Raw genomic sequence first — 72,089 nt, forward strand, 5'->3', positions numbered from 1 at the left:
TTAACCCATATTAACAAAAATAACTGAGCAAAAGAAAGCAGGTGAAAAACACACCGTGTGTGATAATGAAAGGATGGTCGCGTTAACATTAGGCCTGTTAATAATCTGTTCAAAGAATGGTGAAGGTGAAAGCAGTAAAAAAAATACATATTTTTAAAATCTGGAGCTTATGAAAGAAGGAGGACTGTGGGTGCATGAGCATCACCTTTAGTCAAGTCTATTTCAAAGATAATCAATCGCACCAGTTGTGTTTCAAGGCACGGTTGCTTCACGAAAGGAAACGGGAGCGTGCACGATTTTTAAACAGTCGCGCGCATCACCTGTGTACACGCAAGTTCCTTTCATTCAGTACAAACACAGTTATTTTTTATCAGTAATTATTTCCAACCTGCATCTACCCCCTGATGTCATTTAAAATGAAACTAATCAGATGGCGCTCTGTGGGGTGGCAGAAATATGAACCTATATGAGTCCTGAGTCGTAGCTGGGCACCGTGGACAGCCGCTGACTTGTGACGCCGGTGTGCGTAGCCTGATAGAAATGTTAAGAAATCTAAAATGCATGGTGTGGCAGTGTGTGACCCCCTGTTCATATCACTACTGCTGAATGATTTCAGACATTTCACAGCTACAAAAAACAAAAATCACATCAAAACACAACACAGTCTTTGGATAAGATGTTTAAGAGACTAGTCCTACACACAGGAGCAGTTTGAGGACCTGACAAATGTCTGAAACACAACATCTGAACGGCTGTGGAAACCAGAGTCTAATAACATCTAAACAAAGACATCTCTGCTAAACTTGGACTGTCAGTGAAAATCTAGTAGACGTCTAAGATTAGCCCTAATCTAGACTAGTCATCAAATACACATGAATGAACACATATGTCAAAAGTTTTGCTAATTTAGTGTCTTTGTTGCTATATTTAGCGGCTTTGCAAACTTTCCCAGTAACAAGATGTCAAAAAAGTGAAAAATCTTTTCTTTTCTGGAGTCACTGGAGATTTTGGAGACTCTGACGTGTCTGTACTGTACCGTTTCTGCTCTTCTCAATGAGCAGGGATTTCAGCCATTTCAAAGCACCAACTGCAAATTATTTAGCAACTTTATTTCCAAACAACTTCTGGACCTCGAGTGTGAGGTGTTTCCCTGGTACAGTCAGATCTCTGCTTCTGTTTCAAATTTGATCAGTTTAATGTTTGGCAGCAGTTATTGAACTTGTATGTTTATCATGACAGAGAGATTACTGTACACAACATAGGTTCGGGAGGAGTCAGATTTCTCATGGCTAATCAATCCTCGTCACATGGCTTTATAAGCCAGTGGTGGAAAGAGTACTGAAAAATCATACTTAAGTAAAGGTTCCATTACTTGCTTAAAAATGTAATATCAAATGACGATGATATTTGGTTGATTTTAGGTTGTGTTGAAAAGGGACCAAAATCCAACGTCGATCCAACATCTTAACCCAACGTGAATCCAATAAAGTACTAATATTATTAAAGAAAAACCTCTCCTTTTTTATTTGAACACACATGGAATTTATTAGATATTCCAACAGTAAGCAACTCAGAAGTGCATCATAAAACAGAACATTTATAATGCCTCTTAGCCGCTGACATTATCTTTGACTGGTATAGTACAGATACTCAAATAGCAGATGGCTGCTTCTCACTTAGGGCTGTCTGTGGTTGTTGCCACAAAATAGGCCCCCTTTAATAATGATTGTTGGCTTAATTGTTATACGATTAGACGGCGACAAGAGATTCTTTTGGAAGGACTTGTATTGAATAGAATGAAATAAGATTGTAAACAAAAACATTTTTTGTTCAAGATGCACTGAAAAAAATAAAACATCAGGTGATGTCAGGTGACCAAAATTCAATGTCTAGCCAGTGTCTAAGGACAACGTTATTTTGATCATCTATAACAACATTAAATGATGTTGATTTTAGGTTGTGTTGGATAGTGACCAAAATTCAACGTTGAGCCAACATCTAGAACCAGCATCATATTGACGTCAAATACTGACATTCATTCATCAGGCATCGCAACCAAAATCCAACGTCTGATAGACGTCATAGTGGTAACATCCACACATCGTCAAGCCGTTACATCATTAAACATTGATATTTGGTTGATTTTAGGTTGGATGTTGGACAATGACGTCGGCCTGATGTAGAGTTTTGACGTCAAACCGATTTTCATTTCCAAACAAAACACAACACCTCTACCATGCTGAGGTACAACGTCAATTTAACGTCATGTTGACGTCTTGTGCCTGCTGGGTTTTAAGGCCATTTCGGTCATCAGACAGTAAACATCTGTGGTGTTCTCATCAGTGACGTGCATCTAAACAGTGTCTGGTCAATGTGTGTAAAGATTTTGGACATGTAGAACACTTTTAATGCTTCCAAACAGTTTGCTGCAGTTATAAATCGCCCATGTCTTGAGGAAGTCCATTATGATGTGATGTATCTTCTATGTGTGATTTGATTGGCTTCACAGGACTGATTATTCTAATCCCCATAGACAAGAAATAATTAAGTAGTGACTGCAGGCTGAAGGAAAGTAGTGGAGTAAAAGTACCAATACTGCATTAAAAATGTACTCAAGGGAAAGTAAAAATAAACATTTATAAAACTATTGAGTATATTTCAATTCCTGAGAAAAACTACTCAATTACAGTAGCTTGAGTATTTGTAATTAGTTACTTTACACCACTGGGGTCAGCTGACAATTTTAACAGATGCAGATATGCAAATTTATGCATACGTCACCTAGTGACACCTAGTACATTTATAATTACAACAAAACTAGAAGTTCTTCAAAAATTTGTAAAACTGACAGGGAGTCGTTCCTCTTTCTGTGTTTTCTGTCAACATGACTGGCAAACATGTCAGAGAAAACAGCTGAATCTTCAGGAGCTAACTCATTGATGAAACAAATGCTTGTTATTTTAGTAATCCGTATGAAAAGAATACAAAGCAGAACTCTTCATCTGAGCTCATCAGTCTGCTAATCACATGAGGAGAATTTTAAGAGTGTTTTTAAAATATTCAATAAGCGTGATATTTAAAGATTTTACATCATCGTCAAAATTCTTCTGATATTATCGCTAATATTCGATGTCTCACCCAGCCCTACTCATGACTAATGTACATTCAGGATTTTACTTTTTTTAATACTTTTTAGCTTAGTCCCTTTGTTATTCTGGGGTCGCCACAGCAGAATGAACCACCAACTTATCCAGCATATGTTTTACGCAGCGGATGCCCTTCCAGCTGCAACCAATGTCTGGGAAACATCCATTCACACTCATACACTACGGACAATTTTAGCCTACCCAATTCACCTGTACCACATGTCCTTGGACTGTGGGGGAAACCGGAGCACCCGGAGGACCCCCCACATGAACGCAGGAAGGACATGCAAACTTCACACAGAAACACCAACTGACCCAGCTGAGGCTCGAACCAGCGACCTTCTTGCTGTGAGATGATAGCACTACCTACTGCGCCACTGCGTAGTTCTGTATGGCTCAAAATAAGCTGTTGCATGAATGAATTAGATTATGAAGAATTATAAAGATCCTGCTTATGCTTTAATGGGTCCTTTCTGCAAGTGATTTACTATTACTTTAAAGTGTGAATCCCTGCAGATAATGTGATATGTAATGTAATGTTATGTATTTTTTATTCATTGCCATGTCAGCAACCAAGGCTATTTTGATGGCAAGAACATTTCAGTATTAAATAAACAATTGAGAACAACAAACAAATGAATACACAAGTTAAATAAGATGTTTAGTGTTAATATATGATAAGAATTCTAAAATCTTTTCTGGTGTCACTTTGCTAAAAATGTCCTTAAGAGAGTTCATTTCATAAAAAAGTCTTCTGGAATCATTAAAAGCAGGACAGTCCAGTAAAATGTGTTTTACAGTAAGGGGAGTTTTGCAGCACAGACATTGAGTGGGGTCTTCACCTTTGAGCAAAAAAACATGGGTTAAATAATGTGATATGAAGCTACAGTATGCATGTCTAGGGCAACATCTTTGAAGAGGCAGAAAAATTAGGTCATTCCAGAAAGACATAATAATAATAATAATAATAATAATAATAATAATAATAATAATAATAATAAAAAAAATAATAATAATATTAATAATAATAAAAAATAATAATAATAGTAATAATAATAATAATTACAGAAATAAATAAAAGCAAAAAGAAAAAGTTAGTATAACTAGAAAACAGATTTTTGCTGTGTCAAAATGAGAGATTAAGTTGTGATCACAAGAAAACAAGAGAGAAAAAATATGTTTTATTGCATGACCTCTTAGGACTTGCATAGATTAAGACTATTTTGCAGATGTTTTTAGTTGGGTGGGGGGCCAAGTTCAAGCAGGTTACAAGATTCAGTTCTCAAAAGTCTTGTGAACAAATATTTCTGTGTTTCATAGAGTTATTTCAGTGATTTTATGACTCAAATTAAGTTTTTCAAACCTGAAAGATCCACTGGAGATTGTCTGTGAAGCTCTTGTGTCTCCTGTGAGTCTCGTCTCCTGAATCTGCTGACTCATATTCATCACTGTTAACAAATAAAACTACTGTAATTATACATTTAGAGGCAAACAGAGACAGATATTCATTCATTCATTTGCCTTTGGCTTAGTCTATTATTTATCAGAGGTTGCCACAGCAGAATGAACCACCAACTATCCCAGCATATGTTTTACACAGTGGATGCCCTTCAAGCTACAACCAAGTACTGGGAAACACCCATACAAACTCAGTCACACAGACAAACACTCATACATACTATATGCTGTCACATATTAAATATACATACATACACATATATATATACATATATACATATATATACATATATATACATATATACATATATACACACACACACACACACACACACACACACACACACACACACACACACACACACACATACATACATATATCTATACACATATATATCTACATACACATATATGTGTGTGTTTTAAATTGACATGGAAATATAAAATTATGGCTTACTGAAAATACTCTGAGAAAGAAACTAAATCTGCCACCACATGTCTGTAAATGTTTTAATGAGCCACCAAGTCATTCAGGAATGGCTCTCTTTACTAAACTGTTGGTTCATAAAACATGTTCAAAACAGTCCATGTGTGAAGAATAATGTAAAACACTAAATACCTGATGGCAGATGATGGTGTTTTCTCTCTGAAGTTTGGTGGATCAGCTTTAGACCAGTCACTCTTGAGAGACACAGAGCTGTACACACATGATCCTGATCTCACACTGAAGACACAAACACACCAGAGGAAACGGATCATCACAACCTGCTGAAGTCTCTCTTATGAACACTTGAGGGCACAGGGTTTTATCTACCTGGACTTCATTTCCCATCAGCCCCTGTGCTCCTGATTGTCTATTCACAGCAAAATTAGCTAAATTAGCAAAATTAGTAGGGAATTATAATTGATTAATTACTCATAATTCCCTATGAGCTCAATTAGCTAGTGCTATACCTTTATTCTTCACTTGTAATGCCTCTTCCTGTACCAACTGAATGTTTGTTAGATTAGTTCAAGTGTTCAGTGGAGTTAATGAAGCATTACTTGTGTCACACTCTAAACTGTTCATTATTTGCTCATAACTGTCCCTAATCTTGCCAAATACTCTAACTAGTATTGTATTGTAAGGTTGTGTTCATTTTGCATTCATTCTCGGGTTTTATTTTATTTCTGTTTATAGTTTAAGAAGGAAAAACTTAGGTTTTAATGTGATTTGTCAATTTTCATTACATTTATATCAGCCTATATTAAACAGGTCTAATAATAGTTAGAAACGTGGCTAACAGGGGTTTGGTGTAAGATCACTTTCGTTTGGCTAACCCTCCTAATATTGAAAATTACTCATTAAAAACTTTAAAAGTGTCTAACAGATAATAATAATAACACATTTTATTTATAATGAGCTTTTCTCAGACCCAAAGCGCTAACAGGCATACAAGCCAAACAAAGCAGAACAGTAAAAAACAGTAAAAAAGACCACAATAAAACAATAAAATATGAACGATTCAATACAATTGGATGATAAAATTAACAAAAATAATCAATCTCAGTTAAAAGCAATGATATAAAGGTGAGTCTTGAGAAGTTTCTTAACATTCCAGAGAAACAGCATTCCTGATGCTGATGGGTAGGCCATTCCATAGCTTAAGCGCACTGTATGAAAAAGCACGACCACCCATAGTCTTCAGTTTACAGCGTGGCTGATACAACAACAGTCCAGATGAAGAATGACGACTGCGGGTGGGAGTGGCCAGAGTTACCAGGTCACAGATATAGTCAGGTGCTAGCCCATGCACTGCTTTATATGTTAAAACTAGTCTTAAAATGAACAGGAAGTCAGTGAAGTTGCTGAAGTATAGGAGTGATATGGTGGTACGAGGAAGTATTTGTTAAACTCCGTGCAGCAGAATTTTGAATGTACTGTAAACGTCTCAGAGAGCTTGCTGGTAGGCCCCCGAAGAGTGAGTTTCAGAAGTCAAGACGTTTATGATATATATCTCAAATATTACGGTGGCTGAATTTGCTAGATAAGATAACTTTATATGACAAAGAGGATATTTTACTACCAGAGATTTTAGATGCATTATTTAAAGCTACAAACTGTAGATAAATGTTTAATGGTCAGATATCTGTCCTTATCAGGAGTGTGGATGAAGACAGAAAAAATAAAGAAAATTATATAACACTGTTCTTGTGTTTCTTACATATTGTGCCTTTAAAGTGTTGTGTAAGTATAATTAATATGTCCTGATGAATACTGAAACAGTCCATGTGTGAAGAATAATGTAAAATACTAAATACCTAATGGCAGATGATGGGGTTTTCTCTCTGAACTCTGGTGGATATTCTTTAGACTGATCACTCTTCAGAGACACACATGATCCTGATCTCACACTGAAGACACAAACACACCAGAGGAATAAACTGCAGGACAAACTTCAGTCTCCTTTACAAGAGTTTTAAGAGTTTGTTTTGTTAATTCAGCACAAACTAATTGTTGGCTGAAGGTCTGTCTGATCAGGTCTGCTACACAGGAATCATGGGTAAACATGACACATATTGAGCTCTGGTAAATATGACACCAGATCAAGCTGTCTGTAATCTAGACTGATCTAAACACATTTCCTGAAGCTGTAAACTGAAGCTTTGTCCATCATTTGATCAGGCAATAGCAACACAAATAAGTGCATTGTTGTTGGTCTTTGTTCTTCAGAGAAAGTGTTGAAATAATGGTGTAAAAACAGAGTCAATACCTGTGTTTCTCTGAGAGAGAGTCCTTTACTCGCTCCTCTGCCATACTGCAGCTAAAACACCAATGCAGACATTAGTGGAGCTTTCAGGAAACAATCAGCCGCTGACCATCACCTGGAGATGACAATATACTGAGATTAAGAACATCACACTTTATAGCAATCAATGCTGACTTCACAAACAAGACCTTACTGAAACAGACCACATGATGAGGGAGACCACACACTGACTTTCAGCCATTTCACAGCAGATATATTTATACTGAATAACATTAATGCAGTTGGTTTAACCCTGATCTGACACCTCAGATATTTCAGGTTTGATCATTTGATATGTATGTGTCTGTCACGATAACTTCTGCTTTAGACAACTATTAACTTATTATTTTATTTATTTATTAGCTTAGTTAGTAGTTAGTTAGTACTAAAACGTTACCAGTTAAATGCAGTTTAAGGATCATCCGCATTCTTCCTGTTTACTGAAGCTCTGCTTTCACTTTCGATTTCCTGACTCTGTTTAAAGTTTATTCTGTGCTGAATGATGTGATATTATCGAGTCAACCTGATATAGAAGAGCACAAACACTTTCAAGGGATAAAAATAACCCATTATATTGTTCAAATGACCGTGTTTAATCGGTGTTTGAGGCTTTGAGCGTCAGGAGCAGACAGTCCTATAAATCACGCTTATAAACACGCTTATACACATATAAACCCCTTCATCATCTCCACAAATAAGCGTAATGTAGAAGTATTAAACTTGCCTGCAGAAGTACAGACGCTCTTGTGCAGCAGGAACACAACTTGAGCTCTTTTGACGCTTTCGGTTTGTCAGCTTCCTCTTCAGTATTTTGGCGGTTGTCAAACTTAAATGTGCTCTATCGCCACCTGCTGGACTGGAGTGTGGAACAGGAGTCTGCAGACTTGGATCCAGGCAGATCTACGGCCCAGGCTGCAGAACCGCAGAACACACGTTTCATGCACACACAATCTAGCACACACGATTTAGGCAAACCAAATATGGTAACTAACTAACTCCTTAGCATTATCGCCACCTATTAAAGTTCACAAATATGATTTCCCATTCCAGTCATTATTATTATATCGTAACGATCATTTTAACATCTCTGCAGTTTCTGAACTCAAATTATGTAAATACAATTAATTAGTTAAAGACACTTATGACTTTATTCACGTGTCCACATACACAAAGAAAACATAATAGACCATCTAATTGCAGGATTAAGTGTAATAAACTAATTCAGGATCTTAATATTATCATACTTGGTTAAAATAAGTTTGTTGTAAAATATAAAAAGCAAACAATAATGTGTCACATTAAAATGAATTACTATAGTTAATCATTTAAACAATATATAATATAGTTATAAACTGATTATCTTAACTGATTATCTGATTATAAACTACTATTTTTAATAAACTGTCACAGCTGTTAGTTATTTATATATATATATATATATAATTATTATTTTTAATTAATTATTAATAGTTAATTTGTTTCTATTGTTTAATTTTGGTTTAAAAACAATATATTGCTTACAATAAATTACTACAGTATTTCATGTGGGAAATCATTAATGAAAAAGTTTTTAGAAAATTAAGCAAATACACACTATTAAATCGCTTGAGTAAAATATTAATATAGTGTTATACATTTATTACATATAATATGTATTATTGTCTATATTAACTTGCTATTATTTCCTTCATTATAAATTAATCCATTATATAAATTAAACCTGTTCAAAGTAGATCATTTAGCAAGGCCAGCAAACGAGTATCTGCTATATTGATTCTGTCAGATAATAATGACTGATCATCAATGATGACTGACAGAAAACTGTTCAGTCTATAGACCTTTTTCACAGCGAAATTGAATACAGGAAGCGCCCTCCGAAGCAATGTTTCTCTGTTTCCGGTTTCGCTAACAGTCGCAGAAACATGACAGCCTCAGGACATCGCATGACATTTTCACTGTCGACTTTGCCGTAATTTGGACAAGAACAGGTTGTTTGCTTGGTTAATGAACTGACGTAGCCTAAATAAATCAGCATTTAAAAGGTATTTGTGCAGAAAATGTCTTACATGAAGCGTTTGCGGCGTTAGGTTACAGTAAGGTGCGTAGCCAACAGCATAAGATCTGCTAACTCAAGCCATTCGTTAGCAAAAATAACTATTTCACATCCAGCAGGATTAGTTCTATGTTAGTAGTTGTTCGTAAGCTGTGCTAACCCCCTCCTTCCTTTGTATTCAGGGTCAGATACAGGCGAGTTGCTATCGGTCAATGCGAAAGAATGAGGAGCCCCATATTGACAGGTTGCTTAATGCTCGTAAGGTTTAGTCAAGTCTGGAAACATAATTTAGCTCCAACTCGCTGGAAAAAATAAAGATATTTAGTGTTGTGTTTGAATACGATTCTATTAAAGCACTTCAGTTTAACACTAATTACTCAATTTTAAAGCTAATATCTTCAAAACAGTCCGTCTGTAGCGTATAGTTTCTGAATCTTCAGGTTAAAGTTAGTTCATGTTCCAGTTCAGTTTGTTCATCTGCTTTTTATTAAGTTTTTATTATTTAAAGAACAGAAAATAACATTTTACAACACAAAAATATACATGCCAGGGGGTAATTATAAATAAAATACAAATATACAAAATGCACATATGTAATAAATACATTATAGAGGTCACAGTTTTTTAAAGTGGGTAGGCTTCCTTGTTTAAAGAGTCTCTGATGCTGGTAATATACAAGCATATATCAGTGATCAATTCCTTAAAATTTGGTTGCTTATTAGTAAATTAGACAGTAAAGCCAAAAAGTACATTTTCCCACAATATAAAGGAGGTTTTGAACACTGAAAATTGTTAATAATTGTTCGCAGCTCTTCCTTTTGACTGAGTATGTACAATACCAAAATAAGTGTAAAACTGTCTCCTTGTATTCATTACAGAAATACGATTAACATCAATTCCACTTTTACATTTCTGTAAATAATGTTTTGCTGGATAAAATCTGTGGAGAAGTTTAGAGCATATTTCTTTAATGTTGTTTCTAACCTGATATTTCTGTGGTAACAGCCACACTTTTGTTCAGCAAATCAAGTCACCCTTTAAAAAAGACATCCAATAAAACTGTATATAAGGAACAGTAGTGATTTCTTTTTGGAAAAGAGTTGGAAAAGCTCTATTATTACTCTTGGTGTTTACTGTAAAACAAGTTTTGCCAACATAACATTTAGTAAAATCAGAAGACGATGGTCTTGATTAATACCACTAAATAACATATGGGTCTCTGGAGGAACTGAACCAATAACAGTTGAAAACTTGCAGGGTTATTGAGATACTGTAATGAGAAAGGAATTCATTGTAAGAAAAGTATACCATCTTTATTATAAAACTGACTAACCAAATTAATTTAGTTGTAAAAAAAATAGCATTTGTATTAGTTGTCTATTATTCCAATGTGGGGGAAATTATGCTTATATATTAATGACCTTGATAGTGTTATGGAAGCAGACGAACAAACAGGGTGAATAAATATTAAACGGTATTTATTTTAACAGCAGAGCAACAGCAGGAGGACAATGGGAAAGTGAATGAAGTTCTGGTTGATAGTATATTCCTTCTCTGAAGCAGGACGGATGACAGACACTGAGGAAGACCGAATGCACACACCAGATGGATTGTGGGGAAGACAGACTGACGAAACACTCAACTCTGACAGGACACGGGGAACGCTGGACAAACTGGAAGTAAACAGAGAACAGGTAAGTATCAAATGCTGAGTAAGAGGATAGTGAATACCAGGAGGGTACTCTCTATGAGTCCGCTTCGTAGAAACGAGACCGGACAATGACTGAAGTGAGGTGTGTGCTTATATAGTGTGTTTGAGTGATTGGGTGCAGCTGTGCATGATTAGAACTCCGGTGATGATGGGCGCTGTGTGGAATTGGTGGAAGAGCCTGGCCAATCCGTGACATTACCCCCCTCCCCAGGGCCCGCTCCTGAGGGCCTAAACCTCCGGCGCCGTGGTGGTCTACCTCGTCCGCGAGGTGCTGGGAACTCGGGGTGATTGGAGTGGAACTCCTCCATAAGTGCGGGATCTAAGATGTCGGATCTGGGGACCCACGACCTCTCCTCTGGTCCATATCCCTCCCAGTCAACGAGGTATTCTAGTTGACCACCACGACGCCGGGACCGTAGAATGTCCTTGACTGTGTAGACGGAACCCTCTTCCAACATCAGTGGGGGAGGGGGTTCCTCTTCGTGGCCAGGCTCTGTGGAGGGAATCAGAGGGTTGTGATAGGGTTTAAGTAGTGATACGTGGAATGTAGGATGGATTCTGTACTGAGGTGGTAGTTGTAGCTTGTAGGTGACGGGGTTGACCTGTTCCAGGATGGTGAAGGGACCAACAAATCTGGGACTAAGTTTTTTGGAGGGCAGTCGTAAGCGGATGTCCCTGGTGGAGAGCCAAACCTTCTGCCCGGGATTATAGACAGGCCCTGTAATCCTCCTCCTGTCTGACACTTCCTTAGCTCTACGAACTGCCCTCTGAAGGTGGTGATGTGACTCGTCCCAGACCCTCTCGCTTTCCCGAAACCAGTAATCCACTGCTGGTACATCTGAGGGTTCGCCATCCCAGGGAAAGAGTGGAGGTTGAAATCCTAGGATACACTGGAATGGCGTTAGTCCTGTGGTGGGTTGTCGCAATGAATTCTGGGCGTATTCTGCCCAGCCCAGAAACTGGTTCCAGGAATTCTGGTGACCGTGACAGAAGGTCCTGAGGAACCGTCCCACTTCCTGAATCTTCCTCTCCGTCTGGCCGTTGGTTTGAGGATGATATCCAGACGAGAGGCTGACAGTCACACCTAGGAGTTTGAAGAATGCTTTCCATAGTCTGGAAATAAATTGAGGACCTCGGTCCGAGACTATATCTTCTGGGAGTCCAAAACATCGAAAGACATGGTTAAAAAGATTTTCTGCTGTTTCTAGGGCCGTGGGAAGACCTTTCAGGGGAATCAGACGACAGAATTTTGAGAATCGATCTACTATGACCAGGATGCAGGTATTACCATCGGAGGAAGGAAGGTCCGTCATAAAATCTACTCCTAGGTGTGACCAGGGACGGTTCGGGATGGGCAAGGGATGGAGTTTTCCTGCAGGTAGATGTCGAGGACTCTTCGATATGGCACATTCTCTGCAGCCTTGTACATACCTTCTCACATCCCTAGCCATGTCCGGCCACCAAAAGCGTTGGGATAGCAGCGAGAGGGTATTGTTGGCCCCGGGATGTCCAGTGCCCAGAGATGTGTGACTAGAATGGATGAGATCTACCCGTTGATTTTCAGGGACAAATCGCCGATTAGGGGGACAGCCCGGCGGAGGTATGGGGTCAGGAGTGGCGATGGCTGGAGGAGCAGACCATTGGATGGGGCAGATTTCAATGTGTTCTGGAAGGATCTTGGCCGGGATTTCAGTGGTTTCTTGCTGATCATGAATTCTGGAAAGTGCGTCTGCTCTGATATTTTTTGATCCTGGTCGATAGGATATTGAAAAATGAAATCTGGAAAAGAACAATGACCAACGGGCCTGACGAGGACAGAGTCTTTTAGCATCTTTGAGATATTGTAGGTTTTTATGGTCTGTGATCACCTGGAAGGGATGTTTGGCCCCCTCCAACCAGTGTCGCCACTCCTCCAAGGCGAGCTTGATGGCGAGAAGTTCTCGGTTCCCGATGTCATAATTCCTTTCCGCCGGGCTAAGCTTCCGGGAGAAATAGGCACATGGATGGAGTAACTTGGGAGTACCGTGGGACTGTGAAAGGATGGCTCCCACTCCAGTGGTTGATGCATCCACTTCAACCACGAAAGGCAGGTCAGGATCTGGGTGAGTCAGGAGTGGAGCTTGAGTGAAGGAATCTTTGAGACTTTGGAAGGCTGCGGCGGCTTCAGGAGGCCAGGATAATTTCTTGGGTTTAGCTTTGAGGAGGTTGGTGAGAGGAGCGGTAATGATACTGTAGTTCTGAATGAAACGTCGATAGAAATTTGCAAACCCTAGGAATCGTTGAAGTTCTTTTATGGTCTTGGGTTCTGGCCAGGAGATAACTGAAGTGACCTTCCTCTCGTCCATACGAACCCCTTCTTGATCTATTATGTATCCCAGAAACTGCACAGATGGTAAGTGGAATGAGCATTTTTCAGCTTTGAGATATAATTTGTGTTTCCGGAGGGTTTGCAGGACCTCCGCAACATGGTGGCGATGTTCGGCCTCACTCCGGGAGTAAATCAGGATATCATCTATGTAGACAATGACGAAGAGATGGAGGAACTCCCGGAGGACTTCATGGATGAAATTTTGGAATACGGAGGGGGCGTTGACCAGACCATAGGGCATGACCAGATACTCGTAGTGCCCAGTAGGGGTCACAAACCCCGTCTTCCATTCGTCCCCCTCGCGTATTCGTACCAGGTTGTATGCGCTGCGGAGGTCCAACTTGGTGAATATCCGGGCCGATCGGAGTTGTTCCAGGGCCGCAGGGACGAGAGGAAGTGGGTACCTGAATTTGACTGTTCCTTGGTTGAGCGTTCGGTAATCGATGCATGGCCGCAAACCTCCATCCTTCTTAGCCACAAAGAAAAAACTTGATGCCGCAGGTGAGGTGGAAGGGCGGATATACCCCTGACTCAGAGCCTCCTGAATGTACTCCTCCATGGCCTTAGTCTCCGGAAGGGACAACGGATAGATCCTACCTCTGGGCATTGGAGCATCAGGAATCAGGTCTATGGCGCAGTCCCATGGCCGATGTGGAGGTAGCTGGGAAGCTCTCTTGGGGCAAAATACGTCCTCGTATGAGGAGTAGATCTTCGGGATCTGAATGGATCGTTTCTCGACTGGACTTTCGACAGAGGTGACGTAGACCGGAAGGGGTCGTTGAGGTTGTAAAGGTAGATCGGGAAAACAGCTTGACATACATTCTTTACCCCATTTCTTTATTTCTCCGGTACCCCAAGAGAGGATGGGATCGTGCTTCACCAGCCACGGGCGCCCTAGGATGATGTCCATGGTGGCACCCTCCAGAACCAGGAATTGAATCTCCTCCTTGTGAAGCAATCCAACTTGGAGATTGATGGATTCACATTTACGATGTATACGTGCCTGGGAAGTGATATCGTTGGTTATGGGTTGAATCTGGTAGATGTGCTTCGAGGCTTCGGTGCGGAGCTGGAGGTGGCGACAGAGGGCGTACGAGATGAAGTTTCCAGCTGAACCGGAGTCGATAAGGGCCGTAGCTGCAACAGAGAGAGAGTGGGTAGTTAACTGAACATTGGTGGTGAGGGGGTGCATTTTCTCAATGGTAGAACTGAACACACTCACCAAGGAGCGAATGGGACGGATGGGACAGTTCAGTCTGGCATGTCCTTCGGCACCACAGTACATACACAGACCCCGGTTCAGCCTCCTCTGTCGCTCAGTGGTTGTGAGTCTACCAGATTCAATAATCATGGGTTCTGGTTCGGGAGGGGCCACGGGCTCTGACGGACGGAGGAGTGCTTGAGGGACTGGTTCAGGATCATGTTGGTAGATTTTCAAACGATCAGAACATCGAAGAGAACGTTGGATAAATTTTTCCAAACCCATAGTATCGTCTAAGGCTGCTAACTGTATTCGAAGGTGGGGTGCCAATCCGAACCGGTAAGTAGTAAGGAGAGATCGCTCATTCCAGCCGCTAGCAGCAGCCAGAGTACGAAATTGGAGGGCATAGTCCTGTGTGGACATGGCTCCTTGTTTTAGGTGGTATAATTGCTCTCCAGCTGCCACTTCTCCATCCTCACGACCAAAGACCTCTTTAAAATACTTCGTGAATGTATGAATGGAATTCGTTACCGGTCCAGCTTGCTGCCAGATGGTCTCAGCCCACCGGAGAGCGGATCCAGAGAGAAGGGAGATAATGAAAGCAATCTTCGACCGATCTGTGGGATATAAATCAGGTTGCATAGTGAATACAAGAGAACATTGTAAAAGGAATCCATTGCACTCCTCCGCGCCGCCAGAGTAGGGCGCTGGTCGAGCCATGGGACTGGATGAGTGGGTGGACGGCGAAGAAGTGCTCGGTGCTGGTGGTGCTTCGGGAAGTGGTGCAGATGGTAGAAGGACTCTCTTCAGCGAGTCCACCAACTCCTGAATGGGATCGTGAGTGCTCATGCTGTTGATTGTAGTTGGTCCGGTCTTCTGTTATGGAAGCAGACGAACAAACAGGGTGAATAAATATTAAACGGTATTTATTTTAACAGCAGAGCAACAGCAGGAGGACAATGGGAAAGTGAATGAAGTTCTGGTTGATAGTATATTCCTTCTCTGAAGCAGGACGGATGACAGACACTGAGGAAGACCGAATGCACACACCAGATGGATTGTGGGGAAGACAGACTGACGAAACACTCAACTCTGACAGGACACGGGGAACGCTGGACAAACTGGAAGTAAACAGAGAACAGGTAAGTATCAAATGCTGAGTAAGAGGATAGTGAATACCAGGAGGGTACTCTCTATGAGTCCGCTTCGTAGAAACGAGACCGGACAATGACTGAAGTGAGGTGTGTGCTTATATAGTGTGTTTGAGTGATTGGGTGCAGCTGTGCATGATTAGAACTCCGGTGATGATGGGCGCTGTGTGGAATTGGTGGAAGAGCCTGGCCAATCCGTGACAGATAGGAGCACTTGTGTGTGGAAGGCAGATAACTTCATTTATGATGTGAAACATCTAATGAAAGAAAGAGCATTAGAAGATCTAGAGGTTTTCCGTCTTAGAAAGTTTGTAAACAAACTGAAAAAAAAAGGCTAAAGAGGATAATATTTAAAATTTTGCAAAAAAAAACAAGGCTTTTCTGGCAATTTTTGTTATTTTTAATTTTTTTTTGCTTTCATATTTAAAGTCAATATGACGCATTTTAAAAGTGGAACATTAAATCTAAATGGTGCCAGAGATAGCCATAAAAGAATGATGTTATATGAATTTATTAGACAAAAGCAAATTGATATTGTGTTCCTGCAGGAAACACATAGCGATTCTCAAAATAAGAACGAATAGAAAAAAGAATGGGATGGACCAATAGTTTTAAGTCCTAAATCATCTATTAGTGGAGGGGTGGCTGTGCTGTTTTCAAAACCTTTTCTACCTGTATCATGTGAAGGGGAAGAAATAATTAGTGGTCGTTTTTTAAAAATTAGGGTTAAATTTGAAAATGTTACCATGGTGTTAATGAATTTGTATACACCTAACAAAGGACACGAAAGAGTTCATTTTTTTTTAAAGTTGATATTGTATTGAAAAGTTTAAACTCAGAAGAGTTATTATTTATAGGAGGGGATTTTAATTGTACTGTCAATGACAAGTTAGATAGGAACCATAAAGAACCACACATTGCTTCTCAGAAAACACTAAAACAACTTATTGAAGCTCGTGATTTGTGCGATATATGGAGAAGTATGAATCCAAATATCAGACAATATACTTGGACTCATAAGATTGAACACTATATCTCAATGGCACGACTAGATAGAATTTACAGTAATAAGTTTCAGAGGAATATTTTTAAGTTTAGTAAAATTATTCCAGTTGGACTTTCTGATCATAGTTTAGTTCTGTGTGGTATTTTATTATGAATGTTAAGTGTAAACGTGCATATTGGGTTTTTAATAATTCATTGTTAAATGATACACATTTTTTGGATGGTTTTAAGTATTTCTTGGAAAATTTTAAACAACAGAAACAGTGTTATGATTCTTTACAGATTGTGGTTAGGTTCTTATAAAAGATTTTTGTCAAAAGTACACTTTGAATGTTACTGGAGATATAGCTCAATCAATGAAGAAAAAGTTTTAGAAAAAGAAATGATTGCCTTACAAGAAATAATAACTAAAAAAATGATAAAATCATATTAATGAATTAAAAAAGAAAAAAAGAAATGTTGATTGACCTGTTGGCAATTAAATCGCAAGGAGCTTTGGTTCGTTCTCGCGTTCAGTCTATTGATCAAATGGATACTCCTTCTAAATTTCTCTTTAATTTGGAGTTGAAAAAAGGTCAGAGTAAAATTATTCACTCATTATGATCAGCTACAGGACAAGAATTCATTCAACCTGATGACATTAGAAGATGTGCTGTAGATTTTTATTCTGACCTTTATAAATCTGAGCTTGTGAAAGGGGGTGCAGATGCTGAGGATTTCCTAGAAGGGCTACCAAAGGTGGATGAGGAATCAAACAAAGACCTGCAACAGACTTTGTCATTACAAGAGTTCTATACTGCTATGATGGCAATGGAAAATGGTAAATCTCCAGGAATTGATGGGCTAACTGTTGAGTTTTATAAAACTCTATGGTCCACAATAGGAGAGGAATTATTAGCAGTCTTTAATGACAGTCTGAAAAGAGGACAGTTACCTCTAAGCTGTAGAAGAGCAGTAATTACACTGTTGCCTAAGAAAGGCGACCTTCAGTACATCAGCAATTGGCGCCCAGTTTCACTTTTATGTTCAGAATATAACATTTTATCTAAAGTATTAGCCTTAAGACTAAGTAAAGTTAAGACAGTTAATTCATTCTGATCAGTCTTATTGCATTCCTAACAGGTCCATCTTAGATAATATTGCCTTGATCAGAGACATTTTAGACTCTTCAAAGCTTTTAGGAATTAATTGTGGCTTAATTTCTCTTGACCAAGAGAAAGCTTTTGATAGAGTTGAACATTTGTTTTTATGGAATACTTTAGAAGCTTTTGGATTAAGTCCTTGGTTTACATCAATGATTAAGGCTATGTCATGTAACATTGAAAGAGTTCTGAAGATTAATGGTGGTTTGAGTGCTCCGATCAGAGTTCAGAGAGGAGTCAGGCAAGGCTGTGCAATGTCTGGCATGTTATATTCACTGGCTATTGAACCTTTACTTCAAAAGTTACGCGATAAGTTAAAAGGTATAATTTTCCCTTCTTGTAACAATCCTGTACACCTTTCTGCTTATGCAGATGATGTAATAGTTTTTGTATATGGAAAAGATGATGTCAATGAGTTGAAAAGAATTGTTAATGAGTTTAAATGTATTTCTTCTGCTAAAGTTAATTGGGGGAAAAGTGAAGCAATATTAGTGGGGAATTGGAGTACACGTCTTCCTGATCTACCTGGAGGACTAATTTGGAAAAGAGGAGGGCTAAAGTATCTTGGTGTCCATCCAGGAAATGAGAATTTTATCAGGAAAAATTGGGAAGGGTTATACAAAAAAGTAAAAGGTAGGTTAGAAAAGTGGAAATGGTTACTCCCTCAAATGTCCTATAGAGGGGGTGTGCTTGTTATTAATAATCTTGTGGCATCTTCATTATGGCATGAAATTGCTTGTGTGGATTCTCCAAATGAAGTCCTCATAAACATTCAAAGAGAACTGGTGAACTTTTTTTGGGACAATTATCATTGGACTCCTCAAAGCATTCTCTTTCTGCCTAAGGAGGAAAGAGGTCAAGGACTAGTAAATCTTCCAAGTAGAAAAGCCACCTTCCGTCTTCAGTTTGTACAAAAAGTTTTAACGGGACCTAATTCGGTCGTGTGGAGACCTCTGGCATTAAGCATTTTGAGGAAAGTAGGTAACATGGAAATGGACTTAACATTGTTTTTAATGGACTATAAATGTTTGAATTTTACTGGTATCCCTGCTTTTTATCAAAGTTTGTTTAAAGTCTGGGCAATGTTTAAACATAGATGGATGGAACCAGCAACTTCTCTTTATTGGTTGTTGGATGAGCCACTCATTTTTGGAGCTCGGTTTGATGCTTTTGAAGATGGTTTTCTTGGATTAACACATTTCTTATGGTCTAAAAGGATTTCTAAGTTAAAAGATATAATAAATGAAGCAGGCTATGATTTGCAAAGATACAAACAAGTTGCTGACCTTTTAGGGGTTTGATCGTTACGATTTGTAAAGAAGTATCTTGATAAATTGAATATGTTTTTAACAGTTGAGGAAAAGACACTTTTAGAAGAATATGGGGCAAAGACTTTAATCCCTGACAGTAAAGATCTTTTCCCAGATATTGAACTTTTACCTGCTGTTGATGAGTCTTGTTACACTAACCCTCTGTTTAATTTGGGAACTAATATGTATATTGATTTTTGCACGGAAGAAGGAAAAAATTTGTATAAATGCATTGTAAAAGTCATTCATCAAAAAAAAATTAAGTTTAAAAACTGATACAGTATGGAGAAAGAAGTTAAAGATTAATAATGAAAATAAGCCTGCTTGGAGAGCAATTTACAAACCACCATTAACAAAAAAGATTGGTGACTTACAATGCCGAATCGTGCATGGAGCCGTTGCAGTGAATGCCTTTGTATCTATTTTAAACCCCAATGTAAGTGATAAGTCTCCCTTCTGTTTAGAAAGAGAGACTGTATTTCATTGTTTTATGGACTGTAATCGACTTGATCCTCTTTTTGAATTGTTAAAAGGTGTTTTTATTGATTATTTTAAAATTGGTTTTACTGAGCAAGATTTTATTCTGGGGTTTTTGTATAGTCAGAAACAAAAGTTAAAATGTCATGTTATTAATTTCATTGTATGACAAGCTAAATATGCCATCTACATTACTCGAAGAAATAAGATAGAAGCGAAGTCAGGACAAGATGTTGTTTTTGTTTTTAAAAACATGGTTAAAGCAAGAATACTTATTGATTTGAATTTCCATAGATTGATGCAAACAATTGAGGTTTTTAAAATTCAGTGGTGTTGGAATTCCTTGATGATGGAATGATGATGATGAAAAAATTGTATTCATAAGGGAGTTGATGTAAATTATGATCATCACTTTCTTTCTTGTAAATAATTAAGATTAATTTTTTTTTTTTATGAAAAGATTGTAAATCTCTCTCTCTCTCTCACACACACACACACACACACACACACACACACACACACACACACACACACACACACACACACACACAGTTTCTCTCTCTCACACACACACAGCTGCTGATTGCTCCTGTAGAGGATTCTGGGTAAATCTCTCATCAGTCTTCAGCTCAGTTTCACCGATGATCCAGGATAAACTACAAACCCAGGCCAGAGCGGCTCAGTGAATGTGGTCTGGACTGAGTGGATGAGGCTCATTGTGTCTCTATAGATGTTGTAGAAGATCAGAGTTCCTGCACTGTGATCCACAAACACTCCTATTCTCCTGCTGAGCAGAGTTACTGAGAGATCAGTACGTGTGTTATTGTGCCAGAATATGAATCTGAAGGGAGAGCAGAACAAACTCCAGGACTGAGCATTAGATCCAAACCAGCACTCATCACCTCCTCCCTTCCTCCTGATGCTCTTATATGACACTGATATACACACAGCATCATCTTCACTGCAGTCAGTCTCCCAGTAACAGCGTCCACAAACACTCTCTCTGCACAACACTTGATACACACCATCAAATCTGTCTGGATGATCAGGATACGACTGATTCTCTCTCACACGCTTCACCTCTCTTTTCTTCTCAGACAGAATGAGTTTAGTGTTTGCTGTGTTTGGATCCAGTGTGGGGAAACAGACATCTGAACACAAGAACACACATATTTATAACCACAGCGGTGTGTGTGTGTGTGTTTGTGTTTGTCTGTGTCGTTGTGTGTCTGTACATGTGTGTGTGCGTGTTTGTGTGCGCGCGTGTGTGTGTGTGCATATGTGCGTGCGTGCAAGTGAGTGAGTGTGTGTGTGTGTGTGTGAGAGAGAGAGTGTGTGTGTGTGTGTGTGTGTGTGTGTGTGTGTGTGTGTGTGTGTGTGTGTGTGTGTGTGTGTGTGTGTGTGTGTGTGTGTGTGTGGGTGTGAGTGAGTGAGTGAGTGTGTGTGTGAGTGTGAGTGTGTGCATGTGTGTGTAGCCCTACATTTGCGTGGTCCTGCTGTAATCCTTGTGTCTCCTCCATGATCCAGACTGTAAACACACAGATGGAGAGTATGAGCCGTTTAGTTTCCCCCTCAGCTAATAAGCTAAAGCTAGCACTGAGCTGCTCAGCTACACGCTCCAAACTCTTCAGCTAAAACACACAACACTTGTTAGTTCCAGCCGGGATGCACAATGAATCTAACACAGTGCGTTCTTTTCCTCTGCTGTTGGTGAAGCGAGCGCAGATACTGCTCATGTTGATGGAGATACCCTGCTGCAACATTCATTTATTACAGTGATCACACTTAGCTTTGCCATCGTTCTTCAGCACATGCAGCCTTTGAGCACATGTTGCAGTCCATCTCTAAACTATGTTCAGATTATTAAAGCTGTGTGCACAGAGAAGAGGAATCCAGATGTTGATTTCAGAACAAGAGTCTGAACATTAATCCAAGTGTCTGATTCCAGAATCTGAATCCATCTTCAATCCCCAACCCTATTCCTGACCTGATATTGGATGATTCTTCAGCACAAATGGAGGAAGAAGTTTCTCTGCTCAGCTCAAATGCTGAAACTGTACAGTGTGTCCCGCTTAATGTCACAACTGAGCCAACACACTCCAACATTTACAGAGGAGATTCATTTCACACTCAATGATTTGCTCTTCATAGACATGACTGGAATACTCTACAAGCTGTATCTACTGTCTGTCCTCACCCCATAACCCTCACAGAAAACTGAAGATCAGAAAAGAGCTTTCTAGTGTCTTTTTAAAGCTATTCAGTACAAAAGGACACGGCCAGTGATGCTCCACATACTTGAGTTTGTCCAGTGTGTAGTTTGGATCCTCCAGTTGTTCAGAGAGCAGCTTGACTCCTGAATCTGGATGATTGTAGCTCAGATCCAGCTCTCTTAGGTGTGAGGGGTTTGAAGTCAGAGCTGAAGACAGAAAACCACAGCCTTTCTCTGTCACCATACAGCCAGACAATCTACAAACACAGAAATAGTCCACATCACACAGTTGGACAATCACACATCTCTTTGTGTTGTGAAGATGCTGACTGCTGTTTCTGCTCATGTCAGCAGCAGTGATGAACACACACACATCCTGATTAGCTCTCCTTATTGATCAAGCCCTCACATCAGCAAACACACTCACACACTCAACAAGGACTCAACATCATCTGTAGAACTGTATATCAAAATAAATAAAATCACACCCCTGCACATTTGGGCTCCAAATCTGGTAAGACTTAAGGGCTGTTCACACGGAAAGTGATGTTGAATGTTGACACCCACAGACACAGTCACAACCTGGTAAAGTTTTGTAGGAACTCAGCCATATTCTAAGCGGAGTTAAAACCAGCAGTCATGGAAGCCTCATTGCGCCCCCTTCATCTCCTTTTTAATTAAGTATCGCCCAGAGCTTAGTTCCAACACACACGCATCTTTCCCCTTTATCAGACAAAGGATGTGTTGTAACCACGGGTTAATAAGTAATGGCCCATCGGGAAAATCCGGCCATTTGGCCCCTCACATGACTATGTTAATAACTTGCACCCAACAGAAGGACACATGTGTGTCTCTTCGGGTGCGTGATCCTCCCCCTCCCCTCGTGCTGTCTCAGGGAGATAACATCCGTAATGTTTCGGTACAAAAAGCCCGCACGATTTTTGGACATTTCACATTTAAAAGTGTGTTTGCTTTAATGTTTTATTGCAAATAGTTGTGTATGTTTTACTACGTATGTAAGCACGTGTATTCACTATGGGGCGGATGTAAATGAAACGTTGTAGCATGTGTAACGCATGTAATTAACTGTATTTGATAAAGGCCGTGATGTTTGATGTCAATCTAAAGCTATAAGGCTTAAGAGAACATTGGTTTAAATGATAAAACTGTATCTGCAAATAGTACTTAATTACAGAGCTTTATTTAGTTTTGATAACAGTAAAGTGAAGTTTTATGTCACGGGTCTCCCCCTCCCTGTCAGAGACAACAGGGAAAAAGAGAGGGATAGTCTCGCTCAGTAGCCACTGCCATTGGACAGTCACAGAGTGGGCTGGTCTAAACTCTGGCCACTATAAACCTTTAACGAGGTGAAAGTTCAAGGCTTTCGTTTGGCTTCACGAGGGGTTTCTACGCACAAACTTTGCGTTGCACGATTCCCGTCTTTACAACACGCCTGCTGGATATCGGTCTTGGAAGAACTACCCGTGTAAAGCCTGCGTCTGTGTGCCGTTACATCACGATGGCAACGAGAACTCACAGGAGAATTCACAGGAGCTCAAGCTGCTTCTGTGTACGTTTGCGACTCGCATGAACTCAGTCTGACCCTGTTCTGCTCGTATAACCGCTTTCTCGTGAACACTCGGACGCAGCCCCATTCAGCAGTAGGGTCAGTCATTTAACTTCTCTGAACTCTTACTCCCTAAGTCTCGTAATTCTGCCGAAGCAGTCACTGGAGGAATTCCCATTCAACAAACTTCCCGCGTCAAACTCTCCATCACCGGGACAGGGAGTTCCTCGCTCCAGAAGACAAAGGAAAAACCCTTTCCAACAAAGGTCATCCCAGCCACGTCAATGCGCTGCAACCACTCTGCTTCGCCGGGGTTCCCTTAACCAGCTGACGAGTGTCACTGGTCATCAAAATGCAAGTAACACAAACAACTTTCTCTCCTTGCTGAAGCTGGTGTTAAATTTAAACAGTAAACCTTAGTCAGATTCTCTGCTTGGTGGTTTTCTTTGGTTGCAATGCTAAGAACTTAGCAAGTGCGAGACATTTGGGACTCTTTGTTGTTCATCCTCAGCCATTCACTTATTCCAGAACTGTGTGTGTGTGTATCTGCATGTTTGTCTGTGTTACATGTTACTGTGTGCGTAGCTTAATAAACTTGTGTTTCATTTTAAGATCCTTGTCGGAGTTGTATGTGTTTCTAAGTTACTGCCTCAGCTTTATGGTCTTGCTACCTCGCTTGTATAAATGCTGAAATCCTGATTTATATTATTATTGTTGGCCAAGTAATAATATAACATAGATTTACTAAAGCTAAAATCACGCTGCTTAATTCTATTAGGGTGGACCAATAGATGACGTAAGTGTACGTGTTAACCTGTTTCTGACTGTGAGTCAGTCATTTGAATCTTCTGATTAGAATCCCCGAGAATTAATTTGAATTCATTCGAATTTATGAGCTAATTCTTAGAGTACCTGACATATTACATGGTCCAGGCACTACATATTATGGTGGAGTAAAATTTTGGGCAGTAGATTGAACTAACTTTTAAGCACATAAAACCCCCGAAACACATTGTCTCTATTTTTGACCGTAAAGATAGATTAGAGAAGTTTGCTACACATGTCATTACTCTATCATTGTACCATGTATTTTATTGCTTGACTCCATGCTGAAGTGTTGTTGAGAAAGTAAAACTGCATTTAATTCGTCCGCCGTGACGAACCGTGCACAAAAGGTGCATTTAATTCGTCCACGGAGACGAACAGCGCTGTAACTGCAATTAATTCGTCCGCCGTGACGAACCGCGCACAAAACTGCAGTCTATTCATCCGCCGAGACGAACAGCAAAGCCACGTTAAGAACGCAGAAAGAGGTGGATAAGTGTGTCTCTCATCTCTCCTCTTAAAAGGGCCTTATACAGTGTGATCTCTTACGCCGCGAGACTCCGGCTCTGAAATCAAATGTTTTTCTCCTGGCTACTGGGTTTAGAATAAATCAACCCACCTTTACCATTTTATTCACTAAGAGTAGTGAATTAAAGAATGTGGTTGCTTAGATAACTGTGTTGTATTGTGGGAGAAAATATTTGTCTTGATCAAGTTTATGTAGTTGAATCCACAATCGTGTTACTGTTTAAACAGACTCTAACACGTAGGGCCGAGATCCCGGATCTCACCTTAATCTCAGTTACCCTGTTGATTAAAGTTTTGCTCTGCACTGATTAACGTTAGATAAATGATCTGACCAGTACGCGTGACCGCACAGCGAGTACCCGCGGCCTCCATAGTGTATTATACAGTAATCGCTAAAGCTCTATCCATTGGTCACTGATTATTAGAAGGATAGTATTCGGAATAGTGCTATTGTGCAGTGTGTAGAGCATGGTGCTTGTAAACTGCTATTTTGCCACTTGGTGATCATCGCCATAGCAACGACCTTGACCCCGGAAGTTCCGAGGGACTCGCTGGAACTTCAGTCATTCACGCATGCGCAGCTCGCCAGCGCCGACTTGAACTGAAAGTAAACAAAGCCTAGCACGAGGCTAAGCTAACCAACGCTAATGCGTCGCATTGAAGTATATGTGTGTTTAGTGATATCGAAGGCTAGCACAAAGCATTTGGTGGCCATTTGAAAGTGAACTTTGCTTCAGCTAGCGGATTTTCAATCTTTGATGTTTTCTCTTCATGCTTATGTCTTATATTTTTTTCTCATTTGGAAAATAAGTTGACACGTGCTGAAGCTAATAAAGGGTGTGCGATCTCATTGTTGCTGTTAATCACATTTGTCTAAACGGCTTTTGCTGCTATATTGGGCCCGTGTCACCAGTCGGAACTCCCAAAAGCTGTTGGCCTTTTGGAAAACATACTATTGCTAAATCCCCTCGTTAAAATGTTTCACGAGTGACATAAATGCTTTTATCGAAACTACTCAACCTGTAAGAACGACCATTTCTTACCACGGTTGACTTGGAAGTCGATTTATAAGCATAGTGTTAAGTTTAATCATAACGTTAATTGTCCTTTAGACTTTAATGACTATTTCTCTTAGTTGAGTTTTGACCATCGTCACTGCTGTTGTGAAATTTCAATTTCATTTATAGTTAATGACGCTTGGGTGCCCTATCACAATAAGAGTTATTGATTAATGCAATCAAATACATTCTGACCAATTAATCAACATCTAGAAACAACCATTTCCTATTATCATTGATTTACTGCCAATGTTTAATGATTAAAATAATCATATTGTTATATGTCTGGGAAGTTTAATTGCAAACCTCACTGAGTGATCTTGACAGCATCAATACTGCATATGTCTTATTTCAACCTTAGGTTGTTTTGTCTAATTTAGCAATAATAATAATCATTATTACTGTTATAATTATTATTCCTTTTTCACCTCTTTTCATCTCTGTTTATGAATAGTCCATTAGTCTCAGAGCTCAATAACAGTTTGTGATTAATTTAATCAATCTGATCCAGTTTAATGAAATCTGGAAACCCATTTATGTGAGTTTAAATTAGATGTCAAATTTACTCTGTGTTGTTTAATGATTGATTTTAATCGTAATTGTTCTCCTTTACTTTATCATTACTCCATTGAGTATTAATGTCACTCAACATTGCTGTCTGGAGATTTTAATTTCATTAGCAGCTCCATGATGGATGGCTTCCTCTTTCAATAACAATTACTGATTAAATGTTAATCATAAAACACTTTGATAAATAATAACGCATAGGGGTTACCACTCTTGTTCCTTTTACTAATTTGGAATACATTTTTTTTAACTTAATTCAAAATTTTGAATTTCAAATTTTAAGTTAAATCCGTTATTTTATTTATTCCAGGTATATATTGGAACCCGTGGTGAATATCTCTTTTGGCTTTAGTCGAATTTACCCAATTGACTTAAATAAACTACAGCTTTGAGTTCCCATTGTTTTCCCAAGCCAGCTCAAGGACACAGTTTCCTTCCCTTTCTGGGTTGATGCAATTGGACAGAGTAGCCTGTTGCACCCAATTGAGTTTATAAGGGCAGTATTCTTCGGTTAGCTAAACCCAAATTAAAACTTAAAAGTTTGTCATTACTTTGGCTAACTAGCTAACTTGATAACCCAATAAACCAACAATTTGGAATTATCCATTCGACAGCGCCACTAACTATCTTTTTGTCTTCTTTTTCCCTACTATCTTCTTTCGACTTGACTGCTGCTGCTATTTGGGGTATTGCACCTGTGAGAATCATAGAGCAGAAGATTTTAGGGACATTTGACAAATGTTTGGGAAACTTAAACACTGTATTTCTGAAGTTGAACTTGATTCTCACCCTCATTCCCTCCTCATTGCGGAATCCTCCCCATCAGAGCTAAAAGCAGGTCGTCAAGAAGATAAGCATCATCAGTCGCTATTTTTAACTCATTCAGGGACCATTTATTCGGTGTGTTGTCAATCCTATTGATTTAAGAAACCAACACTGTTGTTGTTATCACAGTTTCTCCTCTTTCATAGGAAATTTTAATAACAGCCACAGTCCTAGTGATAAGAGACCCTAAAATTCAAAATTTAGCCTAGGAGCATTCTTTTGTTTTAGATTGAGGGAAGCTAAATCATTGCTCTCTCTAGGAAAGTGCAAACACCAATCTTTACCCTATTCTTAACACTTCTTATCACTTTGTATCTCTCTGTTCCTTAGCTGTGCTAACTGTACGTGTTTACTGATTCTCCCCACAGAGTTTACCAGTTAGATGCACATCCAGCAGAGGACCACAGAAACTCACCTAGATGAAGCGAGACATGAAGCCAATCGACTAACACAGGAACTGAACTACTTCAAAGAGGAGTCTGCCAGTGTCAAAGATGAACTTAAGTATGCCTACAAACTGCGACGTGAACCCGCCAAGGAAAGATATGCACTAGCCTCACCCTTGCCAAGCAGGACAGGATCCCCTGTACCCAAACTCGAACTCACACATAGTGACAAAGATGAGGAACCAAGCCGAAGACGCTCACCAGCTCCTTCTGCAGGGCCTGACCTTACCCCAAAGCGACGAGACCCTGTGCTAGTCAGTCACAGATCAACGCACAGCATGGACTTCAAAGACCTCGATAAGCTGGCCAGGAACATTGGCAAGGTTACCCCAAGTGGAAATGCGACCCAATGTCTCAGACACAGATAGACTTTACCTGCTTCGCGCGACATCCAGCCCTGAAGTACGCAGCTTCCTAGAACGACAGTCAGCTCGCACAAAGAATCAGAATCAGAAAGAGCTTTATTGCCAGGTATGTTCACACATACGAGGAATTTTTTTTCGTGACAGAGCTTCTACAGTGCAACAGGATAACAGAGACAGGACAAAAAACAGATAATAAATATGTTTTTAAAAAAATAGAAGTAGTGAGTGCAAATATACAAATTGACCAGTGTATGTACATGTTAATTACTATATACAACGTCATATGTACAGCTGTTATGTGCAAATTGGCATGTAAAGTGTGTTGTTAAATAAGTGTATATGTGTATAAAAGTGTATAGCAAGTAGTGATGTTGGTTTCGCAATTATTATCATCAAGTGTTCATGAGATGAGTTGCCTGAGGTAAAAAACTGTTTCTGTGTCAGGCTGTTCTGGTGCGCAGTGCTCTGTAGCGTCGACCAGAAGGTAAAAGTTCAAAGAGGCAGTGTGCTGGGTGTGAGGGGTCCAGAGTGATTTTGGCAGCCCTTCTGCTCGCTCTGGATAAGTACAGTTCTTGGGGAGTAGGAAGGGATTAGATCAGATGTACCAGTGATTCGCTCAGCAGTCCGAACTATTCGACGTAGTCTTTGGAGATCGTATTTAGTAGCTGAGCTAAACCAGACAGTTATTGATGTGCAGATGACTGATTCAATGATGGAGGTGTAAAACTGTTTCAGCAGCTCCTTTGGGAGGTTAAACTTCCTCAGCTGATGAAGAAAGTACAGCCTCTGTTGAGCTTTTTTGACAATGGAGTCAATGTGAGTGTCCCACTTCAGGTCCTGAGAGATGGTGGTGCTCAGGAACCTAAATGACTCCACTGCTGCCACAATGCTGTCCATGATGCTCAGTGGGGGGAGAGAGCAGGGTGGTTTCTCCTGAAGTCCACTATCATCTCCACTGTTTTGAGCGTGTTGAGCTCCAGGTTGTTGTGACTGCACCAGACAGCCAACTCCTTAACCTCCTGTCTGTAAGCAGACTCATCACCGTCCTGATTGAGGCCGATAAGTGTGGTGTCGTCTGCAAGCTTCAAGAGCTTCACAGAGGAGTATTTTGAAGTGCAGTCATTCTTGTACAGAGAGAAGAGCAGTGGGGAGAGGACACACCCCTGGGGGGCGATGATTGTGCGGATACTAGATGAGAATTTTCCCAGCTTCACCAGCTGCTGCCTGTCCGTTAGGAAGCTGTTGATCCACTGACAGACAGAGGTGGGCACAGAGAGCTTAGTTAATTTGGGCAGAAGTTTTGGGATGATAGTGTTAAAAGCCGAGCTAAAGTCAACAAACAAGATCCTCACATAGGTCCCTGGTCTGTCTAGGTGTTGCAGAACATAATGCAGTCCCATATTTACTGCATCATCCACAGACCTGTTTGCTCTGTAGGCAAACTGAAGAGAGTCCAGTGAGGGTTCAGTGATGTCCTTCAGGTGGGCCAGCACCAGTTTTCCAAAAGACTTCATGACCACAGATGTTAGTGCCACCGGTCTGTAGTCATTTAGTCCTGAAAGTTTGGGTTTCTTGGGATGGGGATGATGGTGGAGCGTTTGAGGCAGGAGGGCACTTCACACAGCTCCAGTGATCTGTTGAAGATCAGGGTGAAGATGGGGGCCAGTTGGTCAGCACAGGATTTTAAACAGGCTGGTGTTATAAAATCTGGGCCTGGTGCTTTTTTCCTCTTCTGTTTCCGGAAGACCTGGCGCAACTCCTCTTCACTGAACTAAAGTGCAGGTATGGGGGAGGCAGGGGGTGGTGGAGGTGTTAATTGTGGTGTGAAGAACAGTTCAGAGTGGGTGTGGGGGGGTTTCCTCAAACCGGCAGTAAAACTCATTCAGGTCGTTTGCAAGTCGTTCATCGTCTACAGTGCTGGGGGATGGTGTCTTGTAGTTTGTGATATTTTTCAGACTTTTCCACACGGATGCTGAGTCGCTGAAAGAGAACTGACTCCTTAGTTTCTCAGAATAGTTCCTTTTTGTGACTCTGATCTCCTTTTCCAGTGTGTATTTGGCCTGCTTATACAAGGCTCTCTCCCCATTCCTGTAAGCAACCTCCTTGGCCTGACGTAGCTGTCTGAGTTTTACAGTGAACCATGGTTTGTCATTGTTGTATGTGAGTTGAGTCCTTGTAGGAATGCACATGCCTTCCAGAAACTGATATAAGATGTTACAGTCTCTGTGAGCTCATCCAGATTGTTTGCAGCAGCTTCAAATACACTCCAGTCAGTGAGGTCGAAACAGGCTTGTAGATCCTGCTCTGTTTCGTTAGTCCATCTTTTCACAGATCTTAATACAGGTTTGGCTGTTTTCAGTTTCTGCCTGTAGGTTGGAATGAGATGAATAAAACAATGGTCAGAGTGTCTCAAAGCTGCTCGTTGGACGGAGTGGTATGCATCCTTTATTGTGGTATAGCAGTGATCCAATATACTACTGTCTCTTGTGGGACATGTAACATGCTGTCTATATTTTGGCAGTTCACGGGATAGTTTTGCTTTGTTAAAATCCCAGAGAATGATTAAAACAGAGTCCGGGTGTTGTTGCTCTATCACCGTGATCTGATCAGCTAGTTTCTGTATCGCCAGGCTCGCGTGCGTGTGCGGAGGAATGTAAACGCTGACGAGGATGTACGAGCAGAACTCGCGCGGGGAGTAAAAAGGCTTATAGTTAATAAACAGTGCTTTGAGATCTGGACAGCACATCTTCTTTAAAACTGTTACATCTGTACACCACCTTTCATTGATGTAAAAGCACGTCCCGCCACCGCGCGATTTCAGCGTTGATTCTTTGTCGCGATCCACTCTGAACAGCTGATAGGGGAAGCGCGTTGTCCGGTATGGTGTTGTTCAGCCAGGTTTCCGTGAAACACAGAGCAGCTGAATGCAGAAAATTCTGTCTGAGAGAGCAGAATAAGTTCGTCTATTTTGTTGGGAAAAGAGTGGAGATTTGCCAGATGGATGCTAGGCAACGCGGTCTGAAATCCGCGCTGTCTGAGTTTCACAAGCGCGCCTGCACGCTTTCCTCGTCTGCGCGCTTGAAAGCGTTTGAGTAGCACTGCGGCTCCGCCGACTACAATGTCCAACAGAACATCAGATAAATCCAGTTATGGAAAAATATTTGGTGGTGGATGTGCCCGAATGTCCAACAATTCGTCTCTGGTGAAACTAATTGTAGGAATGTGATTCGAGACAGGACAAACTAACAAAAACACAAACACTACTGCAGAGCACGACACGGAGGCGGCCATCGTCATCGGCGCCATCTTGGAAAGGCTACCTCCCACTCCAAGAAGTTCTCATCAAAGAATTCACTGACCCCGAATTGGAGAGGACTGGTGGCTGCACTTGAGATGAAGCAAGGCCGTAACGAGCCCCCTCAGGCATACTACAGCCGGCTCAGACGAGCCTATTTTGGAACTTGGAATGAACCCGAAACGGAAGAAGATCTGAACTTCAAGATTCTATTCCTGCGAAACCTCCATCCTGCTGTAAGCCACCAGCTGGGAGTCCTTGCATGCCCACGAACAATGACTGTGCAACAGTTACCAGATTTGGCACATAAAGCCTATGGTAAACAGAAGATGGCTTCAGAAAAGAGTGCCAAAACCACCACTATTCTGGCCGTCAAAACCCAAAGTCCAGAACTGGCACTAGAGGGTGCACAACGTCCAGACAAAACCAAGCAGTCTGCTCAAGAGGGGAAGGCAGCTGCACCCAACAGACAACGGGACTCTCCTGCTGTTGCTAGACCTAGACAGAGGAACAGTCGCTATGATGGACCCTCTGGACGACAACGCTCTCCTGAACGTCACTGGGAGAGATCGTGGACTCAATCCACTTCATTCGGCAATCAAAGGAGAAAAAAGCTCGTCACAATCCAATGGCGCCTCCAAGGGACGACGACAAAACCCAGGATCAATAAGCCCAAGGAGTCGACGAAAGCACTCACCCCGATTCTCCACTGACCGAACTCTATCCGAATCCCAACAAGAAGAAACTACCTATCTGGTTTCAATCCTCAAGAAATTATGAGAATGATGATGAAAGAATTCTTTCAACGCAAGGAGGAGGACAGGAATAGGGAAAGGGAGAATAAACTGGATTCAGCCTGACTAGCCGTCGAACAAAGAAGCAGCGACTATCAACAGACCCCCGCGAATAGCACTGTACCTCCTCACTCTCAAAGAGCCATACCTGCAACTACCTCAAGTGAAACAGGAAACCTGTTTGAACGCCCAGCTATAAAAATAAGCACTAACTCCACAGCTACTGCAGCAGATCACGGCAGCATCCCACAGACACCTGCTGATGAACTGCCACAAATTCCTGAAAGTGCCATTCTGGTCGTCTGCCACTCCTCCGACAAACCTCAAGCCAGCCCTGAAATCCTACCTGTCCCATGCCAAACTCCTGTCCCTCAACTACTGGGTGACCTCCTCGAAAGAGGTGTAGCAAGAAAAGTCCAAGTCGAAGCTCTCGTGGACACCGGAGCTGACATCACCCTAATGTCAGCAGTACTCCTCGAAACGGAAGAAACAGTTACCAGATTTGGCACATAAAGCCTATGGTAAACAGAAGATGGCTTCAGAAAAGAGTGCCAAAACCACCACTATTCTGGCCGTCAAAACCCAAAGTCCAGAACTGGCACTAGAGGGTGCACAACGTCCAGACAAAACCAAGCAGTCTGCTCAAGAGGGGAAGGCAGCTGCACCCAACAGACAACGGGACTCTCCTGCTGTTGCTAGACCTAGACAGAGGAACAGTCGCTATGATGGACCCTCTGGACGACAACGCTCTCCTGAACGTCACTGGGAGAGATCGTGGACTCAATCCACTTCATTCGGCAATCAAAGGAGAAAAAGCTCGTCACAATCCAATGGCGCCTCCAAGGGACGACGACAAAACCCAGGATCAATAAGCCCAAGGAGTCGACGAAAGCACTCACCCCGATTCTCCACTGACCGAACTCTATCCGAATCCCAACAAGAAGAAACTACCTATCTGGTTTCAATCCTCAAGAAATTATGAGAATGATGATGAAAGAATTCTTTCAACGCAAGGAGGAGGACAGGAATAGGGAAAGGGAGAATAAACTGGATTCAGCCTGACTAGCCGTCGAACAAAGAAGCAGCGACTATCAACAGACCCCCGCGAATAGCACTGTACCTCCTCACTCTCAAAGAGCCATACCTGCAACTACCTCAAGTGAAACAGGAAACCTGTTTGAACGCCCAGCTATAAAAATAAGCACTAACTCCACAGCTACTGCAGCAGATCACGGCAGCATCCCACAGACACCTGCTGATGAACTGCCACAAATTCCTGAAAGTGCCATTCTGGTCGTCTGCCACTCCTCCGACAAACCTCAAGCCAGCCCTGAAATCCTACCTGTCCCATGCCAAACTCCTGTCCCTCAACTACTGGGTGACCTCCTCGAAAGAGGTGTAGCAAGAAAAGTCCAAGTCGAAGCTCTCGTGGACACCGGAGCTGACATCACCCTAATGTCAGCAGTACTCCTCGAAACGGAAGAAACAGTTACCAGATTTGGCACATAAAGCCTATGGTAAACAGAAGATGGCTTCAGAAAAGAGTGCCAAAACCACCACTATTCTGGCCGTCAAAACCCAAAGTCCAGAACTGGCACTAGAGGGTGCACAACGTCCAGACAAAACCAAGCAGTCTGCTCAAGAGGGGAAGGCAGCTGCACCCAACAGACAACGGGACTCTCCTGCTGTTGCTAGACCTAGACAGAGGAACAGTCGCTATGATGGACCCTCTGGACGACAACGCTCTCCTGAACGTCACTGGGAGAGATCGTGGACTCAATCCACTTCATTCGGCAATCAAAGGAGAAAAAGCTCGTCACAATCCAATGGCGCCTCCAAGGGACGACGACAAAACCCAGGATCAATAAGCCCAAGGAGTCGACGAAAGCACTCACCCCGATTCTCCACTGACCGAACTCTATCCGAATCCCAACAAGAAGAAACTACCTATCTGGTTTCAATCCTCAAGAAATTATGAGAATGATGATGAAAGAATTCTTTCAACGCAAGGAGGAGGACAGGAATAGGGAAAGGGAGAATAAACTGGATTCAGCCTGACTAGCCGTCGAACAAAGAAGCAGCGACTATCAACAGACCCCCGCGAATAGCACTGTACCTCCTCACTCTCAAAGAGCCATACCTGCAACTACCTCAAGTGAAACAGGAAACCTGTTTGAACGCCCAGCTATAAAAATAAGCACTAACTCCACAGCTACTGCAGCAGATCACGGCAGCATCCCACAGACACCTGCTGATGAACTGCCACAAATTCCTGAAAGTGCCATTCTGGTCGTCTGCCACTCCTCCGACAAACCTCAAGCCAGCCCTGAAATCCTACCTGTCCCATGCCAAACTCCTGTCCCTCAACTACTGGGTGACCTCCTCGAAAGAGGTGTAGCAAGAAAAGTCCAAGTCGAAGCTCTCGTGGACACCGGAGCTGACATCACCCTAATGTCAGCAGTACTCCTCGAAGAAGTCCAAGAAAGAGCCAAGAGAACCAAAAGAACTCTCAGACTTCAAAGGTGTGAACTGAACCTCCAAGCCTATTCCCACATTGGCCTACAGTTGAAACAGCTTGCCCCAGTACACCTGACAGTGGGACCAATGAGCCTCGCTCACCCAGTGTACGTGTCACCACTTAACACGTACCCCCACCTCATAGTAAAAGATTTGCTGAACTGATTTGAACCTCTAATCGATTTCAAGCATTTGAAGATATGAACTGAAGTCCAGGAGCTATTGCCCTTCCAGCCAGTTTGCTCCATTGAGCCACAGTGCCAAGCTACAGGCACTGACCCCAAGTCACTGACTACTGGGGCAACCTCCAGCAGTAAGGATCAAGACCCTTTCCTTTGCTCACTGCAAGCTCCTGACTCAGACTCCATTCCAATCAAAACTGAAATAGACATTCAAGACACCTTGGTGTCCAATGCGGCCCTAGCGCTGTGGGCAGAGAACTCAGCTGTCAGTCTTAAGCTCTTCCAAGCCTTAAAACGAAGACACCAGACTCTGCCACATGTCTCAAAACACAGCCGCTTCCCCCTCAGTCCTTGTTCGACAGCCATGGCCACGTCCAGGATGATCTGCGCTGTGGACATTCGATGGAACATCAGACTGCTGAGTCACCACTTCCTCGTTGTCCCTAACCTACCTCATGACATCTACATCAGAGCAGACATCCTAGTTCGGCTCAATGTCTGTGTGGACATTGTCAACAATGTTGTGTGGGCCCCTCTGTCGAACCAACTGACCACTTCAGTCACTGTGAACACCCTTCGATCTGGTCAAACTATACCAGATGCATGTGCCATGATCAATGAGAGAGAAGTCACAATCCCTGCATACAGCAAGGGTGTCAGCGTTCGCCTCAACATGCGACCTGGCAACACTCTCAACAGTAAGCTAGCATTCTTCCAGCCATCCAGAACCTGTCTGAAACTGGGCCTGACTCTGGCAGCCACCCCTTTCATTGATGCGTCATCACGTGCCATGTACATACTGTTCAACAACTGCACTGCCAGAGATGTCACTGTCCCTAAAACCAGTCACCTAGGATGGCTCATCAACCAGGCGTTTCATGACTTCAACCCAATAGTAGGCCCAATACCAGCTCAACCACAGTGATGTTTACACGACCACATGGAAACATCACTATAACTTCCGTCCTGCCGGTGTCTCGGGAAAGTGTATGCCGATCCGAACTGACAGAGGTCACCCACCTCACGGTCTATGCAGTCTCAACACAGCCTACAACAGAAACACCTAAGCCAATTGCCATCCAAACCCAAAGTCTCTCAAATGACTCGATTGAAGAACCCTATACTGGGTTCGAGGCACAGCTCCAACAGATCCTTAGTGAGGCTGACACCCTCCACAAAGAAGCGGATCGCCAAGGACTCAAAGAAGATTTTTACCAGTACAAAGGACAGTACTCCCTGGACTGTGGCCTAACCAACATCCATACCGTGCGCATACCAACTCACCCAAATGCGTCACCCACATTCGTGAGACAATATAAAATCACGATTGCCTCACACAAGCCAGTGCAAAAAATCATCAACTCCATGTTGACCAAGGGGGTCATCAGCCACTGTAACAGCACATACTCCGCTCCAATATGGCCAGTACTAAAACCCAATGGGAAATGGCGACCTACTATCGACTACTGCAAGTTGAACCAGTAGGTGCCCGTCACGATGGCCTATGACTCAGTTGGACCAGGAAATCCCCAAAATCAAAGGCTCAACAATCCTCTCAACACTAGATGTCGCCTCCAGGTTCTGGACAATTCCAGTCCACCCTGATGACCAACACAAACTGGCATTCACCTTCGGCAATCAGCAATACACCTTCACACGATGCCCTTTCGGCTATGCTAATTCACCAGCAGAATTCAACATCTTCCTGAACAAAGCATGCCCTGATGCCAGAGCCAGAGGAAATCTTGTCTGTGTCGATGATGTTCTCCTGAAAAGCTCAAAGGAAGTTGATCACCTGAAGGAAATCGATCACGTCCTTAACCAGCTGACAATAGCAGGAGCAAAGATTGCCCTCAACAAGGGACAATGGTGTAAAACCAAAGTGAATTACGTTGGCCTGCTCATTGGACGATATGGCAGTCTAGCCGTACCCAGGCAATCCAAAGCATTAAAACATCCACTAACTTTTATGTGAAGCTGCTTTGACACAATCTACATTGTATAAGCGCTATACAAATAAAGGTGAATTGAATTGAATTGAACTAACATGTCTGAGCTAAGAAGCTTTCTGGGAGTGTAAAATCACTCAAGACAGTTCATCGAAGACTACGCCGACCTTGCACGACCACTAACCTCCCTCCTGAAAAAGGATGAACCTTTTGTGTGGGCAGAAGCCCAAGACAAAGCTATGAGCGCACTCAAACAACGCCTGTGCTCCGCTCACCAGACCCAGCCTACCCAGACCCAAGGAAGGAGTTCTACCTGGACACAGGTTTCTCCAAGCATTGCCTCAGCTCAGGGCTGTACCAGCTCCATGACAAAGACAAGCGAGTGGTCGCCTATGCCAGCAAAACCCTGCTTCCACCAGAATGCAAGTACTCCGATTGTGAAAAGTCTTTACTGTGCACTTTGTGGGCTATCCAGCGCTTCTCCAACTACATTTGGATCGCAGAAAGTGATCATAGAGACATGCCACCAGCCAGTGACCTTCCTCAACAGCCAGCGAATTAGAGATGGCGTGGTCACCAATGCACGCATAGCTACCTGGCTAATGGCACTTCAAGGACGGGACGTTGAGGCAAGATATGCTCAAAACCACAAATCGTCCTTAGGAAAGGGGCTAGCAACCTGCCAGAACTGCTCAACTGACACGCCATGCACCTCAGCAGAGCCCAAAGATCCGTTACCCCCACAACTAATGAATCACAGATACTTTGAGGAGAATGTATGTTAAGGAATGACCACTGCATATGTGGATAGCTGCTCATACCATCACCAGGGCAACTTGAAAGCTGGAGCGGCCGTGGTCTGGCTTGATGATGACCCCTGCCCACCACAACAATTCAAACTCGGCCCTCACTCATCACAGTATGCAGTAATCGCAGCCGTTCTCATCACCCTGCAACTAGCAGCATCTCACAACGTCAAAGAGCTCCTTATCTGCACCGCTTCAAACTATGCTCGGTTGAGCTTTACATGCCATCTAGTGGGATGGAAACAAAATGGCTTTAAGACAGCTAACCTGTCAAGCATCAAGAACTCTTCCAGTCATGCGACTCTATTGTACCAAACACGACATGCTCATCTACTAAAAAAAAGGTCCGTGGACATTTACGCCAACCAGGGCAAGATAAAGACTTCAATGACCAAACGGACGCCCTCGCCAAAGCAGGCGCATTACATGGAGAGCCTAGGACATTTCAACCCCACCCACCCAACCCAAATGTGGCAGCCATTACCCATCGACAGCACACCATGACTGTGCAAAACCCCGCCTCCTCCCAACTTGCTCTCTCACCACAGTTTGCGGCCACTGATCTTGTCACCCTTCAAGCTTCGGATCAAGTTCTGCAAACTATGGATACTCACATCTCCGACCCTATGGCTAATCCACTCTCAGCCTCTGACCTGGCCAAGTCCTCGGAACTTCGCCACCTCAATTCCATCAAGCACCTGCTGCATCTCGCAGACGGCATACTCACATATGTCCCCGAGGTACTCACTCAACCACGACTCGTCATACCTCGTGGCCAGAGGGGGATGATGCTGATGTACGCCCACGATGCACCATGCGCTGGACATCATGGCGCCAAAGCCACATATGAAATGTTCAAACAGGTAACATATTGGCCTGGCATGCAACAGGATGTAGTGGAGTACGTAAAGGGATGCCTAGTGGGTTGCCAATTTCGACCAGCAAACCCAAACTACCGAGCACCGCTGCAAAGGAAAAGAAAGGAATGACCTTCCCATGGTCAGACCTCCAAATCGATTGGGTAGGACATCTGCCACGTTCGGTGTGGGGCTACAAAAACTTCCTGACAGTAGTTTGCGAATTCACAAAATGGGTTGAATGTCTCCCAGGTCTCAACGATACAGCAGAAACTACAGCATGTCTGTTAATGAACCACATATTCTCAAGATTCGGCCTGCCTTTTGGAGCCAACTCTGACCGAGGAACCCACTTTACAGCCAAAGTCATGCAGGAAGTGTGGAAACTTCTGGGAATCCATGCTAGGCTTCATATAAGCCACCACCCAATCTCCTCTGGTCAAGTGGAACAAACCAAAAGGACAGTGGTCAGCATGTTGAAAAGGTATGTGTCTGCCAATCAAAAGGACTGGGACATCAAGCTCCCTCTTGTACTGATAGCAATCAGGGCCACCTCTCATCGCTCTACTGGGATACCCCCGTTCGAGATGATGACAGGCAGATGACACTCCCGTTACACCTGCTGCACCAACTAGGTGACACAAATCTCGTCACCGCCTATACCACTCACTAGTACCTTGAAGAGCTGCATCAGCACCTAAGGTCAACCTTGGCCTTTGCACAGCAACAACTCCAAAGGAGTGCGGAAGGACGCATGGCCTACTACGACAAAAAGGCCTCATACCAGGAATTCAATGTCGGAGACAATGTGTGGTACTACAGCTTCGCCCTACCATGACAGAACACTCTTCACCGTCTGTCCAAGAAGTTCCTGCCACACTGGACTGAACCTCATGTGATCGTTGACAAACACTCACCTGTGGCCTACCGAATCAAAATTAGGTCAGGGCACAGTGACCCTCTTCTTCGATGGGTTCTTCGAACCAGATCAAGAAGCACTGGGGTCCCAGCCAACCAGAAATGGTGGAGGACCAAAGCCACTGACACTGACCAACTGTCCGACCCTCTACACTACACTAACATAACCCCAGGCAATCTAGGGAACACCTAGTTAACTGTGCTAAACACAACAGTAATGCTCTCTCCTCCACAGTTCTGCTAGAAAACCCCTAGTAGAGAGGAGCCACTCCAGATTTGTGACACTGCATCTCTGATTTTTAACCTACCTGAATTCCCTTTTGTCTCTCGTTTCTTCATTTTCTTTTTTTTCTTGTTTTAATTTGCCTTTCTAGTCCCATACTGAGGGACTCACATAGAATCATGCAAGCTAAGCATAAGGCCTAAATTTAGGATTGACTCCGGTCACCAAATTGTGGAAATTGTTCCTAAAATTTTTCATACGTCACTCAGGGCGACGTGATTTCCAAAACTAATTTGTTTATTTTGATTCTATTGCCAGGAAGATGATTGGCCTCGCCGTTCTGATCTTCTGTGTAATGGGGGTCACACCCCAGCCAGAAGTTGCGTCGCCGGGACCAGCATCGGGGATAGTACTCCGCGAACAACCAAGGTTACTGATAACAAACTGTAATACGCACACCCAAAAGGTGTACGTCCGACTTAATCCCCGCGAAGTTGTCAGAACTCACTACACTCCCACAGCCTCCCAAACCACCTGGGCTGGTAGTCGTTGGACCCAGGAAATTCTTGCTCATGCCCAAGCAGATGTTACACACATGCTGCACCATTTGCAGAAAATGACGGTAACCCAAGCTGAACTTAGCGGGTACCACCAGCGTCCCAAACGATTTTTGGGCACCTTGCTGCGGGTTGCCGCAGCTGTAGGAACTCTGTTCAACATTGGCATGAGTACCGCTAATGCCGTAAACTTGGCCACAGTAAGGCGGCATGTGGGCGAAATTCAGGCTGAAATACCTGAAATCCGCCAACAGCTCGCAGTCCAGAGCCGTGCCTTACAAACTTTTGGAAAATCCCTAAACGGAACTATTACAGTCCTTAACACGCATAGCACTCTCTTAAACCAAACAATCAAATCCATTAACAAGCTATTCTCGGTTATTCAAAGCGATTTAGCTCAAATGCACTCAAACGAGTGTTAACCACTCTCATGGCTGACATGCTTGGAGACGTGAGCTCCTCAGTCGATAATCTGGCTATGAATTCCACATTACCTGATACCCCTAAGTCTAGTTCAAAACGTCCTGACTTCTGCCACTACGGGCCCCACAAGCCCTATCCAAGCTCACCTTGCTTTCTCTCTGGGCAGTGCTATTCCCTTATACGTGGATCCAGAAGCAGGCGACCTAGCCTTTTTACTGAGTCTACCAATAATTGACACTGCCAACATTTATCATTTCAAAGATGTCTTAAACGTTGGATTTTGGCAAGGAGACACCCATGTCAAAATTCATACCCCTGACGTCATTGCGTACCCTGATAATAACGAGCAGTTGTATTTGGCCCCTAACCTAAAAATGTGCACTCTTACCAAAGAGATACATTATCTGTGCCCTAGTAAGCCCTTCGTTTGCGATAACATTGACGGCATCTGCGGCCTGGAATCGGTTAGTCCTGATACCAGCTGTCCCGCCGAATCTACGCCACGGGCCCAAGTCGAGGCAACCCAAGTTGAACTTGTCGGTAACCGATGGTTATTTAACACCGCCGTGCGTACCGCTACACTTATGTACGATCAGCACTACACTGCCACTCGTATTAACCTTCCCGATCAAACTCTGTGGATCACTGTCTCTAAGGGCTCGATCCTTCATATTGACGATTTGGCCTTATACCATCTTCCCAAGGACGAGTATCAAACCAAACTGGAAATCTCACCATTTTTCAAGCAACATTCCTTTACACTTGATCCTGATTGGAACAAAGGATCAAGGAGGAAGGAACACAATTAATCGATTTGACCCCAGTCGACAACGCATTGGAGGCCATTGCATGCCTTCCTCCCCCTGGCTCTCCAATCATTTGGTCTTGGTCGGTCGCCGATACGGCTCTGTGCGTTACTATTGTTGGCTACGTTGTAACTTTGACACTCGCCTATCTCCTCCACAAGAGAGTGACCGCCATCCGAGATGCATGTAACAAATGCATACCCGGCAATCGACGCATTTTCCAACGTGAAGAGGACCGAGAACCAGAGAGTTTGTTAACCTTAATCGAGCTGCCTCCGGCATCACCTGCCATCCTCAGCGTTTACGATTAGCCAAATAAATTGATTGTCGCAACCCTTATTTAGGTTCCCCTAAACTGTCAATTGTTTCTAACTCGATTATGCCAATTGGTCCAATACCTTCACCAGAATTCAGTCTGTGATGGAAATGTTGTTTGTGCCTTGTGTGTGCCTGTTTTTTTCTTTGACTGCCTCTTCTTCCAGTGTCTGCCGATAGTCGCTTCAGCGACATCAACATCCAAATGGGGGACTGCAGAAACTCAGCCATATTCTAAGCGGAGTTAAAACCAGCAGTCATGGAAGCCTCATTGCGCCCCCTTCGTCTTCTTCCTTATTAAGTATCGCTCAGAGCTTAGTTCCAACACACACGCTTCTTTTCCCTTTATAAGACAAAGGATGTGTTGTAACCACGGGTTAATAAGTAATGGCCCATGGGGAAAATCCGGCCATTTGGCCCCTCACATGACTTTATTAATTAACTTGCACCCAAAGGACGAAAGACACATGTGTGTCTCTTCGGGCGCGTGATCCTCTCTCCCCTCGTGCTGTCTCAGGGAGATAACATCCGAATTGTTTCGGTACAAAAAGCCAGCACAATTTTTGGACATTTCACATTTAAAAGAGTGTTTGCTTTAATGTTTTATTGCAAATAGTTGTGTATGTTTTACTACGTATGTACGCAAGTATATTCACTATGGGGTGCATGTAAATTAAACATTGTAGCATGTGTAACGCATGTAATTAGCTGTATTTGATAAAGGCTGTGATGTTAGATGTCAAACTAAAGGCTTAAGAGAACATTGGTTTAAATGATAAAACTGTATCAGCAAATAGTAGTCAATTACAGAGCTTTATTGAGTTTTGATAACAGTGAGTGAAGTTTTATGTCACGGGTCTCCCCCTCCCTGTCAGACACAACAGGGAAAAAGAGAGGGATAGTCTCGCTCAGTAGCCACTGCCATTGGACAGTCAGAGTGGGCTGGTCTAAACTCTGGCCACTATACAACTTCAACGAGGTGAAAGTTCAAGGCTTTCGTTTGGCTTCACGAGGGTTTTCTATGCACAAACTTTGCGTTGCACGCTTCCCGTCTTTACAACACGCCTGCCGGACATCTCTCTTGGAAGAACTACACGTGTAAAGCCTGCGTCTGTCCGCCGTTACATCACGATGGCAACAAGAACCCGTTCACAGGAGCTCAAGCTGCTTCTGTGTACGTTCACGACTCACATGAACTCAGTCTGACCCCGTTCTGCTCGTATAACGGCTTTCCAGTAAACACTCGGACGCAGCCCCATCCAGCAGTAGGGTCAGTCATTCAACTTTTCTGAACTCTTACTCTTAGTCTCGTAATTCTGCCGGAGCAGTCACTGGAGGAATTTCCACTCAAAAAACTTCCCGCGTGCTGACGTCAAACTCTCCGTCACCGGGACAGGGAGTCCCACGCTCCAGAAGACGAAGGAAAAACCCTCTCCAACAATGGATATGCCAGCCACGTCAACGCGCTGCAACCACTCCGCTTTTCCGGGGTTTAACTTAGCAAGTGCGAGACGTTTGGGACTCTTTGTTGTCATTCACTCATTCCAGAACTGTGTGTGTATCTGTCTGTGTTACGTCGAGTAGTTTACTGTGTGTGTAGCTTAATAAACTTGTGTTTCATTTTAAGATCCTTGTTGGAGTTGTATGTTTCTAAGTTACTGCCTCAGCTATATGGTCTTGCTACCTCGAATTTATGAGCTAATTCTTAGAGTACCGGAAATATTAGATGGTACAGGCACTACAATTTTTAAAAAGTGAACTAAGACTGCAACTATTTGGGGAAATCTCTATAAAAGGTCTTCAAATTTGATTTAGATTTAAAGGAATTGTTTTTCATGTCTAAAACATGATTTATTCTTGTGTTTAAAGCTTTTGTCATTACGCTACTTCAGTGTCTCAGACTCATTCAGAAATGATTATTAAATGCTGGATTAATGCACAAAAGAGTTTGGCCAACACATTTTAGACCATTTCAAATATATGTTATATGTGCACGCTGTATAAGTGCACATACAGCCGCTCAGGATAATGGAGTACAGCCCATTCTGAAAATCAAGATTTTCCTCCATTTCTCACTCAATATAGGCAGTGTATTTTGGTGCATTTAAACAAAACAGAATTATTAAACAGAAATATTTATTAAAATAATATTTTAGTCACCAAACATATTCAGAAATTGAAAGATAACACAATTAAATTCAGTCTGAATATTGAAAAAAAAAAACTACAAAATTTCAGCTGAATTCTTCCATTGTTTTGCTTCTCTTGATTTTTCCTCTTTTTTTTATTTTGTATTTAATATTTTTCTAGAACATGTAAATTTGAGTGTACCAGTTTTTGGAGCTTTATCATAAGTTATTTTGTTAGATGAGCTCCAGATTTGGCTAATCTATTGTATATCCACAAATATAATATTGTAGAGCTTCCTATTTAAAATATGAATTTAATAGAGAGATTAGTGAGGGGTGTACTTATATATGCTGAGCACTGTATATTGTTCACCCAGAGTGTTTACATGGTCGCACAGCAAGTCATTCAACAAGCATTTAGTTTGGGCTAGCTGTTGCAGATGGACATTGCTCAGGGTTCTTACACCTTTTCCAACTTCAAATTCCAGCACTTTTCAAGCACCTTCAAGGTGCATTTTTATGCTTTTCCAACACATAACAACCGCGATAAATTGCGTTTATATTTGCTGTGTGTACTTTTCTACATTTAAATCTATAATTTATATCTATAATTTGTGCTATGGGTTGCAGATGCCCTTCCAGCCGTAACCCAACACTGGGAAACACCCATACACTCTCGCATTCACACAGATACACTATGTCCAATTTAGCTTATTCAATTCACCTATAGAGCATGTCTTTGGACTGAGAGAAAACCGGAGCACCCGGAGGAAGTAAAAAAATTGATTGGAACAACAAACCCTCATTTGGGGGGTGGTGGGTCTTTCCAGCCAGCCTTTGAAAACCACTAAGTCCATTTGGGGGGTGGTGGGTCTTAGTAAGGGCCAGACGGCCGGTGGCGACGGTTGGCGACGCTCACCGGTGTAGTTGATTAGACCCAGGCCCCAGCCCGCCAAGCCATCCCCGACGGGAGACCGCTCAGGTGCACCAGTGCCACAGTTGGTTAAGTGAGAATTAGCGTGGCTGGTGTCGACGATCACCGGTGTAGCTGATTAGTGGTCAGTGGCCAAGCCGTTTGCCCCAACTAGTGCGTCTGTCTCTCCGCTGCCACAGAAGACGCGTCCGAACCTCCAGCACTGGAGGAAGGCAAACACAAAACCCCCATATTGACTGCCGCTAGAACTACGTGCTGCTGGTGCACCCCAGACACCTCAAATTGAGCACTGCCCCGGGTGGTGGAACTGGGAAAGGCTGGTGCACCCAAGCTATCTCTGTACCACAGTACGACAAGGTGGTGGAGAGGGTGGTGCCCCACAGCCGGAGGGGGTCACCAACCGCACGTCTGCCTAGCGAGTGCTATTGACTAAGTCAATGTTCCTGGCTTAAGTGTGGGATGACCGGGCACTGCTGGAGAACAGGTGTCAAACTAGAAGACCCTTTGGGCCCGGTGCTTTCCCCGTAAAGTGTGCGGGTCCTCGGGGAGAGGGGGGTGGCAGTGGTGGCCCTGGAGGTCAGGTCCTCCAGCCCCTCTAACTTGGGTGCCAGCCCCTGGGGAAGCATCAGCATTTTGGGTGATGTTAGGTCTTTCCAGCGAGCTTTTGAAACCAAGTCGGTCTCCGGAACGGCCGGTGGCGACGACGCCCACCGGTGGAGATGATTAGACCCAGGCCCCAGTCCGCCAAGCCATGCCCGATGGGAGACCGCCTTTCCGCGACGTCCCGCGCCTGGAGGTGTGTGTCCGACGCCGATTGTCTCTGACCTGCCATCAGGTTTTCGGGAAAGGCGAGAAAAAGTGGACTTAAGTTTTGACGGTTTTGCGCCTGGACCAGTACGCTGATTGATAGGAGCTCGTTTGACGCCCCATGGGTTAGGCCATGGTGGACCATGGTGGGTTGGCCTATATGGGTGTGGTTGGTTCCTCCCTGCCTCGGGCATGCTTTGAGGGAGGCGTGGGGGGGGGTGTCCCTCCGCACACAACCCCCCCCCTTTCCCGCCTCTATCTGTGGGAGAAAAAACTGAAATGGCTTGTCTGGTTTTGACCTAGAGCATGTCCGCCGCTCTGCTCGACAGCCTGACCCCCTGTGCTTTGTCCCCCTCCCTGCTGATTCTCGTTCCGCGCCCCCCTCACCCTGGACAAGGGCTGGGGATGGTTGGTGGGCTCGGTAGAGTCTCCAGCCTGGTGAATCGAGCCCAGGGGCCACGTGGGGTACGGGCTGGCGCCGGCTACAGCCCGTGTATGTGCGCGCGTGACCAGTGCTGCGTCTCCCGCCCGTCCGCAAGCCCGCCCACCCCTTCGGATTTATCCTTGCCGGCCCTAGGCCGTCCCCCCTGCCCCACCAGCCCCCTCCCCCTCTCCCCCGGAGGTGTGTGGTGGTGGTGGAGGGTGGCTGCTAGTAGTCTCCGGCGAGGTGAAACAAGTCGGGGTCAGTGGTGTCCGGGCTTACGGTCTGGCCCCCCCTTTTTGATGGTTGCGGTTCATGATGTGGTGAGCCCCGAAAAAGTGCGTGTTCGATGGGGTTCTACGCAACTGCTTTGAAAATGGAAAAAAGCTGTGTATAAAGCCCCCGCGCCTGGCGCAGTTCAAGTTCAGTTCAAACGGGCAGCTTGTGGGGGCAGATAATGGAACTAAAAAGCTATGCAAAAAGCCCGCGTGGCTGGCGCAGTCCAAGCTGCCCAAAACGGTGCATGTTCGGCGGGACTCATGCCATCCCTTTGTGTGGGAAAAGGGAAATAAATAGCTATGCAAAAAGGCCTTGCGGCTGGCGCAATTCAAGCTGCCCAAAACGATGCGTGTTCGACGGGGCTCATACCATCCCTTGTGTGGGAAAAGGGAATCAAAAAGCAGCGCAAAAAAAAAGTCCCCGCTGCTGGCACAGTAAGGCTGCCTGAAACCGTGCGTTGGTCCTGGGAGAAAAATCCACCAAAAGTCGTAACAATTGCTTCCAAATATACGTTGGACTAAAGAGATCTTGTAGGTATCGGTCTTCCCCTTTAAGAGGGAGGGGTCACCAGCGTCAATGCCGCGGAAGTGGACACCTCGTCCGCCATCTTTTAAACCGCTTTACGTGGCATGTGGGTCTCTCTCCCTCTAACCTTGGTCATGGCCGAATGTGCACTCTGCTTCAACATCTACAGCCGCCTCTTGCCGCACCTGTCCGTGGTCCACAAGGTGTCAAACGCGAACAAGAAGAAGCTTTTGCTGGCGCTCGCCGCTGGCCGCGTTGACGTGCAGAAGATGGTGTGCCCGGTGCCCGGCTGTTGAACGCCAAGCTCTCCGTCTCGGCCAGGAAAGAGGCCATGGGGCGAGCGAAGCGTCGGAAAGTGGCTCAAGAGTTGCGGTGGTTGCAGTCCACTTAACCGATGGTACCCGTGGTGTCTCGGCTGGCGTCGTTCTCAGAAGAGGAACGGGTACCAGACTGTCCGTGCGCCGACCCCCACTGCAGGCTCGCTACGGAGCGCATACAGGCCCAGCTCTCAGAGCTCCACAAGCAGGTGGACATGGTTAGGTCCACCCGGCTCAAATTCACCCGCCGCTATCGAGAGTTGAGGAGGGGGGAAGAGGGGAGGAAGAGCAGGAGGGCAAGGTCATCTCCAACACCGCCGGCACCACCCCCCGACCTGGCCCCCGAGCGAGGGGCGGCTTGAGGTCTCCGGGCGGCCTCCAGGCCTCTGGAAGCCTACGATCCAACAAAGTACCCGTACCCGGACCACGCCCGCGCCTTCAGTTGAGTATGGTTATGGCACTTTTCTGTTGGGCTGCTGGGGGTATGTCATCAAGGCTGACTTTTGACTTTCGTCTCCGTTCTGCAGACCTGCTTTTGGAAGAGTTCGAGAGTTTCCAATTGGGAAGCGAGCCCACCGCCCGTCTGCGAACAACGTCACCCTCCAAACCTGGGCGAGGGTCAGAGGCCTTCCTAGGCTACATGGCGAAAGGCCACGCGGACCCCAGAACCTTGTCCTTCTCAACCAGCCCAGCGCATCCGAGCCTGGTCAGCCTGCTAGGCCAAATGGTGGCTCGTTTGAACCGAGAGCCGTTGCGCCCAGGAGCAAGATCGTTTGACCGAGAGCCACTGGCGCCCCGTGGTGGTAAAAAATAGCTTTAATCGGAACAAATGATCCCTATCTCCTGTGTTAAAAAGTGTCACGTGGGACGGCCCTAGTCCAGTTCAGCCTTGGCTAAGTCCCAATTGGGACTAATGATCCCTGTCTCCTGTGTTAAAAAAAGTGTCGCGTGGAATGCCTGCATCCAGGTTCAGCCTTGGTTGAAAGCCCATCGGGACAAATGATCCCTTTTTCAACACAAAGAGATGCCAGGCTGGACGAGACTGTCCAGGTCTGCGCCGGCGTTGAATGGCCATATGGCCCATGGTCCAACTCTGGGTATTTGCAGGTGTCTCCCGGGACAGGTCGGTCCTTTGGGCTGCATAAAGAGGTTGGAAGTGGGATGCCCAAAAGCGGGGGTTAACTTCTGTGAGGAAACCCGGAGAACATGCTAACCACACAGAAATGCCAACTGACCCAGCCAGGAACTGAACCAGCAACCTTCTTGCTGTGAGGCGAACGTGCTTCCCACTGCGTCACCGTGATGCCGAGCTTTCATCAATATTACTTTTTATTACTGTCAATATTACTTTAGGTTAGGACTAAGGTACTGTTGTAACTGTATGCAAATGCTCCACCTGTCAAGTGTGACAGTTAAGCTGTTAAAGGAAAACATGTTTAAAGGTTCAAAAGGTATCACCTCTCTGTAAGTAGTCTTGGCATTTTATATAACCTATATATAAATGACATATAATAACCAGAGAGATAAATACAATTTCAATAAACACTTTAACGTTAATTGTGTAAAATAGGAGCATTTTTTTATAGGAGTGATCATCTTCTCATTCGGTATTCACCTGCTTTCTATTGCACGCGTGAACGCAATTATTATTTTGTTAGTCGTGCTGTTTCTCGATTCTAAAATCACATTTGCACGCATATTGGGTCATCCTTATTGTCAAACCCTGCTTTTAAGAAATCCACAATTTAAAAATTATTTTCAACCAGCCAAAGTGGCTCGTGGGAGTAACTGTCTAACACGCCAAAGCTGAAATCTACCCGCATTTGGCGGGTGTTAATGTTAAGTCCTGATAGTAAAGGTCTTTTCATGAGCTGCAATATTATTTTAAACTTAGTGAATGCAAGCTCTTTTGCGACCGTGTACGCGCTGCAGTTGCATGACTGACAACATCGTGACGATTAAATGAAGGATTAAACAGAACATCTCGTGCTTAAAATGTGTGGCAAACACTGTTACCTGCGAATTCCGTAACTTACCCCAGGCTTTACAGTGAGTGGCTTTAGTCATTTTCATAGCAGACTTTAACCCACCGGAAGTCTTTTATCCACTCGTCGAAAAGTGTAAATGGTGATTTAACATTCACCACATGATCACTGATCAGATGTGCCGCTATTTTTCACATTAGGTGGAAAACTAAATCTGTCAGTGTTATTTTCATTCTCTCTGTTCCAGACCTTTACATTTTCGCGGCAGTATCTCTCTGTCATCTCAACTGATTGACAGCTTATATTAACCAATCCATTCGCATTCATTGCAAGCAGTGGGCCAATCAGAAGAGCGGTGGGGCGGGCATTGTGGGCTTTGTTTACTGCAGCAAGTTGACATGACGACTGTTTAAGACTGTTCCAGAGCGCTGCATTTGCCGTTTTTAAGTGCAAATATGCATTCTGCGTGGAGCTCACATAGATAAAATTTCAGGCATATATGCGACCAAAACGTTTCAAAATTTCAAGCAGGTTCAAGCACTTTGTCTAAAATCCAAGCACTTTTCTAACCTTGAAAACACTATATTAAAAATCAAGCATTTTCCAGGATTTCCAGCACCCGTACAAACCCTGATTGCTGTACACTCCCCTTGATGTGTGAATGGTGGAGTGTCTGTTGTCTCTCCAGGTGTGATTTATTCATGACCATTGTCACTCACGCATACCGCTGAGATCACCCAAAACAAACCCAACAAATCGTAGATCATTTGTAATGTTTTCTTTGAATGAGAGTACCGAATAATTTTACATATATGAGCAGTAAATATTCCAGCCTAAAAGACTGCTTACTCTAAAGTCTTGTTCAGGCACATTCAGTGTGGTTTTTGGACCTTTTTTCAGCTATATTTTCCTCTAAAACTTACTAACCACACATAATATTTATTTCTAAAAAACACAAGCATGTACACCAATATTTCTCACATATTATTGTAGCACACTTTGTGCTGAATACAAATAAAATACATGTTGGCCAGTACTATGAAAGAAGTAGCTGAAATAAGCACAAATGTCAGGGCATGTCAAAACATCTCAGGGGTCCCAAGATCACCTCAGACCGCTGAGGGTTAACTACAGGTATAGTATGAGCAGTGTGAAACATAATTACTAATATACCATAATTCCTATTATCTGGGGTTTAGTATCACCCAGGGTTAACATGTTCAAGTATGAAAAGCTCTAATATTAAACTGTCTGACTGTAGTTATTGTAGAGTGGAGAATCATTTACCTCAGTGTCTCCAGTTTACAGTGTTGACTCTTCAGTCCATCAGAGAGAAGCTTCACTCCTGAATCCTGCAGGTCATTGTTACTCAGGTCCAGCTCTCTCAGGACACAGTTTGAGGATTTAAGAGCTGAAGACAAACTCTTACAGGACTGAACAGTGAAATAACACATGGCCAATCTGAGAAAGAGCACACATTACTAAAAACCACACTGTTAATGTGATCTGTCTGATGTAACAAAACAAAAAACCAACCAACCAACCAACCAATCAATCAATCAATCAATCAATCAATCAATCAATCAATCAATCAATCAATCAATCAATCAATCAATCAATCAATCAATCAAATTATCAATCAGATGCTTGAACTCAGACCTCAGTGTCTCCAGTTTACAGTGTTGACTCCTCAGTCCATCAGAGAGAAGCTTCACTCCTGAATTCTGCAGGTCATTGTTACTCAGGTCCAGCTCTCTCAGCACACAGTTTGAGGATTGTAGAGCTGAAGACAAACTCTTACAGGACTGAACAGTGAGATTACAGCCCTGTAGCCTGTGTAGAGGACAAACACAATATGTATGTGTTGATCTGGAGTGTTTAATAGTCTGAAGGATGTATGAATGTAGTGACTGGTTTAACTTCACTAATTAGTGAGCACATCTGGTGATTTTAGCTTTAAATAGTATTTAAGTCTATAAAACACAATTAAATGGCTTCCTTCAGATGTTCCAATAGCCCAACTCTTCATTTTTTGTTAAGCTTTTTTTGTTTATTTTTTTCTACTGCTTATCTTGAGCAGCCCTCACTTGGCATGGCGTGAATAACACGATCAATAACTTGGCAAGGTAGTGCCCTTTAGACTGTTGAGTTTAGGAAAAAATCTGCAATGAAAATAGTGCAAAAATGAAACTGCACTCAACAAAATATGGTGCAAAAATAATAACTAGTTTATCCAGGAGTAGGCCAAACAGTGTAGGTAGGTAGATATTGATATTTAACTTAATATTTGCATACGTCATCTTAATAATAGTAACCAGGGCTTGACATTAACTTTTTCCAACGTTACTCGTCGCTCGCTAGTTTCACTAGCCACAATTTTGTTGTTGGGAAAATATTTTTATATGCATAAATTTGACTTTGACATGCTAAAATGACTTGATTTAGATTTTGTGTTGTGTCCACATGCCTCCTCATTCATTTCACGTTTTGTAAAATTTTTTAAATGTGTCAAAACAAGCTAAATATACATTATTGTCATGTATCAAAAATATGCACAGTAATCTGTCCTGGCTAAAGGTCTCTCAGATCAGCAGTTAACTACACATAAATGGAGAAAGCAATATTAAAGCAATGTTGTAAAAAAATAATTAAACCATATTAACAAAATTAACCGTAAGCAAAAGACATCAGGGGAAAAACATACTGTGTGTGAAAGGATGATCACACAGTTAAGGCAATTAATAATCTAATCAAAGCGAAAGCAACCGGTGCTGCTTAAAAAAAACACATATTTGGAGCTCTTGAAAGCAGCAAGACTGGTTTCATTAGCATAACTTTTTGTCTGGTCTATATGAAAGAGAATCGATCACAGTTGCGTTCCAGGCACGGTTGCTTCAAGAAAGGAAACAGGAGCACGCATCACATCAGCTGTTAGCGCGAGTGATCATCTTCTCATTCGGTATTCACCTGCTTTCTATGGCACACGTGAACGCAATTATTATTTTGTTAGTCGTGCTGTTTCTCGATTCTAAAATCACATTTGCACACATATTGGGTCATCCTTATTGTCAAACCCTGCTTTTAAGAAATCCACAATTTAAAAATTATTTACAACCAGCCAAAGTGGCTCGTGGGAGTAACTGTCTAACACGCCAAAGCTGAAATCTACCCGCATTTGGCGGGTTGGCGGGTGTTAATGTTAAGCCCTGATAGTAAAGGTCTTTTCATGAGCTGCAATATTATTTTAATCTTAGTGAATGCAAGGTCTTTTGCGACAGTGTACGTGCTGCAGTTGCATGACTGACAATATCGTGACGATTAAATGAAGGATTAAACAGAACATCTCGTGCTTAAAATGTGTGGCAAACACGGCTACCTGCGAACTCCGTAACTTACCCCAGGCTTTACAGTGAGTGGCTTTAGTCATTTTCATAGCAGACTTTAACCCACCGGAAGTCTTTTATCCACTCTTCGAAAAGTGTAAATGGTGATTTCAAGAGTTCCTACTTAGATATGCTTGGCGTATAAAGCAGGTTTGGCATGCTGTCCCGGGAGAGAACCCAGAGCTCTGAGATATTTGAGCCCAGGGCTCCCACCCGGTCGATAAGCATATCAGGAGATCCGAGATCAGGTAGGTCTCGAGAGCTCCCCAAAATGCTATCAACTCAGGACCGCAGCCGTGTATTTCGAAGAATTTCCCCCCAAAAGCTAGAAAGTTTTTGCTATATCCGGCTGCTGGATATAGAGGTTATGGAAAGGGAAAGAGGCTAGGGAGCTCCAGCTGGAGCAAAGGGTGAAACAGACTCCTGTTGAAGCCTGAGCAGGGGGCGGGGTGGAGGGTGACTAGTGGAGGGGGCCAAAAAAAGGGGTGTCCAGGGTTGACTCCTTAAGAGTCAAAACAAAATATGCTCGAGGAACACTCCTGATGGAGACAGAGCTGGGAAGTGGCAGCGCTATATATAAATATATATGTATATATGAGAGTATATATATATATATATATATATATATATATATATATATATATATATATATATATATATATATATATATATATATAAATAAATAATGGGGTAATCTAAGGCCTGGAGGGGGCGGCTCAGTGAGATGACTCCTGCGGGAGTCGAAGCTCGGGGTAACACTCCTGCGGGAGTCAGAGCCTTAGGGGGGGCAGGGTCCAGCATGAGTTGGGAAATATAAGGGGGCAGTGAAGACTTCTGCGGAAATGGCCGGGGTGGCGGGTGACAAGGGGGGCTTAGCTGAAACTTCTATTAACTACTTGACTGGGGGAGAAAACTGAGTGTTGCTCAGTCTAGAAGGAAGGAAAAGAAGCAGGGAAGGTGGCTGAGTTGTGCTTTCGCTCTTGATAGATGTGGATTGATGGCTGGCAAGGGTCATTTGGGCTTCTTTTGGGTACCTTTGGCTAAGGCGTATGTACGTCTTGCAGGCATCGGATGACCATCTTCCCAGAGTCTGGATCTGTTGTTGCGAGAGCCATTTGTGCTGCTGTGGTGGCTGCCCCTATTATAAAGGAGTGACTGGTGTATGAATCTGAGGGAAAGCCTGATAGTCTGAGAACTGCTTTGAGGTGTCTTTGAAATCAGAATCACGTTACTGGGCGGTTTGTGTCACCTACAAATAAGGGGGAAAGGGGACTTGGTTTTTGGGGTTTCCTAAAATGTAGAAATGCCGTGAGTGTTTGGAATGGGAGTGTGGGTAAGGGGAGGTCAAATATGTAGTTGAAAAGTCCCTTACGTGCCTGGTCTGTTTTACTTGTTTTATGAGGAAGGAAAGAGTTCCCTCATCTAACAAAATAAGATCGGAGATGGTAGGGTAAATGCTTGGATTAAATTTAGATACTATGGTGATTTCGGAGCATCTAAGAAATCAAAAAAGAAAGATTAAACATGGCGTCAAGAGTACGGTCAGTATTTGAGGAAATTTAACCTTGCGGAGAGTGGAAATGCATTTATAGAGGACGCTTTATGTGATGGGTAGCCTGGAGTCTGGGGAGGTGGGATGGGCTTTCTGTATGCCTTTAATAAGAAGGCGGGTTTGGGAGTTGGAAATGGAGTCTTCCTGGGGAGCCATGGATCAATTTGTGAAAGAAATTAATCCCGCTTAAATAACTCCTAATGGTGCTGGCTTGAATGTTTTTTGAGGAGTGTAGGTGTGTAATAAAGGATGCAATGGTGAGAAGGGAAAAGTTGGCAAACTGTGTTGTACTGGGTGTGGAAATGTTTAAATGTATTCCATGCTGAGAGGTACGACTGAAGGGTTCTAGGGGCTACGGCTTCTAAAATAAGGGAGATGGATGCTTGGTGTAAATTGTGCATAGGGTGATTTAAGGCAATATCATCTCTGAATATGGAGGGATGGGTGTAGGATGGGGATCCGCTTCTGGGGCCAACTGCCGAAATCTCTGGTAGGAAAAAACGAGAAAGAGCGTCAGCAATTTTAATCTTGAAGCCTGGTACATGAGAGGCTGAGAATGCTGTGAATCATCTCTAAAATCAGAATAGTGTTACTGGGCGATTGTGTCAATTATAAATGGGGAGGGGGAGGGGGAGGAGGTGGGTGGAAGGCAGAGGGAGAATAAGGCTCGGCGGAGCGTCTCTGCTGTTGCAGAGGTGCAGTGGTAGTCAGCATTGGAGCATTATGAGTGCTAAATATTGTCAGTAACGATATGTAGAGATGAAGTAAAAGAGGGGCTCAGCTAGAATGCCAGTGCAGTGGTGCTATGGGTGAATGTAACTTGAAGCATCTCTGCTGTTGCAGAAGTGCAGTGGTAGTCAGTATTGTATAGTTATGCATGTTCCTGTAAGAATGAAAAATACTGTCATTAGGGATATGTAGATGTGAGGTGAGAGTCGGTAGTGATATGTAGAGATGAAGTAAAAGAGGGGCTCGGCTAGAGTGCCAGTGCCATGGTGCAATTGGTAATGTAACTTGGCGGAGAGTCTCTGCAGTTGCAGAGGTGCAATGGTGACCGGGGGGTGGGGGGTGGGGGGATTGGGATGGGGAGTGTGACGATAGTGGTATTTGAAGTGTAAGTGTATATGAGTTGTTTAGAGCATTGCTCCTACATCAATTGAAACTTGGGTGACCCCTAGATGGGTCAGAGCTGTGATGAAAAAGAGTAAATGGAAGTATGGGATAGTTTGAGTTTGGAGGGAAGATTTAAGTAAGAAAAGGGCGGAAGAGGCATAAAAATGCATGTGGGTGGAGGTCGGTTAGAGAGGATCCGCTGGGCTTCCCTGATGTGGTATTGTTCTCTTGAGGTGTAAGAAAGCTAATAGGGTTTGAAATAGGTGTATGTGGGAGGGGGGGGGGTGATGGGGGGGGGGGGTCAAAAAATGTAAATAGAGTGCATTTGTGTAAATGATCCGTTTGCTTAATAAAGAAAGGCAGAGCTTCCTCCTCCTGCCAAGTTAGATCAGCTACGATGGGATGGAATTTGGGATTGAAATTATGTTAGTTCAGACTTCTCAAAAACCAAAAGGCTAGTGTGAATATGGCATCAAGTGTGTGGGCTGTATGAGGGGAAATGCATCTTTGCGAAGAGTGTGAATACATTTGGAATGGATGTAGAGTGTGATGGGTTGAATAAGGGCAGTTTCTGGAGCCGGTAGCCATGACCTCTAAAATGAGAAAACAAGAAAGAATTAGAAATTAAATGGTCACAACATGGTACATGTACAGCAGACATAATTAAATGTTTTAGCTGATATTCATGCAAGTTGTCTTCATAAGTGCGTGGGCAACTGTGAATCGAAGCACCTTTGTTAATACATGTCACAACAGCTTTGATGTCACAATGTGTAAGGGTTGTAGAAGTGGACATTCGTCCCCCTGCAGGGTGGCAGATGTATGGAGAACTGAGGATATGGGGCGTGTCTTGGCTGGCGGTTCTGGAAGTACCACTTGAAGAGCAGGTGAGATGTTAGTATGGTGGAGTGGAGTTTAAACCCCTTAGTGATATAGAAGTTTGTTTAAAAGCAAAATGTATCTAACACAGAGTCAGTAAATGAAACGTTACTCCACTGCCAGAAATGTCCTCCTTGTTCGTAGCAGTCAGGCAGGAAGTTGTTTCTTTGCTGTTTCACATCCCACTGACTTGCCATTATAAACATGACTAAGGCACTCATGTGTATTAATATACGAGTAGCTATTGGCATGTTGCAAAAGAGCTTCAATGCTTTGTGTTGAATGTTTTTCACTGGCTGGGTAATACTCTTTTCATTGGTTCCATGGCTATCAGATTGGATGTGGCAGAGGGGTTATTTTATTTATTATTATTATACATTTATTTTTTATTTTTTTAAATGTAAATATCAACTGCCAACATCAAACCCTTAACTTGAAAAAACGATGTCATCACTTAGTAGGAACTGTGTGAATGTACTGTTTATCATGGGCTTTTACTAAATCCATGATAAATATCATCACGTTCGGAATCTTAACATGATTGAAAAATCTTGAGCGTATCTGGCCCGATTCATTCACAAAGTCTTAGCACTCAGTCCATTTATGAAACTGTCGAGAGATAAGCCGGGGCCATCTAAAGTTTAGAAAGCTCATTGGATGGTGACACTTCTCCTTTCAGCAATTGGCTCCTTGGAGAATCAGTCAGAGTGCAAAAGGTCGGCGGCCATTTTGTCAACCAAAATCGCTATAGTGTTTATGCCTGAAAATCTATTCTGCTGCATGTGCTCCAGAAGCTGGTTTGACTGAAAACAGTGCATCCTTCCATGGACGTTTATCAACATATGAATATGTTGTGGACTAATGTTTGTGGAATAGATTGCTTGGTCAGTAGCAATCGAGCTACTTCAACAGTCAGAAAGTTATGGATCTGTGGACAGGCGGGAGGTTGAGAGGTGAGTTCTTTATTGAAATCATTTGATTCACGCTGGTCTCGTCTTTCAAAACTTTTATAAAATGTTTAGTCTTTGTTAGAGTGTAGTTATGTAGCGAGGTTTCCGCTTAAAGTATGTACGTTACCGAAAGTGGACCTCTAGGATATCAGTGAGAGTCCGGCTTCATAGAAATGGCTTGGATCGCTGGCGTCTTGAGTTTAATTGAAGTTGTGGCTTGCGTTGTGTGGGGAAGTTGGAGTAGAAGTTGGAAGAGCTGGTGGGCCGGCGTCTTGCTGTAATTCAGGCTTGATAGCGTGCAAGGCAGCGGCTGAAGTTTTGGGGAGAGCGGGGTTCTGGCTGAAGTTGTTGTTGTTGCTGTTTGTTTGTTTGTTCTTCCACGTTGAAAGGTTAAACAATGCTGAAGCATAGGTTAAATGCTGGAGCGTTTGTAGTGGGAAGCATTCTTACAAACGAAGATAGAACAGTACGGAGAAATTGATCCATTTATAGTAAACTAGGATCACTCCGATTGGATTATTACTGATTACATATGAGTGGCCAGACGTGCTCAATCATATCACGTGCTCCTCTCGAAATTAGTTTATGAAACTTCACTTAACATTCACCACATGATCACTGATCAGTTGTGCCGCTATTTTTAACATTAGGTGGAAAACTAAATCTGTCAGTGTTATTTTCATTCTCTCTGTTCCAGACCTTTACATTTTCGCGGCAGTATCTCTCTGTCATCTCAACTGATTGACAGCTTATATTAACCAATCCATTCGCATATATTGCAAGCAGTGGGCCAATCAGAAGAGCGGTGGGGCGGGCATTGTGGGCTTTGTTTGCAAGTTGACATGACGACTGTTTAAGACTGTTCCCGAGCGCTGCGTTTGCCGTTTTTAAGTGCAATTAAGGGCATATATGCGACCAAAACGGTCATAATTTCTAGTCCTGCAATTTCAATTTCAAGCAGGTTCAAGCACTTTGTCTAAAATCCAAGCACTTTTCTAACCTTGAAAACACTATATTAAAAATCAAGCATTTTCCAGGATTTCCAGCACCCGTACAAACCCTGATTGCTGTACACTCCCCTTGATGTGTGAATGGTGGAGTGTCTGTTGTCTCTCCAGGTGTGAATTATTCATGACCATTGTCACTCACGCATACCGCTGAGATCACCCAAAACAAACCCAACAAATCGTAGATCATTTGTAATGTTTTCTTTGAATGAGAGTACCGAATAATTTTACATATATGAGCAGTAAATATTCCAGCCTAAAAGACTGCTTACTCTAAAGTCTTGTTCAGGCACATTCAGTGTGGTTTTTGGACCTTTTTTCAGCTATTTTGTCCTCTAAAACCTACTAACCACACATAATATTTATTTCTAAAAAACACAAGCATGTACACCAATATTTCTCACATATTATTGTAGCACACTTTGTGCTGAATACAAATAAAATACATGTTGGCCAGTACTATGAAAGAAGTAGCTGAAATAAGCACAAATGTCAGGGCATGTCAAAACATCTCAGGGGTCCCAAAATCACCTCAGACCCCTGAGGGTTAACTACAGGTATAGTATGAGCAGTGTGAAACATAATTACTGATAAACCATAATTCCTGTTATCTGGGGTTTAGTATCACCCAGGGTTAACATGTTCAAGCATGAAAAGCTCTAATATGAAACTGTCTGACTGTAGTTATTGTAGAGTGGAGAATCATTTACCTCAGTGTCTCCAGTTTACAGTGTTGACTCTTTAGTCCATCAGAGAGCTTCTTCACTCCTGAATCCTGCAGGTCATTGTTACTCAGGTCCAGCTCTCTCAGGACACAGTTTGAGGATTGAACAGCTGAAGACAAACTCTTACAGGACTGAACAGTGAGATTACACATGGCCAATCTGAGAAAGAGCACACATTACTAAAAACCACACTGTTAATGTGATCTGTCTGATGTAACAAAACAAAAAACCAACCAACCAACCAACCAACCAACCAACCAACCAACCAACCAATCAATCAATCAATCAATCAATCAATCAATCAATCAATCAATCAATCAATCAAATAATCAATCAATCAAATAATCAATCAGATGCTTGAACTCAGACCTCAGTGTCTCCAGTTTACAGTGTTGACTCCTCAGTCCATCAGAGAGAAGCTTCACTCCTGAATCCTGCAGGTCATTGTTACTCAGGTCCAGCTCTCTCAGCACACAGTTTGAGGATTGTAGAGCTGAAGACAAACTCTTACAGGACCGAACAGTGAGATTACATCCCTGTAGCCTGTGTAGAGGACAAACACAATATGTATGTGTTGATCTGGAGTGTTTAATAGTCTGAAGGATGTATGAATGTAGTGACTGGTTTAACTTCTCTAATTAGTGAGCACATCTGGTGATTTTAGCTTTAAATAGTATTTAAGTCTATAAAACACAATTAAATGGCTTCCTTCAGATGCTCCAATAGCCCAACTCTTCATTAAACGCCTAACACTGCAAGACAGTATTTTTTAAATTGTTTTATTTATTATTATTGAACAAACAAACTAATAACAATAATTTTCTGTAGCATCTTTAAAAGTTGCATCTCAAAGCCCTTTTCAGAATAAAGTGAAACAGATGCATATGTAACAGAAATATAGAACATAAATAAATATATTCATTGTTGTTTGCTGTTTGTGTGTTTTTGTTTCTAAAGATTCTTCCATGTCAGTGATAAGGACTGCCTGCCCTATAATCTTGCCTGCAGCTCCTCAGCCTAATCCAGCCATGTCCACCATTTCAGTTGTCTCTAGCACATCAGACACAGTTTCTAGAGCTAACGATATGTTGTAGCGAGGACATAAACAAGGAAACGCTGTTTTGCAACACTAACAATTTAGCTAAAGATTCATATTTATCCATCAAACCGCTGTAAACACACAATATTCAGCAGCGCTGCAGTGTCTCTCTATGCGGACACTTTCCCTGCGTTCTACATCTCAAATAACAAACTCGCAAAAGATATGAGAATGTTTCATATTACTCACACATGCTTATTCTGAATATATGTGAAAGACTCTTGTCAGATGATATTTTAGAGAGCAGGCGTGAGCTTCAGCTGTGTCCTCTGTGTCATTTTCTGTCTGATTCAGGCTCACACTGATACGGCTACTCTGACTGATAGGATTTACACAGCGCAAAAGCACATGCTTGTAGAGCCGTGACACTTTTCCTGGTGATCTGGAGCCGATCCGCGAATCACAGCAAAATGCATTAGCTGACCAATCAGAGCCTCTTGAGGACGGGCCTTTCAGAGGAACTAGGAAATATGACGTTAGTCTTCATGTTAGCCGAGTAGCTCTATATAATTAAAGTCAGATATATGAAAAAATAAGCTGATTTTCTACAAGTGAAGCATGAGCACACATTGCATTGCATCTTATCATCACAACCAAGCCTTAAAATACACTCTAGACCACCCTGTTAAGGACATCCAGGCAGTCAAGAGGTGTTTGAAACCTCCAGAAAAGTCGGCTCACATCATCATGGAGGGTTTTACCAGCTTCACTATAGCTCTGTGCTCCTGCTGTTTATCCTGATCAACTGAACTCAATTTTATTTCTAGAGCACTTTTAACCAACCACAATGGCTACCAAAGTGCTGTACATAAAAACACACATAATACATGTAAACATACAAGGAACCAAAGTGCATAAACTCACAACACATGAGTGAAAGCTGAAGAAAATAGGTGTGTTTCAGTGACCTCTGAAAAGACTCAAGAGATGGAGAAGTTCTTATGGAGAGTGGAAGATCGTTCCAGAAAATAGAGTCGATCCTTAGAGCGATGAGATCTCACGAGTTGGTGTATATTCATTAGCTCAGAAATATACTCAGGGGCCATGGAGGGATTTAAAAACATACAGCAGCACTTTGTACTGAATTCTAAACTGGATTGGCAGCCAGAGTAGGGAAACCAGTACGGGTGTAATGTGCTCTCCTTTTTTGTGCCTGTTAAAAGTCTGGCAGCTGCATTCTGGACCAACTGCAGTCACCCGAGAGAGAGGCCTGACTCACACACAGATACAACATGTTGCAATAATCCGGACGAGAACAGATGAAGGCATGAACAACCATGTCCAAATCACTGAAAGAGAGGACAGACTTCAGCTTGGCAATATATTGAAAATAAAAAAAACTATTTTTGACAGCCGCATTAATTTGGCGATCAAATTGAAGCTCAGGGTCAAAGATAACACCAGCAGCTAGTTCTCTGCAACTCTCACATGGTCACCCACTGAAGCTAAGCAGGGCTGCGCCTGGTCAGTACCTGGATGGGAGACCACATGGGAAAGCTAGGTTGCTGCTGGAAATGGTTTTAGTGAGGCTAGCGGGGGGCACTAATCTGCGGTCTGTGTGGGTCCTAAGGCCCCAGTACAGTGACACAGACTCTGTAATGCTCAGTGAGCGCTGTCTTTCAGATGAGACGTTAAACCGAGGTCCTGACTCTCATTAAAAATCCCAGTATGTCCTTTGAAAAAGAGTTGGGGTTTAACCCCGGCATCCTGGCCAAATTTGCCCACTGGCCTCTGTCTATCATTGCCTTCTAACCCTCCCCATATCATAATTGGCTTCATCACTCTGTCTCCTCTCCACCAATCAGCTGGTGTGTGGTGTGCGGTCTGGTGCAAAATGGCTGCCTTTGCGTCATCCAGGTGGATGCTGCACACTGGTGGTGGATGAGATTCCCTCTATGTGTAAAGCGCTTTGAGTGCACAGAAAAGCGCTATATGAATGTAAGAAATTATTATTATTATTAAGACTTTTTACAGAGGAATGTATTTTTCCAGAAAGCAATGACAGATTGCCAATGAAATCTGAACCTTTTTGACACAAAACAATCAATTCACACTTGTCCTCGTTCAGTTGGAGAAAGTTGTTCGCTAACCAATCTCTCACATCAGCCAAACAATTAAACAAAGCCTGAAGGGTGGATTGATCCTCAGATTTTATGAGGAAGTAGATTTGAGAGTTATCAGCATATAGATGGTAATTTATGCTATGCTTTTAAAAAAAAAATTCCCAATGGAAATAAGTAAAGGGAAAACAAAACCGAACCCAGTATTAAGCCCTGCAGAATTCCACACATTAATTGAATGACAGAAGAACAAGAGTTGCCCAAACTGACTGATATAGCTCTTCAGATATGAAGAAAACCAGTCCAAGGCTAGACCCTGGATACTAGCCTGTTCTCTAAGCTGATCAATGAGGATGACATGATCCACTGTATCAAAAGCAGCAGTGAGATCCAATAATAGAAGAACAACAGGACTACCTAAATCAAGCTCCAACAAGACATCTGTTGTGACTATCCTTAATCGAAATTTCTAATTAGTCACATCTTGGGTCTGCTGAGGGGTTTAGACGCTTCCTTAAAAAATAATACATGGAACAATAAGTCGTCATTTGTGGCTGTTTGTTGCAGAGTTAGTTAAACAAAAAAACTAATATGAACTATACAAAATCCAACGACTTTGGCCATCAAACACTGAAGGTAAGGTCTAAAGACCATGTGCTCCCAGCAGGCTCTTCTCCAGTAGGCCACACCCCGGTCTTTAAAGCTTTCTCTGGCCTGCAGGGGGTGCAAATCTCCAAAATAAAAGAAGTCAAGATTAACAACACAAACCTTTAAATAAAATAAACAAATGGCTCCTACAGCATCATTTAAAACCCACAATATGACCAGCTCTAAAACCTGACTGAAATTTATCAAAACTATTATTATTAAACATGAAATCATTCAGCTGTACAGACACAATCTTCTCTAAAACCTTTGAGATAAAAGGTCTGATCCACAGGATCTGCCCTGGTTAACTGTTCAGTAGTCCCTGCCTTGGCTTTGTCCTCCTTCCTGTTCACCTGTCTGTCAGTTTCCCCCTCACCATCTGTTCTGTACCCTGTCATTATTTCATTTACCAGCCACTCCCCTATCACCCTTGTCCACTGTAACACCGCCAGCTTGCTGAACTCACTTTTGTTTTGTGTTTTCCTCTGAGGATCATCTGGAATCTTCTCCTAGAAGGGAGCTATGTCATGGTCCTGGTTGGCCTGTCCTGGTACTGTTGTGTTTTCCTTGTATTCTCTGTGTTCACCTCAGTTTTCCCCATGTTACTGTTGTTAGTTGCCCAGTTACTCTTCACCCCCGTTAACTTACTAGTCTCTGTGTGTTTAAGCTCCTTTGTTCAGTCATTATGTGTTGATCATAGTTTGCTGTATGTTTCTCTTGTCTGTGTTTTCTGGTATTCAGCTATTCAGGGCGGCACAGTGGTTTGGACTTTCACCCAACAAGAAGGTTGCTAGATCGAGTCCCAGCTCCAGTTTCCCCCACAAGACATATAGTATAGGTGAAATGAGTAAACAAAACTGACCATAGTGTTTGTGTGTGTGTGTGTGTGTGTGTGTGTGTGTGTGTGCGTGTGTGTGTGTGTGTGTGTGCATGTGTGTGTGAATGAGAGTGTATGAGTGTTTATTAACATAATGAAAAGTATTTAATCAATATAAATCAGGGACAGCTGAAGGGTAGTGAACGAGTGAGTGATTGACCTTTATAGTAAACACTGCAACACTATTGGACTCGAAAGGCAATGGCAAATATTATCCATGAACAGGGGCACAGGTCATTGTTACTTGATAAATACCAGCATAGAGAAGGTCAAAATAGACAGAATAGAGAAAACAACATCAGTGTGATCATTCCACTCTTACCAGAAATGATTTTAAAGGTGCTGCATCATTTTATAGCTGACTTGTGTAAAATTTCCACACAAAAGAATCAACACAACACATACAAATCCCAAAGTCAGTTATAAAATGATCCTCCATGAGGGAAGATAACAACAGATGCTGAGCAGACCTGAATTTTTGACTGTACTCTTTAAATATGCTTTTACCTCATCGATAACATCAGCTATTGATCATAGATAATGTAGTTTAACAGTTTATTTGCTGTTTTAAAGAGATAGTTCACCCATTTCCTCATCATCAAGTGGTGCCAAACCTGTATGATTTATTCTGCTGAACACAACAGATGATTCTTTAAGACCGATGAAAACCATTTGCCATTGACCTCCATAACAGGAGAAACAAATGCTGTGTAAGTCAATGGTTACAGGTTTCTAGCATTTTTAAAAATATCTTTCTTCTTTTTTAACAGGAAAAAGAAACTTTTAGAAAGGTTTAAAACCCCTTGAGGGTGAGTAAATGAGTAAATTTACACTCTTGGGTAAACTATTCCTTAAACAACCACTGCCAATACATTAAACCGAATGTCATTAAAAACACTAAAATATTAAATAATAAACAATTATTCACAGCATTTTAAAGTTTATATGATATAAATATGGTGCATGTTCATTAACATGATGTATTATTTAATTTCAGCAAATGTCTATTTCTTAGATTAAAGCACTTTGACTTACAGAGCTCTTTTGGAGGATTTGATGACTGCTGATAGTCTGATTAAACACTCGTCTGATGTCTGGAATTTCTGAAGCTCAAACTCCTCCAGCTCCTCCTCTGAGGTCAACAACACAAAGACCAGAGCAGACCACTGGGCAGGTGAAAGGTCAGCAGATGACAGACTTCCTCTACTGAGGTGAAACTGAATCTCTTTCAGCAGAGTTTGATCGTTCAGTTCATTCAGACAGTAGAACAGATTGATGGATCTCTCTGGAGACAGATTCCCTTCAAGTTTCTGCTTGATGTATGCTATTATTTTCTCTTTGCTCTGGTCTCTGTCATCCTGCTGTGTCAACAGGCCTCGTAAGAGTTGTCGATTGGACTGGAGTGACAGACCGAGAAGGAAGCGAAGGTAAAGGTCCAGATGTCCATGGTCACATTTTAGAGCCTTGTCCACAGCAGTCTTCAGCAAATTCCTCATAGCCTTATTTTTGCTTTTTTCTGCTCGATTCTTGTCGCTGTCTAGAAACAGATGTTGATAAAGGGCTGCAATGAACTCTTGAATGCTTAAGTGAAGAAAGCAGTACATGGTACCACGAATGATTCCTGTCTCCTTCTTAAAGATCTGGGTACACATGCCCGAGTACACCGATGCCTTATAGACGTCAATGCCACAGTCTTTCAGATCGCTCTCATAGAAGATCACGTTGTTTCTTTCCAGCTGCTGGAAGGCCAGTTTCCCCAGTGAAAGGATGAGGTTTGGATCCCAGGAGACATCTGGTGTGTTTTCTCCATCATACTTTCTTCTGCTCTGCTGGATCTGAAAGCGGAGAAAGTGTGTGTACATCTGTGTCAGAGTCTTGGGAGATTCCTGCAGTGTTTCAGCATTAGCCCTGTGTTTCAGTTCAGTATTTCTGTTCTCCTTCAAAATGTTTTGGAGAACAGTGGCTGAAATCCAGCAGAAGACTGGGATGTGGCACATAATAAAGAGACTCTTTGACTGTTTAATGTGATCAATGATTTCTCTGGCCTGATTCTGATCTGTGAGTCTCTTTCTGAAGTACTCCTCCTTTTGGGCATCATTGAATCCTTGTATCTCTGTCAGCCGGTCGATACAGTCAGCAGGAATCTTACTGGCAGCTGCTGGTCTGCTGGTGATCCAGATGAGAGCAGAAGGAACCAGATTTCCCTTGATGAGGTTCGTCAGGAGAACATCCAGAGAGACTGCTGAAGATACATCACGACATGTCTCATTACCAGCAAAGTTCAGAGGAAGACGACATTCATCCAATCCATCAAGGATGAACAGGACTTTGAATCGTGTGCTTCTTGTAAGGTTCAGTCCTTTAGTCTCTGGGAAAAACTGAGTTATGAGGTCTTTTAAACTTTGTTTTTCTTTCTCCTTTAAGTTCATCTCTCTGAATGGAAGAGGAAATATGAAGCTGATGTCTTGATTTTCTTTTCCTTCAGCCCAATCCAGAACAAACTTTTGCACAGAAATTGATTTCCCTATGCCAGCAACTCCTTTTGTCAGCACAGTTCTGATCTGCTCGTCTTGTTCAGGTGCTTCAAACAAATGTTTGCATTCAACCTGTATCTCTAGTGACTGATGACGTCTGGAAGCAGCTTCAATCTGTCTGATCTCATGTTCAGTGTTGACCTGTTCACTCGCACCCTGAGTGATATAGAGATCTGTGTAGATGTTATTCAGAAGTGCGGAGTCTCTTTGCTGAGCAATTCCTTCAAACACACTTTGATATTTCTTCTTCTGGCTACATTTAAGCTGATTGATGAAGAACAGCTCATCTAAACACAGGAGCAAAGAAACAGACTGTTTCAGACTGTTTGTAACTTTATTTTTGCATTTTCAGATTTGAATGCAGCGATTGGAAGGATTAATAAACATATGCAAATCACCATCATTTATATAGATCTCTCAGCGATCGTAACAAATTTAATCCGCAGATCACGTGTCTTTCAAAGCGTGGGTTGTGATCCATATGAATCATGGATCCACCGTGATCTGTTACACGTCTAGAATTTTCAAACATTTTTTGCTATTTCTGTTGAGAATTTTGTAAACAATCTGCAGATAACTGTGGAAAGATTTAGGGAATATCATAACTAAAAACTTAATATACGAAATAAAAATATAACACCTTTTTAACTTTAATTATAATATTTAATAATATTTAATGTTTACAATACAAATCTAATTAGAATTACTTAATTGTTAAACAAAGCACAAGACTCTTATATAACAGATCTACTAAAGGACAGAAAATATGACTTTACAAACTGTACTGTAAATAAATCATAAACATTTTTATATTAGTCAACAATATTACTGAAATTAAATAACTGAATGAATATAAATGTACACACATTTACACAGTAAATAAATAAACTCAATGATGGACTAAAACTCTGTGAAAATCAGCAGATTTTGTGTAGGTCTACCCATGAGTCTCTTACCCACAAGAGTATCAGCAGCTTGATCTTGCTTCATCTCTCTCAGGAAGAAGAGTGTGAGATCAAGAGCTGCTTCTGTGATTCTGCTTCTGTTCTCATTATAGTCCTTTACAAACTCTTGTCTGTTTTCTACCTGTAAGATTTTCTTAAATTTCTCCAGTTCATTCTTCAAGAATCTGATCATTTTACTCTCAAGATTCTACGATTGAAGAAAAAAGAACAACTTTTAACCAAAACATTCATTCACACACAGTTGTAGATCCACAAACTACTCAAAATACATTATAATGCATGATACTATGAGTCTGTTAAATGCTTGATTCTGATTGGCTGATGAACATTCAAAGGTTATTTTCAGATAAACACACAGCTAAAGTAGATCCAGGCAGGTTTTGAGCACATTACACTAAAGGGGGTCGCACACCGGATGCACAATGCAGCACACACATGACAGCTGGAAGTATCACACACCAGACACACACATTCACATGTTAATAAAAATGACATTTCACAGCTACAAAGGACAAAAATAAACACAACACAGTCTTTGGATAAGATGTTTAAGAGACTAGTCCTACACTCAGGAGCAGTTTGAGAACAAATACCTGACAAATATCTGAAACAACATCTGAACGGCTGTGGAAACCACAGTCTAATAACATCTAAACAAAGACATCTCTGCTAAATTTGGACTGTCAGTGAAAATCTAATAGACGTCTAAGATTAGCCCTAATCTAGACTAGTCATCAAATACACATGAATGAACACATATGTGAAATGTTTTGCTAATTTAGTATCTTTGTTGCTATATTTAGCGGCTTTGCAGACTTTTCCAGTAACAAGATGTCAAAAAAAGTGACACATTTTTAAATTAATTTTTTTCTGAAGTCACAGAAGATTTTGGAGACTCTGACGTGTCTGTACTGTACCGTTTCTGCTCTTCTCAATGAGCAGGGATTTCCAGCCATTTCAAAGCACCAACTGCAAATTATTTAGCACCTTTATTTCAAAACAACTTCTGAACCAAAGTCTTGAGAGTGTGAGGTATGCCCCTGGTAAAGTCAGATCTCTGCTTCTCTTCTGTTTCAAATTTGATCAGTTTAATATTTGGCAGCAGTTATTGAACTTGTATGTTTATCATGTCAGAGAGATTACTGTACACAACATAGGTTTGGGAGGAGTCAGATTTCTCATGGCTAATCAATCCTCGTCACATGGCTTTATAAGCAGCAGCCATTACACAGCTGACAATCAATTTTAACAGATGCAGATATGCAAATTTATGCATACGTCACCTACTGACACCTAGAACATTCATAATTACAACGAAACTAGAAGTTCTTGTAAAATTAGTAAAACTGACAGGGAGTCGTTTCTCTTTCTGTGTCTTCTGTCATCATGACTGGTAAACATGTCAGAGAAAACAGCTGAATCTTTAGGAGCGAACTCACATCTCCTGTGCACATGGTAATGCTTACAGGGGCGTAATATTGGACGCTCGGTGGATTTATTGACAAAGTAGTCATGCTTGAATTTGAAATATTCAATATACGTGATATTTCAAAATTTTACATCGTCGACAAAATTATTCTGATAATATCGCTAATATTTGATGTATCGCCAAACCCTACTCATGACTAATGTACATTCGTAATTATATTCATGTGTAATATTACATCTCATCATTTCCAATAATATTCCCTCAACTGTCACCATTTTATAGCATAGTTCTGTATAGCTCAAAATAAGCTGCTGCATGAATAAATTAGATTGTGATAGTGAATCCCTGCAGATAATGTGATATGAAATCAATTTCGCCAAGTTGAAAATTAAGTAACGATCACAAGAAAACAAAAAAGAAAAAATATTTAATGCATGGCCCTCCATAGCTTAAGACAGTTCAAGCAGGTTACAAGATTCAGTCCTCAAAAGCCTTGTGAACAAATATTTCTGTGTTTCAGGGAGTTATTTCAGTGACTTTAATTAATCTAAATGAGTTTTTCCCACCTGGAAGATTGACTGGAGATTGTCTGTGAAGCTCTTGTGTCTCCTGTGAGTCTCGTCTCCTGAATCTGCTAATTCATATTCTTCACTGTTAACAGATAAAACTACTGTAACTATACATTTAGAGGCAAACAGAGACAGATATTCATTCATTTGCCTTCAGCATGGTCCCTTATTTATCAGGCGTCACCACAGTTGAATGAACTATTCCAGCATATGTTTTACACAGTGGATGCCATTCCAGCTGCAACCCAATACTGGGGAAACACCCATACACACTTCAAGCGATCACACTTAGCTGATGATTGATTATAAAGCTTGTTTGGCATGCCAAAAGGAGAGAGCCCTGAGCTTATAAGACCATTGAGCCTGGGGCTCCCTCTCATTTGCAGGGTGAGAGGGGAGTTTGAGCTCAGGTAGATCTGGAGAACTCTATATGGAGAAATATATATGTTTTAAATTGTCATGGAAATATAAAATTATGATTTACTGAAAATACTCGGAGTAAAAATCTGGTGTCTGTAAATGTTTTAATGAGCCAACAAAGTCATTCAGGAATGACTCTCTTTACTGTAATGTTGGTTCACAATAACATGTTTGAAACAGTCCATGTGTGATTAAAAATGTCAAACACAAAATACTAAATACCTTTGAGCAAACGATGGTGTTTTCTCTCTGAAGTTTGGTGGATCACCTTTAGACTGGTCACTCTTGAGAGACACAGAGCTGGACACACATGATCCTGATCTCACACTGAACACACCAGAGGAAAAGGAGCATCACAACCTGCTGCAGTCTCTCTTATGAACAGTAGAGGGCACATGGTTTTATCTTCCTGGACTTCATTTCCCATCAGCCCCTGTGCTCCTGATTGTCTCTTTATAACACAATTATCTCATAGGGAATTATGAATGATTAATTATCTGTTAGTGCTATACCTTTATTCTTCACTTGTATTGCCTCTTCCTGTACCAGCTGAATGTGTGTTAGATTAGTTCAAGTGTTCAGTGGAGTTAATGAAGCATTACTTGTGTCACACTTCAAATTGTTCATTACTTGCTCATAAATGGAGTCCTTGATCTTGCCGAATACTCTAGCTTCTATTGTATTGTAAGGTTGTGTTCATTAAGCTTGTGTTTTATTTTATTTCTGTCTACAGTTTAACAAGGAAAAGCTGAGGTTTAGATGTGATTTTTCATTACATTCATATCAGCCTATATTAAACAGGTCTAATAATAGTTTTAAACGTGGCTAATGGGAATTTGGTGTAAGCCTAACTTTCATTAGGCTAACCCTCCCAATATTGAAAATTAATCATTAAAAACTTTAAAAAGGTAATAATAAAAGGAAAATAAAAAAGGTAATAATGCATTATTTAAAGTTACAAACTGTAGATAAATATTTAATGGTCAGATATCTGTCCTTATCAGGAGTGTGGATGAATTGAAGAAATTGATATAACACTGTTCTTGTGTTTCTAAAATATTTTGCTTTAAAGTTGTGTAAATATATTTAAAAAAATGTCCTAACAAATACTGAAACAGTCCATGTGTGAGCAATAATGTAAAACACTAAATACCTTTGAGCAGATGATGGGGTTTTCTCTCTGAAGTTTGGTGGATCACCTTTTGACTGGTCACTCTTCAGAGACACACATGATCCTGATCTCACACTGAAGACACAAACACACCAGAGGATTAAAACACACCTGAAGAAGAAATTTCAGTCTCTTTTAAAAAGGTTTGTGTAGTTTAATTCAGCACAAACTAATAGTTAACTGAAGGTCTGTCTGATCAGGTCTGCTACATAGGAATCATGGGTAAACAGACGAGTGATGCGCTGCTTTCTCATTCTGCACAATCTCAGCTACACTGAAAACACATTTGACTCTAAAACCTTGTGATGGAACCTGTAGAGTAAAAACTTACTATAGAAACCAGATGAGGAAATATAAAATACAAAATATAACTTTGTATCTATAGAAATGAATATAATCTCAGAGTCTGAGAGACAAAAATATTTAAACATTTCCCTTCACTGAACTATATGTAGCAGGCTATGTTGTTACACCAGAATATAAATCATTATTTCTTTATAATATGTTATATCTAAATGATTATTTGTCTGCGTCTTTTATTTTGAAAGATTGTTATGCGCTTTCGCGGGGTTAAGAGTCACAGTGTGCACGCGTAGCAAGAGAGATATAAGTATTGGCGAGCTCAGAGCTCTTTCTCCTTCCCGATGTCTGTTAAGAGGAGAGGTACAGTTTCTATGAGCTGTGCTCATTTGATGTTAAAATTCTGTTTAGCCGTATATATTATGTTTAGATGACCTGCTTTTGAGAAAACAGGCCACGTAATGTTATACTTGACCACTTGTTCAAGTTGTTAATCAGATAAGTTTATTTGAGTGCTGTTAATGGGTGAAAGTTATAAAGTGTGAAATGGCGGCCCGCGCATGTGAGTCGCGGCTAAAGTTTTGATTAAATATTTTATAATTAGATAGATCTACTTTGATAAATAAATACTGTAGATATGCAATAACAAATAATATATAGATGTATATAAAAGGGTTGAATATGTATAAGTATGTATATAAGTTTGAAGATATATATTTTGTAAGCACACTAAAGATGCATCATGACTTATTAATAGAATAGACATTACAGCAGTGTATTTTGTAGTTAAATATCTGTATTTCAAAGATATCTTGTGGTTAAGAGGCAAAAGAGAGAATCAACTGATATTGAGAGAGTGGCTGCCTGATTGTGTGTGTTGTACAGGTATGTAAATTAACATTTAGGTAACACTAATTCTGTACTGCAACGTTGTAATTGTGAATAATTATTAGTATATTTTTATATAAGAATTATTAGTTATATTCATATTGTTATTATTATTACTATTATTTTATATTAGTATGTGGTATTATACATCTTGTGTATGTATATGTGAAAGTGTGTGTAGTGAGAGCTTGTCTTTCTCTTTCCCGATGTCTGTTGAGAGGAGAGGCAAAAGAGAGACTCAACTGATATTTAGAGAGGGACTGCCTGATTGTGTGTG

The 72,089-nt window shown here is 42.1% G+C and overlaps 3 protein-coding genes across 3 annotated transcripts in view; all 3 read right to left on the reverse strand.

The window, feature by feature from the left end:
• LOC130222050 (NLR family CARD domain-containing protein 3-like) overlaps positions 1-7,426 on the reverse strand; it is an 18,235-nt gene extending 10,809 nt beyond the window's left edge. The window contains exons 1-4 of the mRNA XM_056454671.1: positions 7,358-7,426; positions 6,906-6,998; positions 5,224-5,328; positions 4,510-4,594 (exon numbers count right to left, since the gene is read on the reverse strand). Of these exons, the coding sequence (XP_056310646.1) occupies positions 4,510-4,594; positions 5,224-5,328; positions 6,906-6,998; positions 7,358-7,401 (327 nt within the window). The 5' untranslated portion in view covers positions 7,402-7,426. The remainder of the gene's footprint in view (positions 1-4,509; positions 4,595-5,223; positions 5,329-6,905; positions 6,999-7,357) is intronic.
• A 12,896-nt stretch (positions 7,427-20,322) lies between these two features.
• Positions 20,323-51,171, reverse strand: LOC130222202 (ribonuclease inhibitor-like; the record flags this gene model as incomplete). The annotated part of the gene is made up of 5 exons (XM_056454838.1): positions 20,323-20,962; positions 21,293-21,339; positions 22,110-22,280; positions 50,531-50,704; positions 50,903-51,171. Coding segments are annotated over 5 exons (1,188 nt in total), but the record flags the coding sequence as incomplete, so codon positions are not given.
• Positions 51,172-64,492: 13,321 nt separating this feature from the next.
• Positions 64,493-72,089, reverse strand: part of LOC130222057 (NLR family CARD domain-containing protein 3-like) — an 8,620-nt gene continuing 1,023 nt past the window's right edge. The window contains exons 3-7 of the mRNA XM_056454683.1: positions 70,607-70,699; positions 69,676-69,780; positions 69,031-69,115; positions 67,027-67,222; positions 64,493-66,357 (exon numbers count right to left, since the gene is read on the reverse strand). Of these exons, the coding sequence (XP_056310658.1) occupies positions 64,568-66,357; positions 67,027-67,222; positions 69,031-69,115; positions 69,676-69,780; positions 70,607-70,699 (2,269 nt within the window). The 3' untranslated portion in view covers positions 64,493-64,567. The remainder of the gene's footprint in view (positions 66,358-67,026; positions 67,223-69,030; positions 69,116-69,675; positions 69,781-70,606; positions 70,700-72,089) is intronic.

The sequence above is a fragment of the Danio aesculapii genome, chromosome 4 (assembly GCF_903798145.1).
Source record: "Danio aesculapii chromosome 4, fDanAes4.1, whole genome shotgun sequence".
NCBI lineage: Eukaryota > Metazoa > Chordata > Actinopteri > Cypriniformes > Danionidae > Danio > Danio aesculapii.